General features: G+C 43.3%; 2 protein-coding genes across 2 annotated transcripts in view; both read left to right on the forward strand.

Annotated features, from left to right (window-relative positions):
• Positions 1-2,402, forward strand: part of SLC10A5 (solute carrier family 10 member 5) — a 2,949-nt gene extending 547 nt beyond the window's left edge. The window contains exon 1 of the mRNA XM_056111534.1: positions 1-2,402. This exon is cut by the window's left edge and continues 547 nt beyond it. Within this exon, the coding sequence (XP_055967509.1) occupies positions 1-835 (835 nt within the window). The 3' untranslated portion in view covers positions 836-2,402.
• A 10,327-nt stretch (positions 2,403-12,729) lies between these two features.
• IMPA1 (inositol monophosphatase 1) lies at positions 12,730-38,413 on the forward strand. The gene is made up of 9 exons (XM_056109873.1): positions 12,730-12,805; positions 15,943-16,025; positions 17,183-17,316; positions 20,353-20,457; positions 23,166-23,211; positions 26,735-26,843; positions 29,312-29,420; positions 32,432-32,583; positions 36,482-38,413. Exons 2-9 carry the CDS (start codon positions 15,963-15,965, stop codon positions 36,595-36,597), a joined length of 834 nt encoding a protein of 277 aa, XP_055965848.1. The 5' UTR covers positions 12,730-12,805; positions 15,943-15,962; the 3' UTR covers positions 36,598-38,413.
• Positions 38,414-72,089: the final 33,676 nt, after the last annotated feature.

Below are 72,089 nucleotides of genomic sequence, written 5' to 3' on the forward strand. Positions count from 1 at the left end.
CAAGATTGATTTGCAGATGTTTCACATGCTGTGGAAGAGACCCTTGCCAATTCTTCTGGGAGCAGTTACACAGTTTGTTCTCATGCCGTTTTGTGGATTTCTTCTGACTCAGATTTTGGCATTGCCCGAAGCACAGGCTTTTGGATTTGTTGTGACTTGCACAAGCCCAGGAGGAGGAGGAGGGTATCTGTTCGCTCTGCTTCTAGAAGGAGATGTCACTTTGGCCATTTTGATGACTTGCACCTCCACGCTCTTGGCCCTGATAACGATGCCTGTCAATTCTTTCCTATACAGTCGGTTGTTAGGCTTGTCCGGAACATTTTATATTCCGGTTTCTAAAATCATGTCAGCGCTCCTTTTCATCCTTATACCTGTGTTGATTGGAGTAGTTCTCAAGCGTAGAGCACCAGAAAAAGCCAAGTTCCTGGAGAAAATAATCCGACCTCTGAGCTTTGTTTTAATGTCTGTCGGGATTTATTTGTCTTTCAGAATGGGTTTAATGATTGCACAGACGGTTAACTTGGAGGCGCTTTTATTGGGAGCCTTGGTTCCTGGTTTGGGTTTATTATTTGGGTTCTCCCTAGCTAAAGCTTCTCTGCTGCCTCTCCCGCTTTGTAAAAGCGTTGCTATTGAGTGTGGACTACTAAATAGTTTCCTAGCCCTGGCCATCATTCAGCTCTCCTTCTCACAGTCTACGGCTAATTCAGCCTCTGCCGCTCCTTTTATCGTGGCCATGTGCTCCGGGTGTGAAATGTTACTGATCCTTCTGGTATATAAGGCTAAGGAAAAATTTGCTTTTCTCAAAGAATATAAAACAACCGTGTCTGCAATCTAACAACCGAAGTATTCCTGAATCCCTACTTTGGCAAGGGATTGTAAAAGATTCAAAGAATCTCAAAATTGCTGTCTGGTTTTGAGGCCCTGATAATCTTACTGAAAGTTTGATGTAAGGAAATATAAGTGTGCATGTATACAGTTCGATGTGTGTTATATACCTAATGAATAGGACAGATAAATATAGGAGTTCAAAGGAAGACTACCTTTTAATGTTGGCTTGGTTTCATAGAGTTGGATTTGAATATAGTACTCGTGGTCTCAGAAAAATGAAAAGACAGCTATAGTGATAGCACTGTAGCACTGTCCTCCCGTTGTTCATTGATTTGCTCCAGCGGGCACCATTGTGAGACTTGTTACTGTGTTTGGCATATCAAATACATCACGGGGAGCTTCCCAGGTTCTGCTGTGTGGGCGGGATGCTCTCGGTAGCTTGCTGGGCTCTCCGAGAGGGGCAGAGGAATCAAACCCGGGTCCGCCTCATGCAAGGTAAACGCCCTATCTGCTGTGCTATCACTCCAGCCCACAATAGTAATAATGATATATTAATAACCAAATTCATAGCTTGATTTATATAACTTATAGGTATGACAGGCATTTAATAAATGCTTGTGCATATAAATGAATACGTAAATTCCTATTTGGATCCCTCGCTATGTTATCAGAATCAAAAATAGCATAAATATGGCATCTTATGATCTTACCTGGGCTTGTCTTTCTCTTTTCCCATTGAAAACATGACTGCTGGCTCTAGAATCCAAAGTCACCACTCCCCTCTCTTCTTTCTTCCCTCCTCTTCCTTGTATATAAAACCCATTTTTTACAGAAACTGTCCTGCAAAGTCTTCTTATCAGTCTCCTCTCCATTCCAGGTATCACCACTTTTGTTCTCTCTATTGATTCTTCCCCATTCTTTTCTAGAAACTGGCTTTTGATCCCGCCATCACACGAACTTCAATCACAGTAAGGTTAATTTCCCTGAAATATAATTTTATTTTTTTGTTTTTTAGTTGGTTTTTGTTTGATTTTATTTTAGTTTTTTGCTTTTTGGGTCACACCTGGCGATGCTCAGGGGTTACTCCTAGTTTTTCACTCAGGAATAACTCCTGGTAGTGCTTGGGGGACCCTATGGGATGCTGGGAATCAAACCCCGGTCAGCCGCATGCAAGGCAAATGCCTTACCCACTGTGTTATCAGTCCAGCCCCTGAAACATAATTTTATCAGGTACTTTCCTTGCTATGTTTTCTCCCCCTTTTAAATAAAGCATCTTCCTATTGGTGATAGTACATGAAACTACCAATATAGCATTCCAGTTTTATCTCTTACTTCTTTGCATATAGCCTTAACTGCAGTCAAACAGGATCCCAGGATATCTCATGAAGATCCCTTTTTTTCCTGCAAACTAAGGGACTCTACATTTTGACAACTCTGGGACTGGAAATGTGGCACAATAGAGCATGTACCTTGCATGTGATCTTTTAGCTTTGATCTCTGACACTGCTTGACTGTCCCTCCCCCTCAGCACCAACAGGTGTCACCCTGTTGACCCCCAAGTACTGCAGGGTATCACCGCCCCCACCCCCACCCCGTGATAGTAAAAAAATAAATAAATAAATAAATAAACAAAGTAAAATTTAAGCACTCTGACACTCATTTTTTTTTTAAATCCGGGATTAGCGTGTGTGTGTGTGTGTGTGTGTGTGTGTGTGTGTGTCTGTGTGTATCTCACACATACAAGGCAAGTGCTATACTGCTGAACTAGATCCCCTGCTTGGCATTTTACAGTAATTTGTGTTCTTGTTTTATTTTGCTATTTTTCTGTAAACCCTTGGCTATAAAAATTATAAACATGTAAATAATGTTATTTAAATAAGATAATGTAGACAGTGTTTATTTAGCACTCCTCTAGAAATGTCTAGAACATTTCCTATGTCCTTTATCAAATGAATTGGTGAAGCACATACTAGACCAAAATGAAGTGTGTGTGTTTTTGCACCACTTTTGAATTTTTAATAGTGGTGTTAGAATCTAGTTCTTTTTTGCTCTCTTTTCTAAAGAGAGTGTAGGCTTAAAAATGAGAAATATTTTTAAAAAATGAGAAATATTATTCTAAATCATTCTGCTTCCTCTATTCCTAGCCCTATAGTAGGAGATAAATGACTTAATCTCCCTGTAGTGCAGTGAAACTTATGTAAAAAAAGAAAGATAATAGTGTAATCTCCATCAGATTGTATTAGGAATTAAATGAGATCATCCATACAGTATACTTAAAATAATGTTAAGTCTGATAACTGGACATAGATTAAAACTTTGAATATCTTCCTATGTTGTACTATTCACAATTATCCATAGTGTAAAGAAAACTTTGCTTACCAGATTATAAGACAACTTATTTTTCTTCTCATTTTACCAATAGCAGGAGGTATAAGAGTACTGGTTTGGGTGGTCAAGGAGATAGATTATGGATTAGAGTTCATGTTTGTTTCATTTATGGGTACCATATGCCCCCCTTCCCAGCATCAAAGGATAAAGCCACGCAAGCCATGGAGCACTGCTGGTGGGACCTGGTGGTCCCTTCAGTGTAGGTCTCAAGCAGCCCTGGGTCCTGGGTGCCTTACATTCAATTACTGGGAGCAGCCTGATTGATTGAAAACAATGGAATGAGATTATTAATCACTTTATAAATAATAATGGCCTACATAGAATATTTTGGTACTGAGTTCTTTAAAACAAACTTGAAGTCTGATTGACATGCATTTAACTTACATACATTTTTATGAATATCTTGTACTAATCTGGAGACCAGAAATTGCCTTTCTAGTTGTACTTTACTTTGTGACCTCAAACTAGATACTTATCTGTACTTGAATTTGAAATTGTAAAATAGAGACTCAAGCAGCCCTAGCCTGTAGAGATCTGAGTTTGATTCCCAGCACCGTGGCTTTTTCCCTCACCCCTCAGCAATCTGACTTTTAGGATCTTTATCAGCTCCCTAAATATGTGGTCCAGAAGCAAAGCTCTAGGACCTAGCACAGTGGGCAGAGTGATGGGGTGAAGTAACAGATTCTCAGGTTGTTGATATGAAGATTCTTGTTTCTGGTTTTTCAGTTAAGGCAACCAACAACCAAAATATGATCTTGTTTTTACGGGAAGCACCCCCAGTGATGCTGTAGGACCCCTACCAGCTCTGTCCCAGTAATGTTTGGGGGACCACATGGTTTCAGGAATTGAACCCAGGTCTCCAGCATGTGAAACCTGTCCTTTCATTTGAACTCTCTCCAGTTCAGTATGTGAACTGCTTTAAGGCAGGAGGAGTCTGTTTGACTATTCTTTGAAATCTATATTTATAGATTGAACATTATAGGTGCTTAGCAAATGTCTTTTGACTTTATCAAATCAGTGACATCTATTAATCATATGTTATGGAGCCTTACTACACCTCTACAATTCCAGCTTTGTTATTCACCAGCCAGAGGCTTTATTTACTTATTTTCTCTAGGGCTAAATTTATGTAGAAAGTAAGGGTAATGGTAGTACTCCTTTCAGGGTTGTATTATGATAATTAAATGAGTGATAGGATTAAGAATTGAAGAACAAGGGCTGAAGCAATAGCTTCATGCATATGGTGTTTGCCTTGCACACGGCCCACCCGGGTCCTATTCCCAGCATCCCATATGTCCCCTGAGCACTGCCAGGAGTAATTACTGAGTGCAGGGCCAGGAATAACCCCTGTGCATCGCCAGGTGTGACCCAAAAAGAAAAAAAAAATTGTAGAACAATTATGGCCAAGATATAGTACCTTGGGTATGGCAGTTGCCTTGCATGTGACTGAGGTGGGTGCCACTTTGGTAGCCTATATAATCCCCTGAGCCTGCCAGAAATGATCCCTAAGTAAGAAGAAAGACCTGAGCACCACCACATGTGGCCAAAAATCAAAAGAAACCAAAGCAAAATAAACAAACCAAAACAATGCCTAAAATATAATAAATTATTATTTGTGTGTATTAAATAGTCTTTTATCTTAAATGCAGTAGTTGAATGTGCTTGGGAGAAAACTGGAATTTCCCTAGAATAGCAGAATCTCATTGAACATCATAGGTAAGTTTTTGGAAAATGCACATTTTAGTGAAATAATGTAATCAAGTGCTGAATAGCTTTGTACTGTTCAACAACAACTGGTACTATTTTTTAAATCATCAATATTATAATGAAATCGCATTATTTGAGGACCTATTATTTCATGGAAGATTGATTTTTTTACATGGAAAAATTTACCTGACTTGAAGAGGAGAAAAGTTACTCAAATTTTTTTTTTCTTTTTGGGTCACACCTGGCAATGCACAGGGGTTCCTCCTGATTCATGCACTCAAGAATTACTCCTGGTGGTGCTCAGGGGACCATATGGGATGCTGAGAATTGAACTCGGGTCAGCCACGTGCAAGGCAAGCGTCCTTCCCGCTGTACTATCGCTCCAGCCCCAAGTCACTGAAATTATTCTTTTTCATGAGTGTCATAAGGTAAAGGTAAAGGCCCTCCCGTTGATCGTCGATTTGCTCCAGCGGGCCCAGTAACGTCTCCATTGGAGACTTTGTTGTTACTGTGTCTGGCATATCGAATACTCTCGGTAGCTTGCCGGGCTCTCCGAGAGGGGTGGAGGAATCGAACTCGGGTCGGTCATGTTGGCCGCTTGTAAGGCGAACGCCCTACCGCTGTGCTATTATGAGTGTCATAAAGGAGACTAATTGGTTAACTTTTTCTATGCATATCAACTATTTTGTTCTGTTGTGATTGGTTAGAAAAAAGGCTAGAGAGGTAGATATCTTTTTTTTTTCTTCCTTCTTTTGTTTGAGAGGGGTTGGGGTTGGTGTTAGTTTTTGTGCCACACCTAGATCTGCTCAAGGTTTTCTCCTGGCTCAGGGATTATTTCCGGTGGGCTGTGAGGATAGAATCCTGGCTGGCCGAATGCAAGGCAAATGCCATACCTGCTGTAGTATTGCTTCAAACCCTCTTTAAAAACATTTTTTTAAAGTTCCTTTCAAGTTTTAAGAGCAATGATATTATTAAAGGAATTTAGAACCACTACCCCATAATATGCCACATTGATAAGGTAAATTATTTTGAATTGAAGGTAATCCATACGCGGAAGAGTCAAGAGAAACTTCCCTTTCATTTAGTTAAAAATTTAGAAAGAAACTTAGAAAGCGAGCCAGATTTTGTAAAAGAGCTATTAAAATGTAACTTCTTTATCCAGATAAGCTGTCTGTATAGCAGAGCAAACATCTAAATTGCAACACACAGTTCTGACCTTCCTCTGAGTATAACTCCTCCCACATTGAAGACCCTGGTTTAGGATGGTATAAGTATCTCCTTTTTCCTACTTGCAACTCAAATCAAATTTGATTTTCTTCTGTTAACCTCTGATGTCAGTTTAAGTATTAGACCAGTCAGAGGATACAGGAGAATAGAGGAACTTTTTTTCTCTCCTCTACTATAAACAGTTGTTCAAAAATAAAAACTCTATCTGTAATTACAACTTATAATATCACACATGATCTTTTATCAACACACAAAATCTACCTATCCCTGATGGTCTATACTGTATGCAAATTTTTATTATTTATTAAAGGCAAAGGTAAAGGGCCTCTCGTTGATCATCGATTTGCTCGAGCGGGCCCAGTAACATCTCCATTGGAGACTTTGTTGTTACTGTGTCTGGCACATCGAATACGTCACGGGGAGCTTGCCAGGCTCTGCCGTGCGGGCGAGATACTCTCGGTAGCTTGCCGGGCTCTCTGAGAGGGGCGGAGGAATCGAACTCGGGTCAGCCATGTTTGGCTGCGTGCAAGGCAAACGCCCTACCGCTGTGCTATCACTCTAAAGTCCACTAAACAAATGAACCATCAACTAAGAAAATCTTACTAAGTGGAATATGTTTTTTCTTTTTTTCAGTGGTAAAGGAGTTAGTTGCCTTTTAAAATAAGTCACTCCAGAAACTAAAGTTTGCAAGATACTAGGTATTGTTGGGTAGAAATCACCCAGGTATTTCCTCTTTCTTATGAGACTATTGGTCGCCAGTTGCTCAAGAGGAACGATGACAAGACAGTTGGCGTCTGGACAAAGCCCAGAACTCCCTCTATTGTCAGGTGTCTGGAGAGGTATGTGGCATTGGTTCTCATCTCTTTCATTTCCAGGTTTGTTTAATTTGATCTACTGCCATAGATGGAAGTTGGTGAAAATGATATGGTTGTGGTGGGAGAAATACTCGTCCCCAAAGGAGGATTCCTTGGCTGCTTCTGCAAAGGGGGAGGAGAGAGATGGTCGCCTTCAGAAAGGAGACAGCTGCCTTCCTCTACCCCTACCTGAGTCACCCAGGGCAGAGCCAGGGGACTCTGAGCCCTGCTAGTTACAGACTTCAGCAGCCTCATGATTCAGTTGTCAAACTGCACCTGAGTCAGTCTTGTCCTCTTGGGTGTGGGAAATGATATCTGCCACCCCCATTTCTCAGAGGAGCCCTGGAGAAGGGAATTGTTCTTTGCAAGAAAGGATCAAGAGTCGTCCATCTTACCCAGGCCTTCCAGATCCTTCATCTTAACTGACAGGAAAGAGTTTCAGGACAGAAATGGCACAATAAAACAAGTTTATTTGGGAAATGAGGAGCGGGAAGAAGACATGGGTGGTCAACAGAGAATTGAACTTCTCAGACTAGAAAAGGCATGGACACATCCCATATAGCTTTGCAGTGAATTCCCAGGATAGAGAAGCCATACCAGAAAGCAAGAAAAAACACATCTCAGACAGAGCCACAGGCCATGAAAGGGGAGATGTGCCTTAAGGTGGAAAAAGTACACATCTCGGGGAGGGTGCGGACAAAGGCGCACCTTTGCTCAGTTTCCCCAAATAGCCCGGCAAACTATGTTCCTGGGGTGGTTGCCAAGTGGGGAGCTTGAATATACTGATGAGCTCATTGGACATTCCTTTTGTCTGTTTGCTTTTGTTTTGGGGCCACACCCAGGAATGCTCAAGGGGTTACTCCTGCCTCTGCACTCAAGGATCACTCCTGGTGATGCTCCAGGGACTACACGGAATACTGGGGGTTGAACCTGGGTTGGCTATGTACTGAGAGATAGAGAAGCAAAAGCAGGGCCATGAGAGGCTCATAAAGAAACCAGAGGAAGCTAGGCCTAGGTTTCGGTTCCAGAATTCCTGAAATTGAGCACAGATACCTGGAATTGAGTCATGATTTCCCCAAAGTGAGATAGCCATGGTGAGGTCAACTAAGGGTTACCAATCAGATGCAGGTAGGGAAGCACCCCTCCACCCCACCCTATGTAACTCTTATGTAACCCTTATGTAACTCCAACTTATAACCAGTCAGCTAAGTACAAGTAGTGGAAAGCCCCCCAGACTGCAGCCAAAAAGGTGGTCCCATTATATAACATTATATAATGTTATGGCATAAAAGCCCTTCTTTTTTTTTTTTCTTTTTGGGTCCACCTAGCAATGCACAGAGGTTATTCCTGGATATTCACTCAGGAATTACACCTGGTGGTGCTCAGGGGACCATATGGGATGCTGGGAGTCAAACCCGGGTTGGCTGCGTGCAAGGCAAACACTCTACCCACTGTGCTATTGCTCCAGCCCTAAAGTCCCTCACTCTTGAGACTCTGGGCCACTCATTCCAAGAAGGCTGCCACTGGATTGGTGAGCCGGACAAGGGCCCTAGCTCGAGCTGGCTGAGCTAGCCAATAAAGACCCTTTGCTTATTGTATCGCAACTTGTCTTCATGTGATTCTTCTGGGGAGATCTTGGCCTGGTTTAACAGTGCCAGGTGAGTGCTCTACATGTTGTACCATCTCTCCAACTCCAGGGCTGACATTTTTATTGTGGCCTTTATTTGAGCCATGAAACCTCTTCTCCAGGGATCCAGCCAAGCACTGGGCCTGGAATTCTGCATTTTAGTGATTTTTTTGGGAGGGGGGAGGTGTCTTCTCAGAAGAGTACTGTGTCTCCAAGGCCTTCATGTTGACTTTCTGCTGATTTAGATAGTGTTTTCTCCCCAATATTCATTGTCAGCTCCCTCCAAACCGGCACCTATCTCGCACCCATCAAAGATCACCAAGAGAGAATTCACCACCAGGTAAATGGAATGATAACCTGGACACCAAGTCAACCAATTTTGTCCTGGAATAATGTAGGATGAGCTGGTCTCTGTCTTATCTCTATCCCCCAGATACCTTGTCATGGCATATGAGCTTCAAGGTCAGAGAGCCAAGATGTAATTGTAATGTAAAAACCTACTCCATTGGAAAACAAGCCATAGCACACCAGACACTATGGTCCCTGTAGCGATCTTGATGTAGGCAGGTAGAGAGGGAAAGGCCCTCAGCAATAAAACTTAGGTCAACAGAACTTCTGGGAGGAAAATCCTAAGACTGATCCACCCTATGGATGCAGAAAACAGAGCTGATTAGATCCCTCAGCAGACCCTGAGAAGATTGGACCCCTCCCCAAGAAGTTCCTCAAACCCTTGGATCTCTCCCTTAATCTGATTAAAATGTGATCCAGACCCGAGAAGAGCCTATAAAAGACACCTTGGACAAAGGAAGGGTGCATATATGCTTCCCGAGCCCGTATGCCGTTTGCGCCCATGGGGCTGAGCACATGTGTCGCCTGCATTTCCCCTCTTGTGATGTGAACTTTTATGCTTTCCTATCTAACGATGGATGTGTGTACGGGTTCTCTCCACCCTTGGAGAAGCCTGTGTTCTCACGTTACTCTGTCTGTCTTACTCTCTCCAATCTCTCCCACTTTCTCTTCCTTCTTCCCTTCAAAAATCCTCCAAATAAAATCTGTTTTACTTCACTGCTTGTCTACTCCTGAAATTCTTTTCTTCAAATGAGACAAGAACCCAGTAACCCTTGGTCCCAGGTAGCAGAGGCAGACTGGGAGAAAGTGACAGTCTTCTCCTCCCGACTCATGTGAGCCACTTGTAGGGTCCATTGACATAAATCTCAACCAGTCACAGCACAGAAAATCTCTTGGGCCATTTTTCTGTGCACAAAGGATTCTTCATTTTACTTTCAGGCATTTGGAAGTAGAGGCACTTCACCTTCTTCTCCTCCTTCTTTTACTCCTCATCTTCCTCATTTTCCTGCTTCTCTTTCTTCTCCTCCTTCCTTCATCTTTTCCTCCCTCCTTTTCCTCCTCATGCAAGGCCAACACCTTAACCCATATACTATCTCTCTGGCCCCAAGAAGGGCTTCTCTGTGCTGAACACAAAGACAAAATTGTCAATTACTTAAGAACAATTATGAGTTAATATCTCAGTTTCTAGAAAAAAAAAGATTGGACATTTTACTCCTTGGTAGGAAGCTTAAGATGGTTTTTGTTGAAATATAGCTCTAAACATTTTAGACTTAACATTGGTTTGTCCTTTCTCCCTTTCCACAGGGATCTTAGGTTTATTGGGTTACACCCATCACAGTGCTCCCAAGTCACTCCCATTCCTCTGTGCTTTTCTGTAACTTCTCTGTTCTTTCTTCCCCAACCAATCTATCACCTTTTCCCCCTAATCGGACTCAGTTTAACTTGTAGATCAGATCTTTCTAAGGACACTTGACTTGTATTCATGTATTGCCTTTCTCTTCTCCTTATGTCTTTTGCATAGTTTACTTTAAAGCGATGTCCTTTCTGACACAGGAAGACAGTTAATATTATGCTTTTGTAACTTGGGAGTTAGTTAACCCTGAAGAATATTCATTCCTGGGTATCTGCTTTCTCGACGTAAGCTTCAGTTGCCCTTAGTTCCTAACACCCTAAAAGCAAGGTCCCGACGAGGAACTGGATGTACCCAGGGCAAGCTGTGAGTTACCCTGGCATCAAAATGGGCCAGGTCAAAGCCCCACAATACTCAACTATAAGTTAAGAACATGGTCATGGATAAATGCTGTCATGATCCAAAAAGTAATGACGAGATTAGGACCCTGCTAGGATTAGGAAAGACTAATCTGTCCTGAGCACGGCAGTCTGAGATTTATAGCGAGATGGCCCCAGGAAGAGCAATTTTATAAGCTTAATGTATCTCTTACTGTGTCCATACAAAATGATTAATATTATGAATGTATGTTTGTTGGACAAGGAGAGGAGAAACAGAATCATGGGATTCTGCTCTTGTGTGGTCATCCTGCTGAATGAAAATCTGTCCTAGAAGAAGTTTCCCCTGAGGGAAAGATTTACCTCTGTTGATTGTATAACCACACCTATGTGTAATTACTACCCCAACCCCTCATGCTTTGGGATTAAGTAGGCTGCCTCTTTTGCAAACCACAGCACCCAAAAGGAGAGAGAGAACAAGGGGGAATGCCCTGCCACAGAGGCAGGGTGGGATGGGGGGAAGGGGGGTGCGTGGGAGGGATCCTGGGATAGTGGTGGAGAATGGGCACTGGTGGAGGGATGAGTATTCGATCATTATATAACTGAAACCCAAGCACAAAAATTTATAAATCTACAACTGTACTTCATGGTGTTTTACTAATAAAAATCACTAATAAAAATAAAAGATTGGAATAAACTGCAGCTGACACCAACCAGCCTGGCCCTCATTCCTTCCTTTGCCTGCCCATCGCCATCCGTCTTCCCAGGGTGGAGGAAGCAGCTTGGCCTTTTGTATTTTATTTTTTGAATACACAGTTTTAATAGGAAAAAGCATGGTATTTGGTCCACTTGTTCACATTCATTTTGGGGAAGGAACTTGGACTATACTCTGTGGTGCTCAGGGTTTAAAGGGGGTCAGCCCATACAAGGTGGGGATTTTAACCCCTGTGCTCACTCCAGGAATTGGACTCTGTGCTCAAGAGTGACCTCTGGTGGTGCTCAGAGGACTATAGGCAGTACAGATACTGCAACTTTATTGCCTCTTGCTTTCATGAGTTTGGACTTTGAAGTCAGTGCATTTTATTCTCTACTCTTACTGCCTGGCCCAAAGACACACGATTACTCTGAACCTTAGTTTCCTCACCCTTATGATAATAGCTTCCTTAGGTAAGTATTGCAACATTGAAGTAATATAATTATAAAAGAATACAATTGCACGAGTTAGGGAAAGTTTTTAAAAACTGGTAATCAAGGAACCACTGGGGCTAGGAGGCAGGTGGTTCCGGCCATCTCTATAACTACTGACTATTCCCTACAAAAAATAGGTACAGCTAATAGCAAGTGAACGTTGATAGATTGGCAGTCCGACTCTGATTTGTGTTCTGCCAAATCGGAGAAAGAGAAAAGGAAATGGGAAAATGGAAAGAAACAGAAGGCAGAGGGCCGATGGGAAAAATTAATAGGAAAGGGAGTTGTAAAAATTTGCAGAAGAGGGACTGGAGAGATAGCCCAGTGGGTATGGCGTTTGCCTTGCACACAGCCGACCAGGGTTCGATTTCCAGCATCCCATATGGTCCCCTGAGCACCGCCAAGAGTAACTCCTGAGTGCAGAGCCAGGAGTAACCCCTGTGCATGGCCGGGTGTTACCCAAAAAGCAAAAAAAAAAAAAAAAAAAAAAAAAAAAAAAAAAATTTGCAGAAGAAACGGAAAGGAGAAAGCAGCTAGAAGAGTCAGAACTGAGAACGAAAAGTCTTAAGGTCACAGCTCTCAGAAGCAGCCCAGAATCCGGGTGCTGGGGTGTCTGTGTGTGTGTGTGTGTGTGTGTGTGTGTGTGTGTGCGTGTGTGTTGGGGGCGGGATGGGGGGAGTGGGGAGACGAGCGTGTGTGTGTTGGGGGGAAGAGGCGAGGTTCGGCTGTGGGAGGAGCCTCCCCGGGCCGAACTTGGGGGCGGAGCCTCGTGATGGGGCGGAGCCCCGAGCAGCAGCCACGCCCTCGTGGGCGGGACTTCCTGTCTCGGGTGCCGGGTCCTTCATCCCCGGAAGAAGCGAGCCCCAGAGGCGTCGGATCTCGTAAAGGGCGAGGCGTGCACCCAGCCCAGGTGAGCGAGAGCCGCTATCTGCCACCCCACCACGGCCCCCGTGCGGGCGCTGCGGGATGGCTCCTCCGTCGGAAAGGCGCGGGGGTGCGGGGGTCCGCGTGCGGTCGGGGTGGCGGGGGCGGCGCCCCGGGGCCCAGGCAGCGGTCAAGTAGCGGGTCCGCGGTCGCGATCGTCGGGAATGCAGGAGCCGTGTGGCCGCTGAGGGCCAGCAGGTCTGCCCTTGTTTTCATGAGACCGACTCGGGAGAAGTTCAGAGAGAGAGAGATTGCATTACTTGCATTGCTCCGCGAGGTCGCCTATCCCAGTTGGAGCGACTGGGCAGCACCCCCCGGGACCCCTGGGCAGCACCCCCCGGGACCCCTACCGGGCTCTGTCGAGCCTCCAGGGACAGGGGCACAGGGAGATGACAGACAGTGCGGCGGTGGCCGTGACCCGGGCAGAAACTGTTGGAAATGTTGCAGGTGGGGATGGCCTTTTGGAAAGGAACTGGGTTAGAACCGAGTCCCTTCGCTCGGGAGTTACTCTGCAGAAGGCATTCACAGCAGCGGTCCAGATGCGGGCAGGGGGTTGTGAAGTGCCCTGCGAGCCGTGCTCCAAGTTCTAGGGGCGCTTCCAGCTCCAGGGCGTTCCCCAAGCTTCCCGCTCTGCCTTCTTTTCTCCTTAGGATTTCCGCTGCACTTGCTGCCCGCTCTGATAACTCACATGTTGGTACCTGGGGCCGTTTGACACCCCTCCCCCACCCCCCTCACTGCAGGGTCCGTTTATTCAGCTGCTTGGTTGTTTTCACGACCCCTTCAACCTCTCCTGATGAAGCTCGTGGGGTTAGACTCGTGGTCGCCCCACCTCCTCCACCCCAAACCCAAAGTGACTCTCTTGCTCTGTGTCAGCACCATGGATGTCACCACCATCTGTTCACTTTGCTAAGATTGGAGAGAAATCTGGGCACCACTGAATCCTTCTTCTCCCCTTAGATCTCATCTCCAGCCTGTTAACAACCAAGTTTTCTCCCCTACTTTACTTCCCAAAGCAAGTAGCTCCTGTCTTGAATTTCAAGTTCTCCCCCTTTCCTGAAGCCAGCCCCGGGGTGTCCTAAGTACTACTGCCCTTGAAGTCTAAATATCCTGACTCACACGTCTGACTTCTTGACCCATATCTGTTCTCTCTTCCCTCCACCCTGCAATCTATGCTGTGCAGTGGGAAATGATTCTTTGTGGCTCTTAAATCAAGATCTCATCTCCAAGTCCCTGTGTACCTCCTCAAGATCCCTTCTATTTCCTCCTCCTCATCCTTCCCAGTTTCTCTTGGTCTTCTCTGAGCAATCTCACTTGCCCTTCAGATCTTGGCTGATCATGTTCTCGGGGAACCTCATTCCTTCCACCGAGTCAAAGCTCCCAGATCACACACTACTTGTATGCCTTCTACTTCTCTTGGTGATTTTTGCATGTAGCCTGTGATTTAACATATGCTTCCTGACTAGAGGATTTAAGTGTGAGCCAGTCCTGTCTTTTCCTCACTGTGGGGCATTGTGTGTCCTGTACGACCACATATCTGTTACCTGATTCAACAAATCAGGACCTCTGGGGATGGTTAATCCCTAAAAGAAGGGGTCTCTTTTGAAATGGCTCTTTCCATTGGTAGGAGTTATTTTAGTGCTCCTTAGAAGGTGGAGATATGACTTGCAGTTTCTGGCAAGAAAGCAAACACATTCCAAGAACATCTAGCTCTGTTCTCATCTTGGAGATAGGAGTAAGAATTAGGGGGAGGAGAATTTGGAAGTAACAGTTGCCATGCTCGAAGCTGTTGCTTCTTCAACTCAAGAAGAGGATTGATTTTTACCTGTTTGAAAGTCTTACACTAGGAAGGAAAAGCATCCCAAGGAAAGCTGAGTGTGTGGGTCCTGTGTGCTCCCGTCCCCGCCTTCTCCCGGTGGCTGTGGGGGAGCATCTCTGGAGATGTCCCTGCGTAGTCTTCCACTGAAGTTTTGTGTCAGTTGTTCTCAGTTACAGAGATGAAAGTAGGGTTGCTTGCTAGTGATTCAGAATGATGCCACGTTTTTTCCCCTTGAGTCTGACAGTTTAAAAAGCATCTCTGTGCTCGGTACAGACTTCAGAGAGTGGTCAGCTCTGCAGTGGTAAATTATTTTTATCTCTTTACCAGTCTGTGGAAAATTGGACAGTTCAGAACCCTAAAAATAAGTTTTCTGTCTGAAACTCGGTGAAGGAAATTTTTCTTTTGCTTTATTATTTGCTGTTGGTCCTGGAATTTTCCTTCCTTGGAACATTAAACTAGACTAGCAACACACACACACACACACACACAGACACACACACACACAGACACACACACACACACACACACACACACTTATGTATATTTAAATTTTTTTTTTTTGCAGCTCCAGGTTTTGAACTCCAGCCTGAACCACCTTCCTTATCCCAGAATGTTAAAATAAAACAGTGGACTTTAATGTCAGAATTGGGTTCAGTTTCTGTGTCATTTACTTGTAGCCTTAAAGCAAGTCATTGCTCACCTCATAGCTTAAAGTTCTTCATCTTTACTGCCTTACTGGGAAAAAAAATACAACATTTGTGGAGCACTGAATGACCTGACATTGAGTTGGCATAATAATTGAGTCTGTGGATTGTGCCGTCTCTTTCTTTCAAAGCTTGTTTTATTTCAGCCATTCGAATTTTCATTTTATTTTCCATCCAGGTATTTCTTGTGAAGCTGGAGATGTAGAACACAGTCTTTGCATGTATGCGGGAAGCTTTGGGTTTAATCCCTGTCAACCTCTTCCCTCCATAAAATGCTTCTTGTATCTTTTTGTCTCTTTCCCAGGTGAATGTTTTTTGATTGTTTGTTTTTGTCTTGTTTTTGGGCGGGTCATGCCCAGTGGTGATTAAGGGACCATATGCAGTGCCAAGGATCAAATCATTAACCCTTTTTGCATGGCAAACACATTAACCCTGTACTATCTTTCTGGTCCAGAGATGTTTTTTAAAGGGGTATATGAGTGAATCTAGAATAAGGAAGAAGTGACTCCCCAAAGGAGATAATTTACTAATTGATATGCATCTGTGAGCTCTTAATTCTGTAGTGAAGACATTTAGAGGTTCGTAACTATTTTGTCCTTATAGGTGTTAATTTTATTGAGAAGATGGCTGATCCTTGGCAGGAATGCATGGATTATGCAGTAACCCTAGCAAGACAAGCTGGAGAGGTATGAACAAAAATCTTGTGAGCCCTAATAGGTGATGGCTATGGACAACATGAGGTTTTCCAGCTTATTAAGTTCAGTTAATTTTTTTTTTTCTTTTTGGGTCACACCCAGCGATACACAGGGGTTACTCCTGGCTCCGCACTCAGGAATTACTCCTGGCAGTGCTCTGTGGACTATATGGGATGCTGGGAATCAAACCTGGGTCGGCCGCATGCAAGGCAAATGCCCTACCATTGTGCTATTGCTCCAGCCCTCAGTAAATATTCTTAATAACCTGTATTTTCTCAAGGGGTTGCCCTGCCACGGAGGCAGGGGGGGATGGGGGGGTGGGGGTGGGAGGGATATTATCCATGGTGGTGGAAAATGGGCACTGGTGGAGGGATAATTGAAACCCAAGCATAAAAAATTGTAAATCTACAACTGTACCTCATGGTGTTTCACTAATAATAATAAAAAAATAACCTGTGTTTTCTGCATTTTGCTAAATATTTTTATTGTGGTGAATATTCTATTTTTCTATTATTAAACTCAATTTTGTGGGCAGGGACATACCTGGCAGTGCTCAAGGGTTTTTCCCAGGTAGTGTCGACCTGGAAATTGAGCCTGGTGCTCCCGCATGCAAAGCACATATCCCAGTCCTGTGAGCCATTTCCTGGTCCTCATTAAATGTTTTCTTGAGGGGTGGTCAGTCGGAGTTGGCTTCCTCCCAGACTGGACAGTTCAGTGCTAGGGCTGGGAATGTGGTACTACTCAGCCCTTAGGGACTGCAGGCCCCTAGAACTACAACTCGTGGTGCTCAGAGGGTCAGGGGGTTACTGGGCATCAATCACAGGTCCCTGGACATCCAAGATGTACACCCCCGATCACTGAGCTAACTCCCTGATCCCTCACTAAACTTTTTGTATCTGCAGTTGTGACTCTAAAATAAGATTAGGTACAACATCATAATCCAGTATGATTTACTAGATTATGATATTGTTCCTAGGTGTCCATAACCACTATAGGTAAGATGTTACAGAAATGGTGTTGAGAGAAATTTTAGAATATCATTTGAGACAGATTGAATATTGGACTATTTCTGTATTTCATCGCATAGTTTGATTGAACATGACTAATGTGCTTAAAAATTTTCCTTTCTTACCAAAACAAAATTTTAGGTGGTTTGTGAAGCTCTGAAAAATGAAATGAATGTTATGATTAAAAGCTCCCCAGCTGATTTGGTCACTGCTACTGATCAAAAAGTTGAGAAAATGCTTATTTCTTCCATAAAGAAAAAGTATCCATCACACAGGTATGTCTTTTTTTTTTCCTCTCTCTCTTTTTGTAAACAAGGAATATTTCTTATTTTATTCTCCAAGGATAAGATAAACCCCGGTTGAAAGCAATTTTTGGCTGTAGGCACTGGAATTAACCTGAGTTAACTTCAGCTAAAAGGAATTCTTTTGGAGCTTTGCTTGAGAGCTGAATTTAGACAGGAAGCAGAGGAGAGCCCCCAGGAACCATTGCCAAGGGTACTCTTGGCTCTGTGCTCAGGGCTCACTCATGGCAATGCATGAGGGACCATAGGTGGTGCTGGGGATTGAACTGGGTCGGCAAGGCAGGCACCTTATTTGTACTCTATCTCTTGCCCTGTAGCTTCCCATTTGACTGTTGGCATTGGGTTATTTGCCTCATTAAATCAAGCTAACAAATCCCGGGCAAGAACATCTGCCTGTTGAGCTCAGGCTATTTGCTCAATCTGTCTGTAGGCAGCAGACTGGGGAGATTTGGATTCCTTCACAGGAAGCAGAGACTTGGAATGTTATCAAGCCAACATGACAAATGCCTATCGTAGTCATGAATTAGAAATTTTATTTTATTCTCCATCATGCTTGCTTTGTTACGTGGAGGGGTGGTAGCAGATTTCAGAAAAACTATTAATAAACGAATTCTGACAGGCGTACAAGTCTTAATAGAAACTGTGTCATTATTTTCCAACTTTCACGGTGATATTTTTACTTCCTGGTCATGCCATTGGTGAGTCTTGGTGTTTTAGCCATTGAGGTGGGAAAATGTTCAAAGGTCTGACTTAATATCACGATCACGATCATCCTGTTGTTCATTGATTACCTCAAGCAGGCACCAATAACGTCTCCTTCTTCCTAGCCCTGAGATTTTAAAAGAGCCATATTCAGTGCTCTTTCAGGGTTAGGAGAATGAGACCCATCATTGTTACTGGTATTTGGCATATTGAGTATGACACGGGAAGTTTGCCAGACTCTGCCGTGCGGGCAGAATATTTTTGGTAGCCTGCCAGGTTCTCCAAAGTAAGAATGAGAAAGCAAATGAGATGAGATAAGATGAGATGATGAGATGAGATGAGATGAGATGAGATGAGATGAGATGAGATGAGATAGCAAATGTGGTCATGCACTTCTGGGAGCTGGGTTTATAGTCTCTGGGTCTTGGCCGTTGATGGGATCAACCTGGTGCTGGCAGCAGCTGGTGGGTGTGATGCCTACCTACTAGAAGATGGAAGGTCTGGGTGGAGAAGGCCCAGTCCCCATCCGAGCAGGCTTGGAGATCTCAGCCCCGGGACACGCATGCCTGGGTTTCTCTGCCAGTTCCGTCATGCATGATGCTTGTCTGGACGTGTGGAGAGTGGTCTCAGCATGGCTGTGGCTGGTTCTGGAGGTCTTCGGCTCCTGGGCCTCTGCTTGGGGCTGGGAGGAGGGAAACTCCAAGAGGCCTTCAAGGGGCCCTGGTGAGGACAGCCAGGCGTGGGGGCAGGAGACTCTGTGCTGTTCTCTTCCAGGAGCTGGGTTTTATAGTCTCTGTGTCTTGGCCATTGATGGGACCAACCTGGCGCCAGCGGCAGCTGGTGGGTGTGACTCCTACCTACTGAAAGATAGAGGGTCTAGGTGGAGAAGGCCCAGTCCCGATCCAAACAGGCTTGGAGATCTCAGCTCCGGGACCCACATGCCTGTTCCTTCATGCATGTGGCTTGTCCGGACGTGTAGAGAGTGGTCTCAGCATGGCTGTGGCTGGTTCTGGAGGTCTTCGGCTGCTGGGGCTCTGCTGGGGTGGGGGGGAACTCAACCCGCCCCCCTCCAACGGATCCTGGTGAGGACAGCCAGGCGCGGGGGCAGGAGACTCTGACTTAATATACTTCTAGTTAATAAAGTTATATTGAACTAAGAGAAAAATAGATTGTTAAAAAAGATTATGATAGGGGCCAGAGCAATAAAACAGTGGGTAAGGTGATTGCCTTGCATGTGGCTGACCAGGTTTGATCCCTAGCATCCCATATGGTCACCTGAGCACCGCCAGGAGTAGTTCCTGAGTGCAGAGCCAGGAGTAACCCCTGAGCAACTCAGGGTGTGGCCCCCCCCATTAAAACAAAATAAACATTATTTAAATAAAACAGATAATGATAATGATTAGGGCAAGCTAGTAGCACTTGATGGTGGGGGGGGGGGGAAGGAAACTAGGGAAGGAAATAAGAAAATCAGTGAACCCAGTTACTATGTACAGAATTCAGAGATACACTGCAAAGTGTGCTTTAGGGAAACAGAGGAAAGAAATTTCGGTGGGTGATTAGTTTTGGGAATGACATTTAATCTTTTTTTTTTTTTTTTGCTTTTTGGGTCACACCTGGCGATGCACAGGGGTTACTCCTGGCTCTACACTCAGGAATTATCCCTGGCGGTGCTCACCCCTGATGGAATGCTGGGAATTGAACCCAGGTTGGCCACGTGCAAGGCAAACGCCTTACCCGCTGTGCTATCGCTCCAGTCCCAAGACATTTAATCTCACCTATTGCTGCAGAGTAAATAAGAATTCAGCAACTCCAAGCAGCACTTGTCTACTACCTCCCACATTTCTTGAGATCAGGAATAAGGGAAGCGCTTGCTCGGTACACAGTGCTCGCCCCCCAGTCTCATACAGTCGGAGCCAACCTGTTCAGGGCTGCATTTTCTTCTGGATCAACTGGGGCTGAAGTCTGGTCACGCACGTGATTGCGGCAGCCTTCATTTGCCCTGTGCTTATCTGCTGGCACTTTCCCTGAGTTCCTCATCTACAGACCTCTATGTACCTCTATGTATCTCTAGTACAGTACTCTGTGTACTATGTGCTGCTGGCTTCCTTCAAAGAAAGAGGGGAACGAAGAGTTTTCACATGACTATGCTGGGGAGGAAGTAAAGATTTTCTACCTTCTTCAGCCTGAAGGAGAAGGTCACTGTGGAAAATGGTGACTTTTGTCATGTTCCGCAGTCGACCGTGTAGCTCCAGCCGCATTAAGGGTCGAGTGATGCCAAGATTCAGAGTTTGTTTTTCTTGCTTTTAGTTTCATCGGTGAGGAATCTGTAGCAGCAGGGGAGAAAAGTCTCCTCACGGACAATCCCACGTGGATCATTGACCCTATTGATGGAACAACTAACTTTGTGCATAGGTATGTCTTAAGATTGTAGCATTGTAATTAGTATTTGTGTACTTACTGGGCGAGTCTTTCGAGCGTCTGCTCCTTAAACTGTGGTCAAGACCCCGTATGGAATGTTGGGGGGGGAGGGGTGACTTGAAAAATTTGACAGCAGTAAAATGTTTTTGACAAAGACCAAAAATTCATTCAATCAACCTCTATTGGGAATTCAGAGTGTTTCTGGCATCTCTCACTTGGGGTGAGTGATGAAATAGTCGTGATGGGATTTGTGCAGTAACATCCCTGTTCACCATCATTCTCACAATTAAAACCTTGCAAAAACAGAAGTGAGCAACATTACTGCTCTATCAGGTAAGGAGCAAGTAAGGTCAATATTGGATTATGGTAGGGGCCAGAGAGATGGTTCAGGAGTTAAGGTGTTTGCCTTGCATGAGGCTGACCCCGGTTTCATCCCTGGCACTGCACATGTTCCCCTGAGCACTGCCCCCTCTATAAGAAGAGAGAGAGAGTGAGAGAGAGAGAGAAAGATCCAGAGCCAAATGTTATATCATTGTAGAATTGATCAACAGATCTGTCTTTGAAACTTGGTGCTCTTTTTAGCTTTTATAGACAGACTTGATGACCGTGGGAAAGTTACTTAATCTCTCTAAGCTTTAGATTTGTTTTTTGTCTATGAAATGATCATTTAAAAAAAAAAGGTAACATTGGTTTACAGCACTATATTTGTTTTAGGAGTACAAGTTCACCCTTTCCGAATGTACCTTACCATGCCACAGCCACCAACAAAGACCCCATATCTCCTGAGTGTCCACCGTGTCTGGGCCTCTGTCCCTCAGTCCCTCTGGCCCGCTCCCCCCGTGCCTCTCTGGGACCCCCAGCTCTGCATTCTCACCCCTTCGTGGTTTTGTTTTCATTCTGCCTGTTCCCCTGCTTCTCTGTGCTATAGAAATCTCTTGGCAGAGACCTCTGTGTCTCTCTGTGGAGACCTAGAATGAGATCGTCTGGTATTTGACTTCTTACTTCTGACTTACTTCATCCATAGGCATGCATATATCTTTGGGGATTGTTTTCATATGTGTTGGCTAGATAGCAGGGAGTGGAGTCGGCTGTATCTTTTGGGAGATTTACTTTAAACATAAAATGGCCATATTAATGGCACCTGCTTCTTAGAATTGTTAGGATTCAGTGGATAGGATCGTTATAAAGAGCTTACGCTTGGCACTCAGTAAGTATATACCTCATCTTACTAGCACCAGAAGAGATTATTAGTGAGTATTTGCTTTTCAGATATGAAGCATCAAGTTTGGGCTAGAGTTGAGTCACAACTTTTTCTGTACAATTTTTTTTTTGGCCACACCCGATGATACTCAGAGGTTACTCCTGGCTCTGCTGTCAGAAATTATTCCTGGCGGTGCTTGGGAGATTATATGGGATGCTGGGATTGAACACAGGTCGGCCTCATACGAAGCAAATGCCCTACCCGCCATACTACCTCCCTGGCCCCTTTTTTCTGTACAATTTAAACCCCGTAGTCCAAGTAGACCCAAGCAGTCCAGGTTGTGGGAAAATGACTAAAGAAACAATCATTTGGAAAAAAAAAAATCTTGACCAGCTAAATTAAAAAAAAAATCATTTATATTTTTTGAAAAATAAAGACTAAAGCATTTTATGTTCAATAGCTATGAAATGGCAGATAGTATAAAGTATTGAGAGCCAGTTTCCAATGCAAGGGATGGGTTGTCTTCCCATGCCAGCAAACAATAGAGTATCTTCTGGACCTCAGCTGGATGACCTTCCACTTAATTCAGTCCTGTCAGTGACAGCAGGAGATGACAGAAGATTTCACAAAGTAAGAACTTGCTCCTTTGGTGCTTTCAGACCTGACTGTGGTGTGGCCAGAAGTGACCTGCAGTGCCAGAGCTTGATGACAGCAGGGTGGCCAAGCCCAAGCAGAGGTGCCAGGTTCACACTGGGCCCATATGGGTCACGGGATTTGAACTTGCGGCCCATATGGGTCACGGGATTTGAACTTGTGGCATGCGAGACAGACAAGCATTAAAGCCGCTGAGTTATTCCTCTAGGCCCCCAGAGATCATTTTGTTTGTTCTTGCGTCATACCAACAGTGCTCAGGTCTTCCTCCTGGCTCTGGGCTCAGGGGTCACTCCTGGCGGGGCTCCGTGGACCGTAAGGGATGCTGGGGATCCATCCTGCCGTGGTACCCGCTAGCCCAGAGATAATGGCTTACCAGTGGGTTTTACTTGTCTGGCAGGGAGGGTACTTAATGACCAGACTCCTTTGGTCTTCCCGGGCTGTTCTTCCTCCTCCCCTCCCTCCCCCCTTCCTCTGATGGCCCCAGGCTTCCCCTGCAATGTGCCCTTGAGTTTGTTGTCTTGACTCCATCTTAGACTTAATTCAGTGTTGTCTCCTGTTCATATCTTGTATGGAACCTGAAAGGGAAGAAGGGAAAGTGTTTCTCCTTCTGCACCACAGTGTCCTGTATAGATCAGCCCCGTATCCCACCCCTGCCCTCTCTCCCACCTGGATAAAAGGCTGTCTTGTTCTCAGGCAGAGGGCCCAAACTGTTCTGCAACATTTTGTAAGCAGTTATATTAGGGGAAAAAAAAAACAAAACAAAACATTTTTCTTGGCAATGAGTTCTGTTATGATAACATTGTATCTTCGCTTTTTTTTCCTCTCCCCTCCACCCCCCCTCCCCAAGGTTTCCTTTTGTAGCTGTTTCCATTGGCTTTGTTGTAAATAAAAAGGTATGTGGTTTAAATTCATGGTTGCCAAAAGTTGGTTGCTCTTCTTTTCCGAGAAAGAATCAGTGTGTTTTCGTAATAAATTCAGGTTTGTGTCTGTTGAATTTATAGAACTGCATTATTTTGAAATATGCTATAGAACTATTAAAACTGCCTTGATACTTCTTGCCAGTGCAGAAGATTTAATGTTTTTTTGAGAGGCAAGAATTATTAAAAACCAAAACCCAAACAAAAAAAAAACACAAAGTAGCTGAAATTCAATTTAATACTTAATCCCTATTCTGTATCTGATAGAGTCAAATGTGAGAGGAGTTGCGGTTTCACCTGCTGCAGTGGAGAGGTAGAGTTTGTGCTTTAATGCTGAAATAGTTGGCAGTGCAGGAAAACATTGGAAGATTAGGACAGAATCAGGCGCTGGAACAAGGCTGCAGGATGGCGAGTGTGTGCAATAATCTATACACTGGGGCTGAAGCCACAGCACAGTGGATAGGCCATTTGCCTTGCACGTGACCGACCTGGGTTCGATTCCCAGCACTCCATATGGTCCCCCCACCCCCCAGCACCACCAAGAGTAATTCCTGAGTGCAGAGCCAGGAGTAACCCTTGTGCATCACTGAGTATGACCCCAAAAGGAAAAAAAAAAGAATCTAGACACTTGCTATGTCTAACCTAGTAGAATAAGATTTGTAGCTGTTGCATTTCCTTGCTACTTGACTATTTGATCAGACAATAGAGGATCGTATCTTCCTTGCCTTTCTCCCGAGATCTTGTGATATGTATGGTCAGCTTGTAAGCAGGAGAGTTAAAGTGTCTCTGGAAGCAAGGACAGTTTAGTGCAAATGAAACCGTAGCCACAGGGCTGTGTTTATCTGTGAGAACATCCTAGAGAAGCTGTGGGAGCATTTAGTCTAATCAGCCCCAGGCTATGTACTGTCCCAGACGGTGAATTGGCAAGTCAGTGTCAGTTAAGATGCACAAACAGATAAAAGATGTTATGTGTTATGGAATTATGACAGTAAAATAACAAAATGGGTAATGATTTTTTTTTCCCTTTTGGGTCACACCCAGCGATGCTCGGGGATTACTCCTGGCTCTGCACTCAGGAATTACTCCTGGTGGTGCTCAGGGGACCATATGGGATACCAGGATCGAACCTGGGTCAGCCGCGTGCAAGGCAAATGCCCTATTCACTGCACTGTCACTCCGGCCCCCAAATGGGCAATGAATTTTGCAAAATGCTCTGGTTTGGGAAATTCTTAGCAAAAGAGTTCTTAGAATTTGGTCTTCTCAGCTGGGACTTAGAAAAGCCTTGTCCAGGTAACAAGGAAAAGCATTTCAGCAGGAAAGAGCTTGCTGGAGAGTGTGATATGTGTGGGGAAAGGGAATATTTGGGATGAATGAAGCCTGGGAAGTGGCGAGAGCAGACTGAGGGGGTAAGTTAGATGCGGTCATGCCGGAAAAGTTAAGCTTTGTTTCTCCTTTGGCCACTCCTAGTGGTGCGCAGGGCTGGCTCCTGGCTCTGCACGGAGGGACTCCCCTCCTAGCGGGTGTGGGGGCCCGTCTGGGATGCTCAGGGTCAAACCTGGATCAGCTGCATGCAAGGCAAACACTCTCCCCGCTGGACCATCTCTCCCACCCAGTTAGCCTTTATTTTTAAGCTGCATGAACCAGTGCAGGGTTTTATTTATTTATTTATTTATTTATTTTTGGGTCACACCTGGCAATGCACAGGGGATACTCATGGCTCTGCACTCAGGAATTACTCCTGGCGTTGCTCAGGGGATCATATGGGATGCTGGGAATTGAACCTGGTTTGGCCGTATACAAGGCAAACGCCCTACCCGCTGTGCTATTGCTCCAGCCCCGGTACAGGTTTTTAAATGCAGAATCATGGGAAATACTGGCTGTAGAGAGAGATTTTAGTGGCGATATTGGTGATTTGGAACCAAGATGGGGTGGTGACAGTAGGCAAGGAATGCTAAATTCAGAACATGTTTCCAGCAAAAAATTTGGAGGGGGGGTTTATGTAAGGAAAAGATGAGGTGTAATCTGATAATGTCTAGGTGTTTTTTTTTTTACTTCTTTGAGGTTGGGGTTTCTGCAGCTCTAGGTTATTTTGTAATGACTGGGGCTGATGGCAGCTTCAGTTTGAGGTGGTAGTTGAAATGGTGGAATGGCAAGAACCAGCTTCTAAGGATACAGGGGACTAACAGAGAAATGAGATGAAAGAATGAAAAATGTATAAAGCCACCAAAATCTGAGGTACACAACGGGTAGGAGTTAGGCAGAGAAGATTCCGACAAAGTGACGCTAATGGAGGGTGTCATACAGCTCCCCAGCACGTCTCCCCAAGAAACGTTTTATGGGGAGTGTGAAATAGTCAAAGCAAACCCTCCTTAAAAGGTAGAGGAGGCCAGTGAGGGGAATAGAACCTGTCTGGGAATAAGTATTTATTTAAGGATAGCAAATATCCTCCCACAAACACAGTGGGTAGTGTGGTTCTTTTTTTTTTTTTTTTTTTTTTTTTTGCTTTTTGGGTCACACCCGGGATCACTCCTTCACTCCTGGCTCTGCACTCAGGAATTATCCCTGGCGGTGCTCAGGGGACCATATGGGATGCTGGGAATCGAACCTGGGTCGGCCGCGTGCAAGGCAAACGCCCTACCAGCTGTGCTATTGCTCCAGCCCCCTAAGAGAAGCTGTCAGGTCCCTTTTGCCCCTGCCCTGTTTCTCTGACCCCTCTTCCCTTTATGATTTCAGGGTCAGATTTTGATGTGCTAAAAAGTATCCCCGTGATTGTTCAATGAGCTGGAGCTTGCTCCCACTTTCCTTGGACTCACCTAGTCATGCTCCCCCCTGATTATTGCAAAAGGAGAATTTTTTTTGGGGGGGAGGACATAATACTCCTGAAGATTTTCACCCCATTACTTCAGGATTGGGACCTTGCTTGATGCTCTGGTGCTAGGCAGTCGATAGACATTCTTGCTCCCTTTCTACCATAATCACACACACACACACACACACACACACACACACACACACACACACACACACCATTTGCTGTCTACATCCTGACAACTTCACTGCTCTGTGGTAGTAAAGGAAACAGAGAAGAAACTCGGAAGCTTTGGTGATAGCAGGAGACATTTTGGTAGAAGGAACCAGAATTGAAATCCAAGAGGCGGGAATCTCAGTTGATGGAACAGTTATTCGGAGAAGAATGAAAGGATAGGAAGGAATGATAGCAAAGAGGAAAGATTCATATTAGGAAACTTGAAAGGTGTATCCTTGTCTGAGGCAGAGGTCAGATGGGGCCCCTTGGGTTTAGAAGTGGATATGGCAAGAGGCTTGGGTTCGAGTTTGATTTCTTTCCTCTGATTCCACTGGCAATCAGCATTTTAAGGTGGCACAGTTTCGTGTTAAACAGCATTACTGAGTAGGCTCAGTTTTGTTGCTGCCTTAGAAAAATGGTTCGGTGCTGAAAACTACTCAGGTTTGGCAAAAGAAACTTGTTTCCCTTCTACAGATGGAATTTGGAGTTGTGTACAGTTGTGTGGAGGATAAGATGTACACCGGCAGGAAAGGAAAAGGCGCCTTTTGCAATGGCCAAAAACTCCAGGTCTCCAAACAAGAAGGTAGCGTTATCTAATGTTTCATTCGCTTCATAGTACAAATTGTATTTTATGGTTTTTGAATGTTACGCTTCGGTGTTCTCTGAGTGTCAACGAATATGTAAATTGTGTTTGTTTTCCCTCTGCTTTTTAACGTCAGCCTCACCACCTTCGAATGTGGTGAAGGAAGCTGGAAGGGCAAGTGTGATTGCACCAACAATTCAGGCCCTGCGTCTGGCTAGCACCTCAGGCACTGGAAGAGGACCATCACTCCTTGTCCTCATGCAGTTCATGGTTTATAGTTTTGGCCACTGCAACACAGATCCTTTGTCAAAATCCTCTGCTCTGGCTCCATTGGTGCCAGTCAGTAGGTTGTAAATTGTGGTAGAAAAGTTTGTTCAAGTCAGAGAAGACTAGAAGCGATACATACACTTTTTTTTTTTTAAAATAAACTTGATTGGCATTCTCATTATTTCTATGTGATGATTGTTTGAGATTTTTAGTTGCATTTTTACCATAGCACAGCGGTAGGGTTTGTCTTGTGTGCGGCCAGGCCGAGCCGGGTTCAATTCCTCCGTCCCTCTCGGAGAGCCCGGCAAGCTACTGAGAGTATCTTGCTCGCATGGCAAAGCCTGGCAAACTCCCAGTGACGTATTCGATATGCCAAACACAGTAACAACAAGTCTCACAATGGAGACGTTACTGGGCCCACTCAAGCAAATTGATGAACAACTGGAGGACTGTGCTACGGTGCTACCATCAAACCACATATTCCATAGCTTGTACTTCAGATTCATGTGGATTCACCAAAACTTAGATACAGGCAAAGCAGTCTTTTTTTTTTTTTTTTTTTCCCCTTTATTTTATTTTATTTTTTTTAAAGTTGTAGATTTACAATTTTTTGTGCTTTGGTTTCAATTATACAATGATCAGATACCCATCCCTCCACCAGTGCCCATTTTCCACCACCATGGATAATATCCCTCCCACCCCCATCCCCCCATCCCCCCGTCTCTGTGGCAGGGCAATCCCCTGTGTTCTCTCTCTCCTTTTGGGTGTTGTGGTCTGCAAAAGAGGCATTGAGTGGCAAACATGTTCAGTCCATAGTCTACTTTCGACATGCATCTCCCCTCCTGGGAGGATCCTCCAAACATCCTTTATTTGGTGCTCCCTTCTCTATCTGAACTGCCCTTTCCTCTAGGATACCCGGCTGGCCTCTAAGTTATGGAGTAATCCTCCTGGTGCTGATCTCAGCTATTCTTGGGTATTAATCTCATACTTTGTTACTTTATATCCCCCAGATGAATGCAATCTTTCTATGTCTATCCCTCTCTTTCTGACTCATTTCGCTTAGCATGATACTTTCCATATTGTACCACTTGTATGTAAATTTCATGACTTCATCTTTTCTAAGAGCTACATAGTACTCCATTGTGTAGATGTACCAAAGTTTCTTTAACCAGTCATCTGTTCTTGGGCATTCAGGTTTCTTCCAGTTTCTGGCTATTGTAAAGAGGGCTGCAATGAACAAACAAGTGCAGATGTCACTTCGACTATACATTTTAGGCAAAGCAGTCTTAAGTTCGGAATCCTCCTGCATCTCTGTATTCACAGTGATTCCATAAAAAAAGTTAAAAAGAAAAAAGAAAATTCGATATCCGAGACTTGATAAAATCATTTAATTTAGGAATGAAAAATATAAAGGAAAGAAAAAGTGCTTTCTGTCTCAATACAAATACTATATAGTTGTGTCCTGTAGAAATTTGCTTTATTTTTTAGATTTATGTGATAATAAAAACCAGTTTTCCATTGGTTGAGTTGAAACAGAAAAGCAGTATGTTTCAGAATCTGAGAAACAATAGCTTTTACAAAAACAACTCTTTGCATTTTGTAATTATTTGTTTACATAGTATTCAGTAGGTAATTACATGTAGACACAACAGTAGTAAGCATGCTTGGAATAAGCTGGCAGATACACATTTCCACTGGCGGGAGGGATGAAGAGAAGGATCTACAGCAGCGGGAGTCAGCCGGGTGTTCTGAATGTCAATCTCACTGTTTCAGAGAGAAGTGGAAGTATTAGATAATCTGTCAGTTTGGTAAGTGGGGATCAGAGTTGCTATGTAATTTTAACTTCGGTTTTATTACTTCAGATCTAAGTATATAGACAAGTATTTCTCAATTCCACCTTTTTGTGTTAGAAGTTTTTTCTTTTTCTGGCTATAAGTACAGACATGCATGCTGGCTGGTGAAATTCTTTCTACCCTTTTAGAGGGTGGACAAAGAAATAGAACCTTTTTGACATTTATAAAAAAAAACACTGGGGGTAGCAGATTTATCAGCATTTTACTATTTAGAGCTTGGAAAGAAAATCAATACAACTAAGAAGAGAATAAAATGTCCCATTTTATTCTAAATTATAAGTGTCTATGTTTTTTTTGTATCAGATTTCTTCCTCTTAACTCCAGTTTATTAAAAACATTTTCTTTTAGATATTACCAAATCACTCTTAGTAACAGAGTTGGGCTCCTCGAGAACACCAGAGACAATAAAAATTGTTCTTTCTAATATGGAAAAGCTCCTTTGCATTCCCATTCACGGGTAAGCACTTTTTATTTCTTCTTCTAAAATTCTAACAAACTTTGCATTTAAGGAATGAATTTTCTTTCAGAAATCAAGGGTTTGTTTTTACACAGATGGTATCAGTACCCTTTGCAACACAATAGCGATTCCACAATTTAATTTTAAAACATTTTTGGGGGGGGCAGGGCTTGGGGCCACACCAGGCGATGCTCAGGAGTTCCTGTACTCAGAAATTACTCCTGGTGGTGCATGAGGGACCATATGGGATGCCAGGGATTGGCAGGCACCTACCCACTGTTCCAGCTCCCCAGCCTCCTAAAACCGTTCTTTTGAAAAATAATTCATTCCTTTGGGTTTTGGGCCACACCTGGTGGTGCTTGGAGGCTGCTTGTGGCAGTGCTTAGGGTCACTGTGGCATTGCTCAAGTAATCTGTGTGGCACTAGGGGTCAAAGCAGGCTTGACTACAAGCAAGGCAAATACCCGATTGCTCACTCGAACCCTCATAAATCATTTTAAACTTAACAAAATTTGCAAAAATGAAACGCAAAAATCATTCTACCTGGATTCACCTGTTGTTAATATTTTGCCCCATTTACTTTATCATTTTTTTCTTTTTTTCTCTTTACATGCATACCTTTCCCCCGCTCAAATAGTTTAGGGATAAATTTATTTGTATCATGGTTCTATTATTTTTTTTTTTTCTCTTTTGGTCACACCATCTGGCGATGTTCTGCACTCAGGAATTATTCCTGCTGGTGCTTGGGGGACCATATGGGATGCCGGGGATTGAACCCGGGTTGGCCGCATGCAATGCAAGGCATGCAAGGCAAATATCCTACCTGCTGAACTATCGCTCGGATGCTGTATCGTGGTTCTTTACCCTTAAATAATTTAGTTTGTTCTTTCCTGAGACAAGGGATATTTTCTCCTATAACTACAGTAGAAGTATTGACTTCCTATCTGATTGCATTCATGGTCAGTTTTGTCAGCTGTTGTAACAATGTCCTTTGGGAGAAGTTTTCTTTTTGCAGAGCAAAATTCAGTCTAAAGTCAGATGTTACATTTAGTCAGGTCTCTTGAACCTCTGTTAATCTGGAGCATTTCAAAAGTCTAAGAAATTACCCATTTCCTTGAAATGTTCGAGTTATTTGCAGAGTTATACATATGCAAAGGCAGACTCACAATTCAGTGTATTTCTAATTTCTCTCCAGTAGTTAGCAGCAGTGATTTGTCTCACATTTTGTATATGCGTGTCTTCTTTTTTAAAGAAATCCTCAATTTTTAAAAAAAAATGAACTTATTTCAGTTTCTCACTTAGTAAAGTAAAATAAATAAATAAATAAATAAATAAAAATGCCTGCTTTTTTTTTTTTTTTCCTGCTATGGGGCAAATCTTTGCCCAGACTAAAAATGTTATTTATGGTCCTTCTGCATCACTTTGTTTGTCTCTTGAACAAACAGTGGAGTTTTGCTTTACAATCAATTCAAAAAATACTTATTAGAATGAAAGCATTAGATCTATTTGGCGGGGGCTGGGAGGTGGTTGAGGCTACACACTTACTTCTGGCTCTGTGCTCAGGGATCACTTCTCACCCGGCTTGGGGGACCAAATGTGGTGCAGGGAACAAACCCCTGGGTCAGCTGTGTGCAAGGGAAACATCTCACCTCTGTACTATCTCCACCTTTCTAGACCTATTCGTTTTAACATAACTTTTGTTTGATCTCAGTTCTGTCATTTTTTGATATGACTGTGTTATTGTCCTAATGCTATAGTATTATAGTTATTACATTTATTTGCTATTTCTTTATATATTTCTTTTATTTGTGAAATATTAAGCCTATTCTGTGGTGATTAAGCCTATTATGTGGCCTTACTAGTATGTATCTCTTTGTCCCATTATTGATGATGTTAACTTTGACTGCATGATAACGGTAGACCATTATAAAGATCCTCTCTTCCCATTGTAGTTGGATAACTGAGCAAGATAATCTAATACATATAATATCATCCTTTCATCATTTCTTTGCTATATATATATGTATTTTTTTTTTTTTTGCGGGTTCCATTTTCAGTTCTTTGAGTACTCTCCATATTGTTTTCCTAAGTGATGGAACCAGTCAACATTCCCACCAAGAATGATGAGTATTTCTCTTTCACTTCACTCATTTCTTTTAGCATTTAGTTACTGACTGTAATGGTCATCAGTCTGTCCATACCTGTCTTACCTTAGTCTATTTCTAAGGACATAGACCAAAGAGAAGGCAAATTTGTGATCTTGCCAGGCAGGTTTGGGTGTAAGTAGAGCCCAGGCCCTGTTTTAATCATGTCCTGATAGCACAAAGTTGAAAACAAGCAACAGAAACTTTACTCTCCTGGAAGCTATTTGTATTGTTGGCTTTAGTTCCTGGATTTAAACAAATATGAATATAAATGCATGGCATTATAGTTAGACTATTATGTTGTCTTAATTTTCCTCCTGAAGATTTTTTAAAAATATTCTGTTAAGTGATTGCTTTGTGAGGATTAATTTAATCATTTATGTAGTCATGATAATTAAATTTGAAGAATTGTTATTCTCAAATTAGAAATGGCAGGTTTGTACCTGTATCCTCTAGATGTGTTCAAATGATCAGTCGTCGCTTGAACTGAAGGTTACTGTCATTGTCCCATTGTTCATCAATTTGCTCCAGCGGGCCCAGTAACATTTCCATTGTGAGACTTGTTGTTACTGTTTTCGGGATATTGAACATTTCTGTTGTGAGACTTGTTGTTACTATTTTTGGCATATTGAATATGTCAGAGGTAGCTTGCCAGGCTTTGCCGTGCAGGTGAGATACTCTTAGTAACTTGCTGGGCTCTCTGAGAGGGGTGGAGGAATCGAACCTGGCTTGGCCAGGCTGGCTGCGCGCAAGGCAAACGCCCTACCACTGTGCTATCGCTCCAGCAACTGAAGGTAAGGAGGAATATCTTCTCTGGAATTTAGATTTTTTCCCCCCAGTCATCTTGTTTTTAATTGTTACCTGTTAGGATCCGAGGCGTGGGAACTGCAGCGGTAAACATGTGCCTGGTGGCAACTGGAGCCGCAGACGCCTACTATGAAATGGGCATTCACTGCTGGGACATGGCAGGGGCTGGCATTATTGTCACCGAAGCTGGCGGCGTGCTGATGGATGTGTCAGGTACAATACGGAACAAGACTTTTTTCTTGGTTGCTCTTTTTCAGAGAATTTTTTTTTCTTCCCCTTTTCTACATTTTATACTTCAGCTCTTAAAGAAAGACAAATATGCCACTTTTAATTTTCTGCAAAATCAAACGAATAAACATTGGGAGAGAGATAAGAGTGAAAAGCTAATAGTTATGCGATATGAATGGAGATAAATGACTCAGCTCTTCAAATGTGAGTACCAGGAACTCTTGCGAAGCTGCAGGAACAGTCTCGAAGGTCACTGAGTCTGTGGATTGTACCACGAACAGGTTGAGCGATGACCTTTGTGGACTCTCTCTGTTATCGTTTTGCCTTGGTCCTAGGGAGATTAAATACTTGCTTTGATTGTGTGTGTGTGTGTGTGTGTGTGTGTGTGTGTGTGTGTGTGTGTTTAAGGGGCAAGCCCAGTTGTGCTCCGGGCTTACTCCTGGCTTTGTCTGACTCTGTGCTCAAGGATCACTCCTGGTGGAGCTGGGGAACCATATGGGGCGTTGGGGATCGTTCCCAGGCCAGCTGTGTGTAGCCTAACCCGCTGTGCCATCTGTCCGACCTCTTTACGGTAATTCCTAAAAACCAATTTTCCTTAACATAAAACACACAGACCATACAAAACTGTTGGGGAACAGTTTTTTTTCCCCCCGAGGTGCCTGTACACATTGCACACTGAGTCAGGGCAGATGTGGGGCAAAGGGTGACGGGCGCATGGAGAAACCCTGTCCAGGAGCAGCCTTGATTGACTTGATTGCCAAGTACACACGTATTTCTCAGCTTATGGGAAGGTCCATTCACATAAAGATCAGTATCACCTTTCCTGCCCTGCTATGCCCCGGTCCAATCCCATTTAAGGCTAGAGGCTGCGGTTAGGATGACCTGCTAAGCGTGCATGACAGTTTTCTTTGTCTTGGGTGCATGCGACTTGGAGATCGAGTGAAGCTTAAGGCCGGACACCCGGTGCTGACAGCCTGTTCTTGCCAACTTTGCCCAGATACTCCCTTCCGTGGGGCCTCGCGTCAGGACCGCTCTGCAAGGTCTTATTGCTCCAGTGCCTGTCGCCATGCTCCACACGAAACAACAGATTTGGACCAGAAAGAAACTAGTGCCTTATTTTCTTTTCCCTTTTGGTTTTATATCACTGTCACTATTACTGTGGTCCCGTTGTTCATCAGTTTGCTTGAGTGGGCACCAGTAACATCTCCATTGTGAGACTTGTTACTGTTTTTGGCATATCGAAAACCCCATGGGGAGCTTGCCAGGCTCTGCGTATGGGCGGGATACTCTCAGTAGCTTGCAAGGCTCTCCGAGAGGGACAGAGGAATCGAACCCAGGTCAACTACGTGCAAGGCAAACGCCCTACACGCTGTGCTATTGCTCCAGACCCTTTTATATATGAGATATACTGACATACAACATACAACATTGTATAAGTTTCAAGTATACATTTTTGCTATATTTATGTTGCAGTATTGCTGTTGTAGCATCACTGTATCACTGTAACCCCATTGTCGTAGATTTGCTTAAGAGGGCACCAGTAACATCTCCATTCGCCCCTGTCCTGTACTAGTGTAGCCCAATGGCATCTACTTGCTCCAGGAACACAAGGAGCCTGAGATTTTAGCAGCTTCTTCTTAATTGTCCTTCCCAACCTTGCCGTATTGGGGGTTCTTTCAGCGTCAGGGGAATGAGGCCCGTTAATGTTACTTTTTTTGGCATATCGAATATATCACGAGCAGAGCCAACACTATTTTAGAACTGAGCACTGTATTAGGGAATGTTTCATGAGCCTTTATTTCACTGAGAATCCAATATATCCACCACCCTACAGATATATATGCCCTCCTTTTTTCTGGGAATTGTTCATTAATATTTTGATGCATATTTTATTTTATTTAGGTATTTAATCTTTATCTTGTGTATTTCACTAAGCATAATACCATTTATGCTCCATGTATTTTGTTGTAGCACGGTAGCACTGTCTTCCCGTTGTTCATCGATTTGCTCGAGTGGGCCCAGTAACGTCTCCATTGTGAGACTTCTTGTTACTGTGTTTGGCATATCGAATACATCACGGGGAGCTTGCCAGGCTTTGCTGTGTGGGCGAGATACTCTCAGTAGCTTGCCGGGCTCTCCGAGAGGGGCGGAGGAATAGAACCCAGGTCGGCCGCGTGCAAGGCAAACATTTTTTGGTTTGTTTTCATTTTGAGGGACCAACCGCAGCAGAACATATGGCTAACTTCTGGCAGTGCTTGGGGGACTGGTATGGGTGCCAGGGTCAAGCCTGGGTCGTGTGCAAGGCAAGTGCTGAGCCTGCAGTGTGATCTTTCTAGCTTCCAGAATTCTACCTTCAGAATTATGTTTTGTTAAGAGCTGAATTGTGCTTTGTATAGAAACAGATACGCCTGCATCTGTTTCTGTCCTATTTTCTTTATTCCTCAACCAGTTGGCATTTATATTGTTTCCAGTTCTTTTTTTCTCTCTCTTTTTTTTTCGTTTTGGGTCACACCCAGCGATGCTCAGGGGTTACTCCTGGCTCTCCACTCAGGAATTACTCTCAGGAATCACTTTTGTCGGTGCTTGGGGGACCACATGGAATGCTGGGAATCGAACCGGGTTGGCCGCATGCAAAGCAAAGGCCCTACCCGCTGTGCTATCGCTCCAGCTCGTTTCCAGTTCTTGACAGTTGTTATAGTGGTGTAACCTTGGTGGTGCATATACCTCTTGGTGTTTTTTAAAGAAGTATAGGCTGTGCCAGCAGTGCTCTGGACCACTCGTGGCTTGGTGCTTGGGGGATCTTGAGGACTGGGCTCAGACCCAGGGCTCCCACATGGGGAGAGCAGACGCTTTCATGCTCTGAGTGATCTCCTTGGCACCAGAATTAGTATTTTTGTGTTTTTCCCAGTAAATTCTCTGAAGTGGGATAATGGAGTCATTTGGAATTTCTCTTTTTAATGTTTTTTTCTTTTTTCTTTTGCTATTTGGACTATACCTGACTGTTGGCAGGACTGACTTATGGTTCTATGCTCAGGGATGTCGGGAAAGCCACGAGTGGTGCACAGAAGGGGCACCACGTGCAAAGGCCAGAGCCTTGACCGCTGTGCTGGGTCTCTCTCGCTCTCTGCCCAATTTTGGCCTGTTCCTTTTCCCAATTGTTGAGTTTTTTATTTTTAGGTTTTTTTTTTTTTTGGTATACTTTGGATATTAAGCCTTGTGAGACATATGCTGTGCAGATATATTCTCTTAGTAGGATGTCCTTTCATTCTAGTGCAAGTTATTTTGGTCTTCAGGTAGCCAATACTTAATGCATCGCAAATTTATTTTATTGTTTGTTTACTTTTGGTTTGGGGGCCACACCAGGTAAAGATGGGGGCTATTTCTCTTTGCTTTATTTCCTTATTTTGAGGGAGAGTGGGGACCACATTCAGCAGTGTACAGGACTTACCCCTGCACCTGTGCTCAGGTATCATTCCTGGTGGGGTTCAGGGACCAAATAGGGTGCTGGGGATTGAACTAGGGGTGGCTGCATGCAAGGCAAGTGCCCTGCCTGCTATACTATCTCTCTGGCCCACAGTCAGGTGTTTTGTTTTGTTTTTTTTTTCTTTTTGGGTCATACCCGGTGATGCTTGGGGGTTACTCCTGGCTTTGCACTCAGGAATCACTCTTGGCGGTGCTCAGGGGACCATATGGGATGCTGGGAATCAAATCCAGGTCGACTGTGTGCAAGGCAAACGCCCTACCTGCTGTGCTATTGCTCCAGCCCCCCACAGTCAGTTTTTTAAAGAGTATTAAAGTATTATGACGGTAGGACTTTTGTACTAGTTTTGTAGGCATTATTTTTGTTCAAGATATTAACTTACCCATTATACTTTGATTTCAGGTGGACCATTTGATTTGATGTCACGAAGAATCATTGCCGCAAATAGCAAAACAATAGCAGAAAGGATAGCTAAAGAAATTCAGATAATCCCTTTGCAAAGAGACGACGAAGATTAATTCGAGCAGCATCTCGTCCTCACAGTTGCTTCTTCCAGCTGTGCTCTGCACACTGCTGGTGTTCCACAAGCCAGACATCTGGCTCGGATGTATAGTCTGATTGATCTAAGTTAGTACAATCTTTCCAGTTTTAAAAGTTACAACTTCTATATTCTGTTGAGAGTAGGTATATAAGAATAAATGAAATATTTTGTTTTGTTGTTTTTAAAAATCTTATGTAAGAGTTGCATGTAAGAATGATCATTTTGGGAGAAATAACAGTTTATGAGATAAAAGGTATCTGTAAAATAGACCAAAGGTAGCAATTTTGGGTTTCTGAGAAGAATGAGCTTCTAATTTGTTGACTTACTGCTTCTGTATATAATCCTTTTTTTTATTAGAAAGTGAACCATATTTTTGCGTGTGATTTTTTGGCTACGATGGGTGGTTTTCAGTGGCTTCACGTGGTGTGAAGTATCAGACTGGGGCCTCGTACCCTTGCCTACTGCATACACGTATGTTAAGCACTTTGAAATATTTCATTGGCCCACTGCAAGTTTTAAAAATTTTAAATTTTAAGAAAAAAATTCTCTCTAGTTCCAAAAGCCATATTTAAATTTATAAAAAATTAGTGACTTCTTCCTCAAACACTATTTCTCTGTAGAAAAACTTACTTGTTAAAAAAAAATTCATCGAAAGAATGGAGGTAGCAATTACTGATAATAAGAAGTGCATGAAATAATTAACTCACCGTTCTGTATTTCACTTCAGGTTTTGAATTTCAGATCATCCACTTACCCATTTTATATTTCACATTCCTATTTCTTTTAACATTTCACTGTACCTTATTATTTCAGTTTTCAGACCACCAGATAGTATTCCCAGTTGTGACATTTCTGTTGATAATATATTTTCCAGAAGCAGCTACAGTGTTGTTTTTTTTTGGACTTCTTTAAATTCAAGTGTTTAAGAGAAGAAACTTTCACCCAGAACAAATGTTCTTCTCAGTTTTCTGCTATAATTAGATATCGCATGATGTTATGTTAACTTTAGGTCTTGTTTTGTGTTTGAGCCATACCCCACAGTACCCAGGGGCTCCTCCTGGTTCTGTGTCTGTGTGTGTGTGTGTGTGTGTGTGTGTGTGTGTGTGTGTGGGTGAGGGGGTCGTCACTCTTGGCAGTGCTTGGGGTTCATTTCCTGGGGATACAGTGCTGGGCCTCCAGCGTGCAAAGTGTGCTTTGCCTGTGCTGACCCTGTTGAATTCCCTCTCCCCAGCCCTTAGTTTTAATATTTAGGTTTTCAAGGTGGGCCTGCTGATCTGTTTGTACACAGGAAGCCTCGACCCTGGCAAATATACTGTTATTATTGAACTTAACTTTTTATTTATTTTGTTGTCACACAGTTCTATTTACTATTTAGTAGTTTTTAGCCTTGTCAGACTCAAAAAGAAAATTGTTTTGGTTTATAGATAAATTGAGAAAATGAATTTATTGCTAGCCTTTACCCTTGCCATGCAAACAGAGTGTTGATTTTTAATTTCAGTTCATGTTGGCATTGTTTTGCTAAAATGAAAAATGCTATGAAGTTTTAAAGATAAGGGGTTATGTAATTGTTGTGCATTAACTAACTCAGTAAATAGTTTGATCCTAAGATTTGAGCATTATAATTACTGTATTTGTACTGTTGTTCATGTGCAGTGAAAACATATACTGTATTCTAAGGTAGGGTTTTTTAAAATGAACTTATTTTAATTAATAAGAAATAAAATTTTAAATTAAAAATGTAATTGATATTTGCATGATTAAAGTTTTAATTTTAACTACTTAAAATAGTCTTAATATGGTTTTATTTATTTATTTATTTTTTGCTTTTTTGGGTCACCCTGGCAATGCACAGGGGTCAGTCCTGGCTCTGCACTCAGGAGTTACTCCTGGCGGTGCTCAGGGGACCATATGGGATGCTGGGACTCGAACCCGGGTCGGCCGCATGCAAAGCAAATGCTCTACCCGCTGTGCTGTCTCTCCAGCCCCCATGGTTTTATTTATTTTTTAAGTTAATTTTATTTGTATAAAGTTATTCACAGTATTTCATTACATTTAGTATTCTAACACCAATCCCACCATCATTACACCTTCCCATAACCTTATTTCAAACGTTTCCATCCCAGACCCCAAATCCTGCCTCCAAAGCAGAACCGAAATAATTAATTTTGCATTGCTTTTAACATGGTTTTAAAAGGATGTTTGTTAAGTTACAAAGCACATGAATAGTTTATGATTAAATGTATTTTGTTTTTCCCTAAATTAGTCTCATCTTTTCAGTCAGTTTATTTGTTTTAGGGCCACACATGGCAGTGCTCAGGCTTATCCCTGGCTCAGTGCTCAGGGGTCACTCCTGGTGGCACTTGAGTGACCCTACGTGCTGATGGGAATCTACCCTGGGCCAGCTGTGTGCAAAGCAAGTGCCCTAACCATTGTGCCCTCCCCCACTCCCCTTCTTTACATTTAAGTGAAACCAGATACTTGTGGCTGAAATTTCTGTAGACATTGGAAAGGAATGATTGGAAAATGAATTATTTTATAATTTTAAATTTTTTAAAGAACAACATAGATATGTTTGTTTAGAAAATAAAATGATAGAGATAACACATTGAAGCTGTGTAAATATTATTCAGAATATTAGATAATGGTGTATCAGATCATACAAGGATTGATTGGGAGAAATGAAACGAATTTATAGTCTCTATCAGTGCTTTTTATGGTGGTTGTTCAAGGGTTTTTTTTTTGTGTGTGTGTGGGGGGGTGTGTTTTATTTTGAGCCACACCTGACTGTGCTCAGGGCATGTTCTCTGATTTCAGAGATCTCTCCTGATACTTGGAGAGACCATATGTGGTCCCAGGATTGAACCTGGTTTGGTTGCATGCAAAGTAAGCACCTTAACTATCCCTCTGGCCCATCAATAAAAAATTTTGAATTATTTGACTCTATGGGCTGGAGTGATAGCACAACAGGTAGGGCTGTTTGCCTTGCATGCGGCTGACCTGGGTTCGATTCCTCCATCCCTCTCAGAAAGCCCGGCAAGCTACGGAGAGTATCCCACCCGCACGGCAGAGCCTGGCAAGCTCTCCGTGACATATTCTATATGCCAAAAAACAGTAACAACAAGTCTCACAATGGAGATGTTACTGGTGCCTGCTTGAGCAAATCAATTAACAATGGGAGGACAGTGCTCTACAGTGCTATTTGACTATATATAGGTTGTAAGCCAGTGTTAAAGCACCCAATATCATTTTCTTCACTTATTTTAATATATTTTTTCCATTGGATCACTGTACGATAGACCCTCGCAAAGTTGTTCATGATAAGAGCAGTTACAAAGCTTTCCTACATAAAAAAAAAAGTAATAGTAATTTCACTACAGTAGTAAAGATTTCAAAACATATAAATCTACCATGGTGGCAGCTCTAAGTAGTTGCTTAGAGAAGGAAGATACATGTGAAAATCACCATGAGAGCAGTTACAAAGCTTTCGGGTTTAAGTCTCGGTTCATACAAAGTTGTTCAGTTTATTCAAGAATTGCAATTTAATAATCTGTCACTAGTATGAATACATGAGAATAATTTTCAAAACAAGACGAACACAGGATGGAGAGATAGTATAGTGTTAAGGTACGTGCCTTACATGAGGCTGATCCTTGTTCTGTCTCTGGTACCACATACCCTTAGTACAGAGACATGCCCCAAAGCAAAAATTAAAAACAAGCTCAACTAGAGCAAAAGTTGTACCAAATACGCCGCCTCTGACATCAAGGATGTGAAGCTCCTGATGCATGTATCTCCCGGTGGTTCTGCCTGTTTTTCCATTCATTGATTGCAGAAGTCAAATCTTTTTCTTTTTTGTATGTTACCTCTCTGCAGTTCTTTCCCCTTGCTTATTCTGTTTTAAAAAGAGAATGTCCACTGGTTCAGCCCTTCTGGAAAACAGTATGGACGATTCTCAAAAAATTAGAAATTGAGCTCCCATTTGACCCAGCAATACCACTCCTGGGAATATATCCCAGAGAGGCAAAAATGTATAGTCGAAGTGACATCTGCACTTGTTTGTTCATTGCAGCACTCTTTACAATAGCCAGAAACTGGAAGAAACCTGAATGCCCAAGAACAGATGACTGGTTAAAGAAACTTTGGTACATCTACACAATGGAGTACTACGTAGCTGTTAGAAAAGATGAAGTCATGAAATTTACATACAAGTGGTACAATATGGAAAGTATCATGCTAAGCGAAATGAGTCAGAAAGAGAGGGATAGACATAGAAAGATTGCATTCATCTGGGGGATATAAAGTAACAAAGTATGAGATGAATACCCAAGAATAGCTGAGATCAGCACCAGGAGGATTACTCCATAACTTAGAGGCCAGCCGGGTATCCTAGAGGAAAGGGCAGTTCAGATAGAGAAGGGAGCACCAAATAAAGGATGTTTGGAGGATCCTCCCAGGAGGGGAGATGCATGTCGAAAGTAGACTATGGACTGAACATGTTTGCCACTCAATTCCTCTTTTGCAGACCACAACACCCAAAAGGAGAGAGAGATCACAGGGGATTGCCCTGCCACAGAGGCGGGGGGGGGGATGGGGGGATGGGGGTGGGGGGGATATTATCCATGGTGGTGGAAAATGGGCACTGGTGGAGGGATGGGTATCTGATCATTGTCTAATTGAAACCAAAGCACAAAAAATTGTAAATCTACAACTGTAAAAAAAAAATAATAAAATAAAGGGAAAAAAAAAGATAATCCTTTTATAATTTAGCTGCTTTTGCTTTTTCTTGCTGACTTTTCTTCCTCTGATGGATACCGCTGTAGGAACTGCTGGGTCAGTAATACTATTGGTCCAGATCTAGGGATCACGCCCCTTTTTTTCTGCATAGGAAAAAAATAGAAAAGTTTTCGTCTGCGCTTATTACACACTTCAGAATCAGAATGTAGGCAAAAGTTACAGTAGTATTCTTCGTGACTAAGATAGTTTCCTAAAATAAGACTGATAGCCTCTCAGTATCTATATTGCAAACCATAATGGCCCAAAGTAGAGAGAGTGTGGGGAATATTGTCTGCCATAGAGGCAGGGTGGGCGTGGGTTGGGATGTGGCAGGGGGGATACTGGGGACATTGGTGGTGGAAAATGTGCACTGGTGGAGAGAGGGGTGTTCGATCATTGTATGACTGAAACTCAAACAGGAAAGCTTTGTAACTGTATCTCACAGCGATTCAATAAAAAAAAAAAGTACACTGAGAGTCACTATACTGCAGAGAGCAGTGCTGTTTCTGCACAAATTTCTTGTTTCTAGGGGTCAGAGTAATGTTACATTGGGTGGGTCCTTGCCTTGTATGCAGCTGCCCGTGTCTTATCCATGGCACCTCAGCATCCGTATGGTACCCTAAGTCCCACCAGAAGTGATACCTAAGCACAGAATCAGAAGTAAACCCTGAACATTGCTACCCTAATTTTTTAGCTACTCTCCTGTATGTATCTCCTCCCTATCCTTAATAATTTAAGTAGCACTCGAACAGTATATTAAGTAGTCTTCTCAGAGAAGGAAGATACATGTGAAAATGACTACTTTTCATGTTTGGTGATAAAACTCACATGAAATATAGTCGTTTTAATGTGATTGATTTCTTAGGTGAACCTAACTATGACTTTAAAAGAGCTAACGCCATGGTAGATTTATAATGTTTTGAAATCTTTACTACTGTAGTGAAATTACTATTATTTCTTTCTTTCTTTCTTTTTTTTTTTTTGTAGGAGTACAGCTATTTATTCAGCCACTGATTAGGCTGATTGAATTGGGCATGAACTCCACCTTACTTTCTTTTCTTTTTTTTCATTTTTTATAATTTTGTTTATTGAATCACCATGAGAGCAGTTACAAAGCTTTCGGGTTTAAGTCTCGGTCATACGATGAAACGCCCATCCCTTCACCAGTGCCCATTCTCCACCACCAAAAACCCCAGTATAACCCCCATCCCACACCCTTCCCCCTACCTGTGGGGCAGATGATTTCCACATTACTCTCTACTTTGATTACATTCAATATTTTGACACCAGACCGACCATTATTATTTGGGATTTTACCCCAACACTCAAATCTGCTGAAAAGGAAACAGTAGACAATTTGTGTTCTATTGCTGGTTATGAATAACATATGATGTTGCGTGGCTGCAGTAGTGTCCGCACAATTTTGAAATTCCAAAATTTTAACACTTAAATCTGGAGGGATTTCCGCCAAAGCCTGCTGGGTTGTGAGATTTCTTCCTGAGTCTCTGGCATCATGGCCATTAAGCAGCTTGATCAGGAGCCAGAGAGGCCATTCGTGGGCGGTGACTCAGGGTCTTGTTGGAAAGGGGAAGAAAGGGGCAGCTCCACCCCCATCTCGTGAGACCCCACATGTCTCATCACTGAAGGCCCAAACCTGACTGTCCAATGGCCTCTGGAGGATGGCGGCCACCGAACCGCCAAGGGAGAGCAGGTGGAGGGACAGTACCCTTTCTCCCCTGGGGTGGCCTGGCGGCAGTAACCTACTGCGGGGTCCGGACGCATTTCTGCCAGAACCTGCTGGGTTCTGAGATTTGTTTCTGAGTCTCTGGGATCATGGTTGTTAAGCAGCTTGATCAGGAGCCAGAGAGGCCGTTTGTGGGCAGCAGCTCGGGGTCTTGTTGGGATGGGAAGGAAAGGGCTGGCTCCATCCCCATCCCATGAGACCCTGTGTGTCTCGTCATTGCAGGCCCAAACCTCACTGTCCAATGGCCTCTGGTAGATGACAGCCACTAAGCTGCCTAGGGGGAACAGGCGGAGGGAGAGCACCCTTTCCCCACCGGGGTAGCCTGGTGACAGTAACATACTGCAGGGACCGGATGCATTTCTGCCAAAAGCCGTTGGGTTTCGAGATTTGTTTCTGAGTCTCTGGGATCAAAACCGTTAAGCGGTTCGATCAGGAACAAGAGAGGCCTTGCCTTCAAGTATATTGCTGAGCCGGAGGTGGTTTGTGGGTGTGTCTCCCACATACCTAACTTTTGGCTGTTTACTTTTTTGGTAAACTTTGCCCCAGGTTTTTGGGGTCTGGCCAAAGGCACAGCAGCAATTTTGGGGTATCTGGAAGTCTGAAGGAGCCATCAGGCTGCTGATGCACTTGCCTCACAGCTACAGGTTGACCTGCTGGCGGAACCATACCCCTCTCCCCACTATTATTTCATATTATTGAAATAAATGTTCTATTCCACTAAAATGTTTTAAGCCTCTTTGTGGGGGCTGGGGGTATGGAGTAAGTGTCCTGGCCACACCCACCTGCTCAGGGGACCCCATGGATGCTGAGGATGGAACCCAGGGCGGCTGTGTGTGAGGCAAGTACCTTGCCTGCGGTCCTAGCTCTCCAGCCCAAGAGGGAGGCTTCTATTCCAGTTTGAGACCCGTTGCCCCATATCACAAGAAAGTACATGAGAGGTCATAGCTTGGAAGATTCTGAAATACATGTCTCAGGAGGGACATTTGTTAGTACTGTATCACTATATTACCATCATCTCATTATTCATTGATTTGCTTGAGTGGGCACCAGTAATGTCTGCATTCGTCCTAGTTCTGAGATTTTAGCAGCCTCTCCTACTGGTCCTTCCCAAAGGTGCCACATCGGAGGCTCTTTCGGGGTCAGGGGAATGAGACACTTCATTGTTACTGTTTTTGGCATATCGAATACGCCACGAGAGCTTGCCAGGCTCTGCCGTGTGGGCAGGATACTCTTGGTAGCTCATGGGGTTCTCCAAGAAGAACTGGACTATATGAGGTCGCTTCCAGGAGCTTTGTTTTAGTCTCTGGAACTTGGCTGTTGATGGGATTTCATGGCGCTGGGGACAGTTTGTGGCTGTGACTGTCAAACTACTGGAAAATGGGGGATCTGGGTGGAGGAGGTCCAGTCCCTATCCGAGCAGGCTTGGAGATCTCAGCTCTGGGGCCCGCATGCCTGGGTTCCTCTGCCGGTTCCATCATGCATGTGGAGAGTGGCCTTGAGCGTGGCTGTGGCTGGTTCCAGAGGTCTTCAGCTGCCGGGGCTCTGCACGGGGCAGGGAGGGAAACTCAACCCGCCCCCGCTCCGAGGGGCCCTGATGAGGACAGCCAGGCACACGGGCAGGGATGCTGCATCACTCTCTTCTGGGAGCTTTGTTTGTCCATAAGTTTTGTTGTCCTTTGTCATTTATTGAGTCAGGGCCCAAACCCCCTTTTTTGGGTATAGGTTGCAGCCATAGAACTTTGGGATCACTTTGTCCAGCTGGAGACCACGGGGTGAGAAACAAACGAAAAGCCTTTTTCACACCCCATTTCTCTTCCCCTAGGGGCAATCCAAACGGAGGCTTTTCCAATTTAATGTTTTTGCTCCCCTTAGCTTAAAAGGACAAGGTGCCAAACTGAGCCTGCATCACCACTTGCCCTGTCCTGAGGTAGATCCAGGAGCTAGGAATGTTCTCTAAAGCTCACTACACGTACACTGACATCACAGCAGAATCCTGGCTGCACCTATTCCAGTGTTCATACATCTGCCCTTCGTCATCTGAGCTCTGGGGCACAGTTCTTTCATGTCCCAGAGCAAGTACCTACCAGCCTTGGAAATTTTTCCATGACTGTTGTGTGCTCTGGTTAGTTCAGGAAAGGATAGCCGACCCAGGCAAGATAAGTGAAATTTGCAGGTGATTGTTTTGGATCCAGTGATAGAGATTGGAAATGATGGGATAGTTTAGCATACCACAAAGGAGCATGTTTGTCAGTGTGCAGATCATTACAACATTCCAGTCAACCAAAAGCTTGCATTTGGTAGACTGGGAGCACCTGTAAAGGTGATTAGAAGCCGCCCCAAAAGCCTCCATCCCTCTCGGAGAGCCCGGCAAGCTACTGAGAATATCCTGCTGACCACAGCACTGGCAAGCTACCTGTGGCATACTCGATATGCCAAAAACAGTAACAATGATGGTCCTCATTGCACTGACTCTGAAAAAGTCCCCAGTATGCCATAGGGCTACACTAGCATGCGATAGGGAAAAATGGAGATGTTACTGGAACCCACTCGAGCAAATTGATGATCAACAGGGTGACAGTGATACAGTGATACCACAAAGTACTTTGGGTCAGCACTGATCAGAAGGCACGGGGTTTAATATGAGAATGGCTGAGCCCAGGGCGAGCTGGGTATCATAGCCAATTGGTTCTTATTCATAAGGTTGCTTATTTAAATGATGTAGCGCTGTAGCACTGTCCTCCCATTGTTCATCGATTTGCTCGAGCGGGCACCAGTAACGTCTCCATTGTGAGACTGGTTACTGTTTTTGGCATATTGAGTACGCCACGGGGAGCTTGCCAGGCTCTGCCATGCAGGCGGAATACTCTCGGTAGTTTGCCGGGCTCTTCAAGAGGGGCGGAGGAATTGAACCCGGGTCGTCCACGTGCAAGGCAGATGCCCCACCCACTGTGTTAAATACTCATCATCTGCAACCATGTAAGCCATCTGTACCCTCCTCCCTGGGGCCTGGCGTGCCTGTGAGCAGTGTCTGCAGCCCATTACAAAGACTGCTCGAAGGGGCCTTGTAGACTTTCCTGTGTAGCAGAAAACCAGCTCTGCTCTCAAGCTGCATCCATCTTCAGTTCCAAAATGGTTTATGGAGCATGGTGACAGGCACTGGAGTAGATAAGACCCGACCTTGCAAAGCAGCCCAGAAGCGAAGCCTCACAAGAGGGAGTATACGGGCAAAGTTGGCAAGAACAGTCTGTCAGCCAGCACCAGGCGTTCAGCCTTGAGCCTCACTCTACCTCCTAGTCTCATGAGCTCTAGACACAAAAACTGTCACATATGCTTAGCAAGTCATCCTAACTGCAGCATCTAGCCTTGATTGGGATTGGACCTGGGCAAGGCAGAGTTGGAGAGTGATAGGCTAATAATGTTGAACTTCCTGTGATTGGACTTTAAGCTGAGACCCTCTATAAAATATGTGTGTATTTGGCAATAAGGTGAACAGCCATCAGCTGCTCCCAGAGAGGGTTTCTCCATGTGCCCGTCATCCTTAGCCCCACATCTGCCCGGACCCAGTGCACAATGTGTCCCAGCACATTGGGGAAAAACTGTTCCCCAACAAAGGTTCATGGGCTGTCTTTGGGAACCCCCCAGAGCATGGTCACCCAGGATGACCTTGACCAAGTAATTTTGTACATCTGCCCCTATCTAGAGTATGGAGCATATGATGGAGGCTCTGAACTGGGTCAGATTCAAGTTCTCTGACCACCAGATGATCCCCATCCCCAAGGTTGGAGGTGAGTTTGAAAAACACGGTGGCTGAGAAGTAGCTCATCCCCAAAGACTGTGGAGCCCAACAGGCTGTCACCCTGGACTTCCGGGCACACGGAGTCCTGAGAGCCTCCAGGTTTGCCCTTTGGGGTCTCCCTGCTCCTGACTCTTCCCCACACCGCCCCTCCGCAATATATTCTGCTTCCTATAAATAAGTAACACTTTCTTTGATTGCAAATATTGTCATGAATATTTAGCATTTGTTGAGCACAATATGTCAGGCATTCTGTTAAACACTTGACATTTGTCATCCTATTTAAGCCTCACAATAATCCCAAGAGAAGTTATTACCATCATTTGGCTGAGGCAAATTAGATATTATTGAATCAGTGTAGTTTCCCTACTCAGGTGCCACAATTATGCTGTGAAACTCAAGAGACACAGCTGCACTCCCCAGTCTTTTTATCCCCCTTTTCCATATTTTTAATGTGTTGTGTATAAGTCTGAAAGTTTATGTCTCTGAGTTTCTTTCTGAAAAAGTAGACATAAATAAATATTACCAGGTGTGAACGAGAAAACTATTTGAAATAAAATATTGAAGCAGTTCCTACTAGACCACGTGTGAAGGTAACTTCCTGGTCTAAACAACATGTGTTTGAAACAATAAATATGTGGAAGAAGAGAGAACAATCATAGCTGGCCAGGGAAATGTATATTCGAAATTCTGCGGTGAGTAGGCAAAGCATCCAAGAGAGTTTGTGTTTAGAAAATGGGAAAGCAGGCCAATTTCCCATGGTCTTACTTAATTTTAATTTTTAATTTACTCATTACAGGTTTGGTAGCATACTTACAACAGTGTTGACGCCTGGTCTTATTTTTATTTATTTATTTATTTATTTTTGCTTTTTGGGTCACACCCGGCAATGCACAGGGGTTACTCCTGGCTCATGCACTCAGGAATTACTCCTGGAAGTGCTCGGAAGACCATATGGGATGCTGGGAATCGAACTCGGGTTGGCTGCATGCAAGGCAAACCTCCTACCCACTGTGCTATCGCTCCAGTCCCATTGACGCCTGATTTTGGTGAACATAGTTATCTTACATCTGAACCACCGAAATGTCCAAGACCTTGACCACAGCCCTGACTGCTAGTTCTCCACCTTTGCGGTCCCGCCTCCTCCCTTGGCGTTCTCATCTCTATAATCCAGTTGCATCCATGCTCTAACCATTGACCTACCAGGGCTCTCACCCCTACAGTACACTTGGGGTTTTGGGGTACACTTGGTCTCACTTGGGGTTTTCAAACATGCTGTTGTTTCTTTCACTTACCCCGTCTGCGTCCTAGCCATCTGCAGTTTGGTAGTTTCCCACATGATTCCAGTGGGTAGTCAACGTTGGGAATCATTCTGCTACATTACACTGTTTCCCAGAAGTAGTGAATTTTTCAGAAGTAGAAAATTCCCTTGTCTGCAGCTGTTTGCCCCTGCTACCTTTTTGGGGGGGGGTGGGGTGAGGGGTGGGGAGGGGTTTAGCATATAATCTGATGTTTTAAAATGATAACGTGCTTTGAACCCTCCCTTTTGCTGAACCTGATTTGAAAATCCGTATAGAGCTTTCTTTATTTCCACAAATAAACACTAGATGGCAAGCTACACATAGGGAATCGGGTTAAACGTTTTCATTTGTGACCGGTTTTATTTTTTTTTTTCTCCTGGTAAGCTTCTGAACCGATATCTGAGCTTAATAAAAGAGTATTGTGGGGGATCACAAAGTTAATAGAGTGGCGAGAGCACTTGTCTTGAATACAGCTGACCCAGGTTTCATCCCTGGCACCAAATTTGGTCCTTTGAGCCCCTCTAGGAATGATCTTTGAGCAGAGAGCTAGGAGTAAGCTCTGAGCACTACCGAGTATTGGAGGCCAGATACTTTTTTTCATAAATGAAATTCGTTTGTGTTTGGGCCAATTCATTCCTTTTCATGGAGAGGAGGCCACACTAGTTGCTCATGGGCAGATGCTCTGGGAATTCAAACCAAGTGAGACCACAAGGCACACAAGGCAAGTGTTTAACCCTATATTATCTCTTTGTCATGTTACTTGGTTTCTTTAAGCTTCACACATGATCAGTTCATATTCCAAGCAGAAGCATAGGAACCCTGTATGTGCTATGGCCTGGATTTTAGTTAGGTTTTTTTTTTTTTTTTTTTTTTTTTGGTGGCGACAGGGTGGTGAGGGTGGAGAGGGGGTGCACCTGGCTCTGTACTCAGGGATCATTCCTGGTGGTGCTTAGGGGACCCTATGGGATGCTGGGGATCAAATCCAGGTTGGTCCTTTGCAAGACAAGCGCCTTACCAGCTGTGCTACGGCTCCTGGCCTAGATTTTAGTCAACTTCCTCCATTAGCTTCCAAAGGAGCCTTAGTGGTGTGTGTGTCGGGGGAGAGGGGACGGGGAAGTGAGGAAACATGTACAGCAGGTCGGACACTCGCCTTGCACACCACCAACCCAGGTTCGATCCCCAGCACTCCATGTAGCCCTCCCAGCACAGCTGGAGTGATCCCTGAGTGCAGAACCAGATGTAAGCCCTAGCACTGCTGTGGGTGGCCTCCAAAACAAAAAGGGAGGCTCCTTCTTTATAAATATATATATACAATAAAATATTTGTCTGGAGGACTTTGCATAAATATATATTTTTTATTTATTTAATTTTAATTAATGTAGGAGTACTGCTATTTATTCAGCCACTGATTAGGCTGATTGAATTGGGCATGAACTCCAATATATATGGAGCAATAGCACAGCGGGTAGGGCTTTCGCCTTACAAGCGGCCAACATGGCCGACCCGAGTTCGATTCCTCCGCCCCTCTCGGAGAGCTCAGCAAGCTACCGAGAGTATTCGATATGCCAGACACAGTAACAACAAAGTCTCCAATGGAGACGTTACTGGGCCCGCTCGAGCAAATCGACGATCAACGGGAGGGCCTTTACCTTTACCATATATATATATATATATATATATATATATATATTAATGTCACTGCCCCCAAACTGGTACTTTAATAAGATCATTTGCAAACCTCATGTTCACTATTTTAGGGAGTTTGTCACATCTCCAGCCCTGTAAGGCATTGGTGCTTAGATATTGTCATTGATTCTCCCTTTTCCTTAAAATGGTGTTTGCTTGGAAAATGGAGATTCAGAGTGGTTATGAGTGGGAAATAATATGAGGAATATACCAGTGTGGTCACTGATTTAGGGTCTCAGCCATATACTTCATTCCTGACCTCAAAATGTTAGCAGTTGTTTCAGTCACTTCTGAGTCGGCATACCCCAAGTAACCAAAGGAAGATATATCTGTGACAGGGCTGAGGATAAAGCTTAATGGTAGAGCACTTGCCTTGCATGTTGAGGCCTTGGGTTTGATGTTCCAACCCCCATTCCCCTCCCCCCCCACACACACACAATGAAAGATCTATGGCACTGCTAGGGCTTTTTCAAGAAGTAATAGGATGCGCTGTTCTTGTTTGTTAAGATAAAACTATACAGAACATGAAGGTAACATTGGCTATTTTTTTCGTTCTCAGCATCTGGCTCTGTCACTGTCACTGTCCTCCCGTTGTTCATCGATTTGCTTGAGCGGGCCCAATGGAATTGTGAGACTTGTTCCTGGCTCAGTGCTAGAAAATGCTAGTTCCTCTACAATAAACAAATGAGTGATTTGTTTGTATATCAGTAACAAATTGTACCCATCTTATGCCTTTACATTTTTTTAATTGTTAACGAAGCTATTGTAAAGCCTATTTATTGAAAAAGTATCACATAGCAAGGCTTACTGGCATTAAGTGGTCATACAGACATTTGAGAGACAACTTGAATTGCCCTAATTAGGTTGGCTAAGCAACTTCCATGGTAACAGTGGTCATCAACAAATGTGGAAGGAAGAAAGCAGAACGGCGGCTAAATGTTCTTATTTTGTTAAAAATTTGTAAGTTCCCTTCAGTCCAAAATGACATGTTTAGGACCCCAACTGAGTATCATTGGCCACAACTCATACATGATTTTTTCCCTCTTACTTTGATGTGCAATTCAACATGCTATATGTAGGGATGCTTCCAGATTCCTATAAAAATTGCTCAATTCTTCCAAAGCTCTTCTTTCAAACCTCTGCACTCTTGTAACACATGAACAAGCTAGTCAGTCTTTTTACATAGGCAACACTCGCCATTTTCAATGACAAGGGCTGTCTCCTTGCACCTCACATGTAGTGACCAACATACATTAACTTTTTCTTTGAAGGGCTAAAGGTTGTCTAATAGGAGCACCCCTGAGAATGACTGAGTCAGAGTCCTTCAGGCTAAGTGGAATCAGGGTACAGGATGCCTCCTTGTGCCCTGATAGTCTCCCACACAAGCCTTGAGTCTCTCCAGCTCTTCCTAAGCATCCGCAGGTCTGGTTCGTGAGGTTCAGTTCCAGGAGCTCCTATTCCGGTACTGTGTGCATGGCTACTTTCAGAAGGTTTTTTGCTCCTGCTCTCATCTTCATGACTTTTAGGATCTGTTGGTTCAAGGCAGCCTTCTGATTCTGCAATATTTTTTTCTGGAGGCTGGGAGTGGGAACAAACCTGGCGATGCTCAGGGGTTACTCCTGGCTCTGCACTCAGGAATTACTTTTGGCGATGCTCAGGGGTTACTCCTGGCTCTGCACTCAGGAGTTACTCCTGGCGATGCTCAGGGGGCCATATGGGATGCCGGGGATTGAACCCGGGCAGGTTGTGTGCAAGGCAAACACCCTACCCGATGTGCTATCACTCGGGCCCAGAGTCTACAACTTTCTCTAGGCAGTTTTGAATCGCAAAGCTTCTGAAAGCAGCCAGTGACTATCTCCAGTGGCCTGGGAAGATGGATAGACTGTATTATCACACAGCAGAAGCGGGTTCTGAATTTGGACTCTCTAATGCTGTTTTTTTTTTTCCTGCAGGCTGAAGAGCAGTAACTTCATGCTCACTTGCAAATAATAAATTGTCTAAACCCATTCACGATTATTTCTCTTGGAATAAAATGAAACAAAGAACATTTTATCCTGTTCTTGCTTTATTTAAAACACAAAACAATGGCATCCCTATGGAAGCTTGCAGATTTACTTCAGATTCAAGGTGAGAAGATGTGGAAGTAAAGTAAAAGTAAAGTAAAGGCCCTCCCGTTGATCATTGATTTGCTAGAGCGGGCCCAGTAACGTCTCCATTGGAGACTTTGTTGTTACTGTGTCTGGCACATCGAATACTCTCGGTAGCTTGCCGGGCTCTCTGAGAGGGGTGGAGGAATCGAACTCGGGTCGGCCATGTTGGCTGCATGCAAGGCAGACGCCCTACCCGCTGTGCTATCACTCCTAAGTTTCTCTTGCTACGGAATGGAAATAAGTTAAACTTTACATGATTAGTCAAAGTTTATGTATTTGGAGCCAGGGGGATAGTTCAACAGGCTAATGTGAAGCCTTGCAGGTAGAAGGCCCGGGTTTGATTCCAGAACTTGATGTTGGCTGGGCCCTTCAATGTGCTCCAAACACAGGCAGGACAGACCCCAAGAAAGAATTTACCAGGGACTACCCCTGGGCCCAAACAAACAAACAAAACCCCAAATTAGTTCATGTGTATTGAAAACTTTACTTCACTGAGAAATTTAGATGATTTGGGTCTATTAAATGAACAGGTTTAGGAGCCAAAGAAATAGAACAAGGATTAAAGTGCTTGTCCAGCTTGCAGCAGGCCCTGGTTTGATCCTCAGTATCACATGGTCTCCTAAGCACCACCTGGAGTGAACCCTGAGCACAGTGCTGGGAGCAGCTCCTGTGTACTGCCATAGGGGGCCCAGACTCCCCCTCCTTCAAAACAAACAAACACGCAATAACTAGAACTAGGTCAGTGTACTTCCTTTCATTCTCCCTCACGCAGCTTTTGTCTTCTATAATTGCAGCTCTGAGAGGAGGAGCAGAGACCCCACCCCCAACCCCAGCAGAAGTAGCCCCCCTGGGCGGTTTAGGAAAGATACTATAGTCCTTTCACCAGCTTATGTTGCTGCTCTTCCTCCTGGTTGACTTGAAAACTCATTTCTCTCAGTTATGTTGCAGGTCACCTGACTCCCGGCTACCACGCCAAGTGATTCAAATGACTTGGATGAAGCAGAGAGGAAGGAGGCAGTGAGACCCGCTCTGCCCACCTCAGTCATCAGGGAGAGGCATCCCCAAGCACCTCTTCTACCATCCCACCAGGTCCACTCTGCAGCTGTCAGGCTGAGTCTGATGTTCACTTCATCTACGCCCCACGAGAACTGTTCCCCACTGCCAGAGTTCTCTATGGACTCAGACAGGAATCTCAAATTTCTTTTTGCAGAAAATGGAAAATCAGCCCTAATCTCCGCCCAGGTTCTCTGAAGTCACTTGTTATTTATTTATTTATTTTTTTTGGTGGGCGAGGGGGTGTTAGGGTGGGAGTGGGGGGTTGAGAAGCCACACTCAGCTGTGTTCATGGCTTATTCCTGGCTCCACACTCAGGGATTACTTTATGGCAGTGCTCAGGGGACCATATGTGGTACCAGGGACAGAACCCAAGTTGGCTGTTTGTGAGGCAAATCACCTTACCTGCTCTACTATCTCTCTAGTCCTATGCTTTTAATTTTTTTTCTTGTCTGGTTGTGTTCTCATATTTCGCTTGTAATTTTTCATTCTTCTCTTGACCTATCACCAATTTAAATTCTGTAATATTATAAATATACACAGGTAGGTCATCCTAAATACTTTTTGGCACGTAACAGGGAGGTGGATAGAAAAATATATAAAATTTTTTCCATCTTAAAAAAAATTATTCTTTGCAATTCAGTGTAGGGGTAGCATCTGGGCTCACTGGGAGAAAGCCTTGTGTGTGTGTGTGTGTGTGTGTGTCTGTGCATGTGTGTGTGTGGACATGCATATACTTATGCATGGAGGAAGAAGAGATCATGCATGGAAATTAAAGAACTATTGTACTTCCATTTATCAATGAATTATTATTTAACTGTTTCTATCAAACAGCAAGTGTATTTTCTTGTTGCTTTTTATTGCATGCACCTTCCATGTATCCTCTAGAAAACTAACATCTGAAAGTGAGGTGGATGTTTTGATATGCTCTTTCTTGCTGGGTCCCCTAGGTTTTCAGTTATTTATTTTTAATTTTTTCTAATAAAAATAGACATTTGGACATTCACTTTATTCTATCATTTTTCAAATGTCTTGTCCACCCCCAATGTTTTTAATTAACAAGAAAAATGTTTACACTGAATAAAGCACTCCTCCTACAACCCACAGCCCCTCCCATTGTTATTTCCTATGTTTTCACTGAAATCCTTGTCTTGTCTTCCATGACTTGCTAGTCATTCTCACTGAAAGCATTAATTTATTGAAGATTTAGAGAGTGGTTATGAGAATGACTGGGAGTAAAGGAACTCCTTAGATTATTCCCAATAAGAAGAAATGGAGTTTACTCTCTGTCTGTGCTAGAGCCACTCTGCCCTTTAGAATCACTATAAATATGCTGTCTGTGATTTATACCACAAAGGTAACTGTCTGTTTTGTTTATCTGAAGGACCAGTCACGTGTCTGGGAAAAACTATTTTCTCCCCTTGTTTTATTTTTCTCACTCATTCCCAAAAGGAAGTGCAGTGAGAACAGATGGAGGAATTTTAGCTAAATGACATCAGGGGTCCACTGGGGCTATTCTGGGTGTCACTGGTCCTCTATCCTAGAAATAGAGGTTATTAGTCATCACTATTCTTTCTGGGTTTTAATTTTTGAATCACTACTTGCCTTATGGTTCTATCTGTCCTGAAACATAAGTGATAGTTGACCTTCTTCACATCAAAATTATAAGGAAAGAATTGGGTCATTCTGGTTTAACTGAAAACCATAGAGTCCAGTAAAGCTCATTTTTTAATGTTCTTCTGAGATGTGTAGGCCAACATGGTCTTTATCAAATTGTTATTAAATTTTGAGATAGATGTTAAGTGAAGGGATTTACCAAAAGGTAAGATCCTTTCTTACATTACTTGCCAAACATTCTGAGCATGGGTTTTGATGTGTAAAGTATGGGACAAGCATGGCTAAGATCTAAAGACAGAAAAAAATGATAATACTTGATAACAAAAACACTGAGTGAGCACTTCAGCTAGTATAATACAAGTGAGAATAGTCGAGCATTGTTCTTATTAACAATACTAAATCCAGAAAGTATAAGGAATTTGCAATAGGAAGGAAGGAAGGAAGGAAGGAAGGAAGGAAGGAAGGGAAGGAGGGAGGGAGGGAGGAAGGAAGGAAGGAAGGAAAGGAGGGAGGGAGGGAGGGAGGGAAGAAGGAAGGAAGGAAGGAAGGAAGGAAGAAAGGAAGGATGGAAGGAAGGAAGGAAGGAAGGAAGGAAGGAAGGAAGGAAGGAAGGAGAGGGAGGAAGGAGAAGGTCAAAGCCAACATCATGCTATGAAGATTTGGAAAAACAAAAACCTCTGAAGGTCTTGAAAAGTGGGTCTTTTCAATTGAGTTAAAAGACTTCGAGAAATGGATGTGGTTGGGAAAAAGGAGTTGAAACGGGCATTATCTAAGACAAACCAGTGTAAGAAAATACCTGAAGACAGAAAAGAACTGGTTTGTTTAGGGATTTGGTGAATGTTTCACATACATATAAGGCCCAGAGCTGATGAGTTTCTTACTAATTTTCTTAGTTCTTTTATTTTTTTTTGAGAAAACTGCCCTCCAGTAGATTTATAGGACAATAAAGAGGTCAATGGTAGGTGTGTTTAAGAAAATAAAGAGATTGCCCACAGGCATGGTATCTGGAAGGCAAGGATGCCAGTTAAGACTTCTAAAGACAGGCAAGAAGGAGAGAATAAATTCAGCCTGGCAGTAGGCAATAGAAACTCACAGGAAAGGGTCAGATCCAAAACCTAATGAAATATTATCATCAAGAGTTTAGCAATTAGGAAGATGGTGAGACAGGAACAGTTTTGGGAATACATTCAGTTTGGGACATGTTAAACTTTAAGCAAGAGTAAGGAATACAGGTAGAGACCCACAGTGGGTGGTGGAATCACTGCCTAAATAAATCTGCAAAGGACAGGTTAGTTAAGCAGGAGAGATTTCTGCACACAGGTGAGAATAGACATGGCAGGGAAAGGGTGATTGCAGAAGGCCAGAAAGAAGAAGAAATAACAGGTCTCCCTAATGGGTCTTTGTACAATGTGGCTCCCTCCACTTGAAGACAGGTTTAAGCAAGAAAGCAATTTAATGCCATCAGAAAATGCTGGCAGAGTCTCCTGCCCCTGTGCCTGGCTGTCCTTGCTAGGGCACCTTGGAGGGGGGTTGGTTGAGTTTCCCTCCCCACCCCGACCAGAGCTCCGGCAGCTGAAGACCTCCAGAACCAGCCATGCTGAGACCACTCTCCACACGCATGAAGGTACCGGCAGAGGAACAAAGGCATGCAGGTCCCGGGGCTGAGATCTCCAAGCCTGCTCGGATCGGGGCTGAGCATCCTCCACCCAGATCCTCCATCTTCCAGTAGGCAGGGGTCACACCCACCAACTGGCCCCCTGGTGCCGTGTAATCCCAACAACAGCCAAGATCCAGAGACTATAAAACCCAGCATCCTGAAGTGTGTGGCCACATTTGCGGCCACGCGACACCTTATTATCGCATTCTTACTTTGGACAAACTGGCAGGCTACTGAATGTAACCTGCCCACACGGCAGAGTCTGGCAAACTCCCCGTGGCGTACCCAATATGCCAAATACCAGTAACAATGATGGGACTCATTCTCCTAACCCTGAAGGAGCCTTGAATATGGCACTTTTTAAAAAAAATCAGGGCTAGGACAAAGGAGACATTACTGGGGCCTGCTCAAGGCAATCGACAAACAACAGGATGATTGTGATCGTGATCATGATCAGAAAATGCTATCTTGGCCTCTTCAAATAAGATGGCTACTATCAATGTGATCAGTCTGACTTTGTAGGAGAAGTTCTGGGTAAATGAAAGAAGAGCTGCACAGAATCAGTTGGTAAATTTAACCTTACTGAACTGCTCGTAGGTAACAGGCTTGGTGAGGAGGGAAGCATCACCTGTGTGCTTGTAAGAAAAGCCAGATGGCAGATTAAGCCTTCTGGTTTACGACGTTACGGATTTCTCACATTGGTTTTGATCTTTCTGCTGGTTTTGTAGTTTTTTAAATAACTGTCAACCTTCTCATATTTCTCTCTTAGCTTTGTTTCCCCCTGTTTGTGTAGGAGGAACAGGCACTGGAGGTTCCTCTTTAAAATATGCTCCTAAAGGGTAGGCTGAGACAGGCCCAATCCTATAGGCTGTTCCTGCACCTGATAATTTTTTCTGCTTGCCCAGCACTGGAAGGTGAACCTGTTTTATTACCTAGTAATTACCTGGATAGTGTTGCAACCTGAACAAACATTTTTTTTTTAAAGTCAAAAGCTCTTCAAATGGCAAGATTACTCTTTCAATATTTACCATTCAAGGATGAGGACCTTAGGTCAGAGCACTGCTAATGACTTTCAAATGCACAAAGAACGGTTAGTTGATTTGAATGATAGTTCTTATCACTTAATACATTTGCCAAGTGGCAAATAACAACAGAGGATATATGATAAATGCAGAAATAACTACGGTAAAACTGTAGCACTGTAGCACTGTCCTCCCATTGTTCATCGAATTGCTCAAGTGGGCACCAGTAACATCTCACAACAAATTGTGAGACTTCTTATTACTGTTTTTTGGCATATCGAATATGTCATGGGGAGCTTGCCAGGCTTTGCTGTGCGGGTGAGATATTCTCTCGGTAGCTTGCTGGGCTCTCTGAGAGGGGCAATTCCTCTGCCCCTCTCGGAGAGTCCGGCAAGCTACAGAGAGTATCTCTCCCCGCACGGTAAAACAAACAGCAAAATAACATGATGGAAAGCAACCCTTCCTCTCTTCACAGCAGACTGTAGCGCCCCTGGAAAGACAACTCGCTTCAACTCCACTTTCCCACATAAAGCATGAATGACTCATGGGAAAATTTGTTCCGTTCAGAGAGTTTACTGCTTTGACTTCTTCCTGGCTCTGCTAGTTGTAGAAGTTAGGAAAGTTTGGAAAGTGATAAACTCTTTAAAGAGTTTTAATTTTCTAAAAATTCAGTTTTTGTTCATTCGTTTATATTTGACTTGCTTTGGGGCCACACCTGGCGGTTCTCAGGCCTTACTCCTGGCTCTGTGCTCAGGGATCACTTCTGGCCCACTCAGGGACCGACCATATGGGATTGAACTTCAATAGCAGGTTGCAAGGCAAGTGCCTTACCCACTGTACTATCTCTCCAGCCCAGTTTTTGTTAACTTTCAATTCATTTTTCTTCAGACCACTCTTTTAGAAAGCACTGTAGCACTGTCCTCCCATTGTTCACCGATATTTGCTTGAGCAGGCACCAGTAACATCTCACAACAAATTGTGAGACTTATTGTTACTGTTTTTGGCATATCGAATATGTCACGGGTAGCTTGCCACGCTCTGCCATGTGGGCGAGATACTCACAGGTTCTCTGAGAGGGGCGGAGGAATCGAACCCGGGTCGACCGCATGCAAGGCAAACGCCCTACTGGCTGTGCTAGCATGGCAGCCCTCTTTTAGAAAATTAAAAGGAGATAGAATTCTGTGATAATTCACTGTCAGCCATGAAAATGAGCGCTATTTGACAATGCAAACACTTAGTGATAATGCCATGATTAAAGGATTCATCAATAAAATTATAATGAGACTGGTGGGAGAGAGCAATAGAAATAAAACACAAAAAGATTCAAACACTGATTGATAAATCTTTAATGCATTTAATGTTACAGTCAGCTTGGAGTGATAATCTAAACCAAAAGAGGAGAAATCCAAAACCCAGAGATTGAAATCAAAACTAGTCGTCAAATGAAGGAACCAAATACCTTCCTCTCATGCAACCACTAGAGGGAGTATATTAACACAAGTCAACCTTTCCCAGCCTGAATTCTTTCCTATAATGTTAGAGGAACAATTGGCAGGGCCAATGACACAGGCTGAATGAATTTAAACAAAGAATCCAAAAATGGTGTCGGTTCAAATCCAATGGTAACCAGAAGAAATGATTAAAAATGTAATTTGTATGGTCTTGTGAACTTTGTAACACAAGAATAAAAACTAAAGAGAATAAAAATAGTTTTGTTTCCTTATCATCAAAATGAAAAAAATTGTCAAAATTGTATGTATGTATGTATGTATGCACGTATGTGCTCATTTATCATATCTGGGCACTTAAATTATGATGTTATTGAGATTATTATCTTTAACACTAAAATTTGCCAATTCCTCAACCGCCCCTTTATTAAACACGGTGATTTATAAAGTTGTTCATGATACATTTGTTACAGGCATTCAATAGCCCAACACCAAACCCACTTCCAGTGTGACCTTCCCGCCACTATTAGCCCTATTTTCCAAACTATGCAGGCACAAAAATAATTTACTTTATATTACTTGTTACAACTAAATGGCTAATACTTATTTATTTATTTTGCTTTTTGGGTCACACCCGGCGATGCACAGGGGTTACTCCTGGCTCATGCACTCAGGAATTACTCCTGGCGGTACTTGGGGGACCATATGGGATTCTGGGAATCGAACCCAGGTCGGCTGCATGCAAGGCAAACACCCTTTCCGCTGTGCTATCGCTCCAATAAATGGCTAATACTTAAGTAAAAGAAAATCTGTGAAATTTGCTCTATCTCACCCTGAAGTCATTATGACCTTGCCCAAGGTTTAGGAAGAGGTTTGTTCCTTGCTCGTTGGCCTTCTGTGTTATTGCTTTTGTGTATTGGCTTCGGTGTTGCCTTGCCATCTCATGGGTGTGCTCCTACTGGAATATCAGTCTAGTAGAACTTGGAGGTGTTCCATGATGCAACGGTGAGTTCCAGAAACTCCAGGGTATGTAACTGGGCTGTGAGTTTACATGGCAGTTATGGGATGTGGGTGTGGCAGCAGAGGCTTCTGGAAGTGGGGGGGGGTTGGTAGGGGAAGGCTGCTTGCCCCCACTCCGAGAAGATCCCAGAGTTCTCAGCCTGTGTACTTGGAATTTTCAGCAGTTTGGCATCTCTACAGAGGTCAGTCATAAGCAGTGGATTTGGGGCATTGGCATGGCAGCAGCTGGGGCTTTGGCAGGGTAAAGACTCCACCAGCCCCTCCTCTTGAGGGCACTTTGGAGATCTCAGCTAGGGGATTGATGAAGCTGAAAATTTTTGCAACAAGTTGATCTCTTCCATGCTTGGATCACAAGTCTGTGAAGCTGTGAAGCTGACATGGTGGCGTTGTGGGATCTAAATTTTGCCTTTTTTTTTTTTCAAGAACAGACGACTAGATAAAGAGACTATGGTATATCTACACAATGGAATACTATGCAGCTGTTAAGAAAACTAAAGTCATGAAATTTGCTTATAAATGGATGGACATGAAGAGTATCATGCTGAGTGCAATAAGTCACAAGGAGAGGAAACAGACAGAATGATTGCACTCATCTGTGGAATATAAAAAAATATAGTATGAGACTATTACCCATGAAAAATAGAAATGAGGGCTAGAGGACTGGCCCATCATTGGAGCTTGTCACAAATAGGGGGAAGAAGGAGAGGGCAGTTAGGACAGAAAAGGGACTACTATGACAATGACAGTTGGAAATGATCACTCTGGACAAGAATTGAGTTCCGAGTAGGTGAAGGGATATACAGGATAATCTTACAGTACCTGTACAGCAAACCAGCAAACCATGATGACATAAAGAAGAGAGAGAGAGAAACAGAGACAGAGATAGAGACAGAGACAGAGACAGAGAGATACAGAGAAGAGACAGAGAGACAGAGTCAGAGATAGACAGAGACAGAGAGATAGAGAAAAAGAGAGAGAGACATAGAGATAGAAAAAAAGTGTCTATGGCAGTCTGTGGGTGGGAGGGTGGAAGGAGGAAAAATGGGGACATTGGAGGTAGAAAATGTACACTGGGTGTTGGGAAACTGTATGACTGAATTCCAATCATGAACAACTTTGTGACTGTTTATCTCATAATGATTTAATAATACATAAATAAATAAAGTTTACTGAAATTTTAGAGGTTTATTTTTCATTGAAGTATAACTGATGTGAAACATGATATTTATTTCAGGTACACAATATAGTCATTTGATATTTATGCATGTTGTGAAATGATCACCAATGAGTCCAGTTATCATCAATCACTATCCATAGTTACATTTCTGTGTATGATAAGAACCTTAATGTCTATCCTCTAAGGAAGTTTAAATATGGTTTTAAAAATTTGGTTTTATTAATTATTGTCACACCCCTATATTACATTCCTGTTACTTATAACTGGAAGTTTGTATTTCAATATTTTTTTGCACATTTTCTTGTTTTCTTGATACAGATGGCTCATCATAATACTTGCTCTGCCCTAAAACTTCTTTCTACTTTATATTCATGGGTGAAGTGTGTAGTGTGGAAATGACCAGTATTAAATCAGTTGCTGATATGATGAGACAAGATATATAAATAGATCAGTAATCCTCTGAGGTTAGGATAATTCCCTAACCTCAGGGGATTCATCTTCCAGTACTTTCTACATGGAGCCTTCCAGTACTTTTCCAGGAGCCTTCCTCCGGCAATAATTATGTGACTTTCTGGAACTCTCAGGTATGGCACCCTACTGCTTTAATGCAGATTATTCTCTTATAATATGAATAATTTTAGAAACATTTTTCTGTTTTATAGCACAGCGGGTAGGGCATTTGCCTTGCATGCAGCCAACATGGCCGACCCGAGTTCGATTCCTCCGCCCCTCTCGGAGAGCCCGGCAAGCTACCGAGAGTATTCGATATGCCAGACACAGTAACAACAAAGTCTCCAATGGAGACATTACTGGGCCCGCTTGAGCAAATCGATGATCAACGGGAGGGCCTTTACCTTATCTTTACCTTTCTTTTTTATATATAAATTATAAAAATACTGGAGTATGGCAGCTTTGTGGCCGCATGACGTATCACAAGACACTTCCTACCCATTTTCCATAATTACCACACCATATTTGATGGGGTCGTGGAGTTGGAGTGATAACACAATGGTAGGGCGTTTGCCTTGCATGCAGCTGACTAAGCTGACCCGGGCTCGATTCCTCAGTTCCTCTCAGAGAGCCCAGCAAGCTACAGAGAGTATCTCGCCCTCACTGCAAAGCCAGGCAAGCTACTTGTGATGTATTTGATATGCCAAACACAGTAACAACAAGTCTCACAATGGAGATGTTACTGGGCCCGCTCAAACAAATCAATGAACAATGGGAGGACAGTGCTACAGTGCTACAGTGCTTTATGGGTCACACCATGCAATGCACAGGGGCTACTCCTCGCTTTGCACTCAGGAATCACTCCTGGCGGTGCTCAGGGGGCCACGTGGGATGCTGGGATTCGAACTTGGGTTGGCCATGTGCAAGGCAAACACCCTACCCACTGTACTTTCACTCCAGCCACTATTTTTTAACAAATTTTACAATACAACTTGTATTGTATTGCTCAATTCATTGAGCAAATCGATGAGCAACAGGAGGACAGTGCTACAGTGCTACAATACAATAAAAGGAGCTGTCATTCTGTCATATTCAGTAAGTAAAGAATTGAGCTTGGTGTGCTAAGGCACACATCTGGCTTCTCACACAGTGAAACTCACTCACTCTGTCTTCTGTTCGGTCTACCAACTGCATTTTGTAAGTCAAGACTTGGAACTTGAGTTACAACAGGTAACTTTGTAAGACTTGGAACTTGTAAGACTTGGAACTTGTAGGATTTGGAACTTGAGTTACAACTTGTGAATCTTCCTCAGGATTGTAGCCCATCAGCAATATGATAACCATGCATTCTCAAATATGTGTCTATCAACCTAGATCAGATGACCTCCCAGGACTTTTGTCAGAGGTATTTAGGCTCATGCCATAATATGTTAGGCCAAGGATGTAACCTCTTTCCCGCTGGTACAGAAAGAGCTTTCCATACAGATCATTGAGAGTAGACTTAAAAAAAGACTCAGAGTTTGAGCTTGAGTCAGCTACCTCTCTCAGACCGTTACTACAGACAATCTTGTGTCCAGCATCTGTAAAAAATTTTAAGGGTTCTTGCTCCAAATAGTCAGTGCAAATCTAATTTATCCTATGAGGAGCTGGAGGAATGAAAAAAGCAAATGGTTCCTGAGCAAGTGTGGGTTTGAATATGAACAGACCCCTTTGGAAATTTATTTATGTGTGCAACAAAGTGGACATTTTCTTTCATACAAGTACATGTCAAGTTATATCCTGAGATATGTGCCTAAAAAAAGGCATAAGAGTCAAACCAGGCCTCACTAGGATCAATCACAATATGCTGAGAGCTTTCATAGAAGAATGATTGTATCATCTCTCTGTGGCAAGGTCACTTTCCTTGCTTTTTTAAACTCAACTCCTTCTTGGGTCACAGTATGATTAGCTGAAACTTAAGTCTTTTCTCAGATCTGTATTCCTACCATGTGGCTGTACACATCATTTTTCTCTCTAATAGTTTCAAGTCTATCTCTCATTTTTGTCACGCCACTCAGTGCAGATACTTCATCTATACTGGCATCTCCATGATGTTCAGTAGTACAGGGGTTAGAGTATGTGCTCTAAAATGCTTGTCATTAATTGAAGTACCTTTCTTCACTTTCTGATTTTTACTGAAAGCTTCACTGAAATATAGAGTATTTTTATGGCAAAAGCACCAGATTCCAAACATAAATTCTTGGTTTCTTAAATGCAGTTCTCCATAGGAGTAGATAACTTGCATCTACTGATGACTCCTATCTATTCCATGTATAGATATTAAGATTTTAATAATAGTAAAATCTTGTGTCTACTCAGGACTCCTAAAGTTCCTTGCACCTTTATAAATATTCTCTGGTGATAACTAAAACACATCAGGAAGAGAGTCAACTGGGTCGTGGTGGTTATTGACAGCTATTTTTCATTTCAACTCATTTGTATATGATAGAACATGAAGCTGTTGGATACAGGCCATAGAAAGATTAATTGAGAAGCTTTCAAAGAGGAAGATTTCAAAGGATTAATAGATGGGAGTGTAAAGAATAATGTAGGCAAAAACCGGTGACAAGCATACATAAGACCTTACTGTTAAAAAAAATATTCAGGATACTTAGTTTGATGAGAATCTGGTTTTAGTGAAATTAAGAAGAAAAATGGCTATCAAAGGATATCATAATCTAAGATTTTATGAAGTGATTCTTTTGGCGTCTGAGAGAAGAAAGCATGTGATGAGGTCTAGGAAAAACAACAGAAACAAATTATAGTTCTGAGAAGCTAGTGTGCTAGAGCTATAGCACAGTGGGTAGGGCATTTGCCTTGCATGGGGACGACCTGGCCGACCCTAGTTCGATTCCTCCACCCCTCTTGGAGAACCCCACAAGCTACCGAGAGTATCTTGCCCACTTGGCATGGCAAAGCCTGGAAAGCTATATGTGACGTATTCGAAGTGCCAAACACAGTAACAAGTCTCACAATGGAGATGTTACTGGTACCCGCTCGAGCAAATTGATGAACAACGGGAGGACAGTGCTACAGTGCAGTGCAGAGAAGCTAATATCAAAATGAGGCTGATAGTTAAGGAAATGGGGGTGCTGAAAGGAGCATTCACCAATTCAATAAAATTAGTGTCAGATCTTGTGCAAGGAGAGAAACAGCCTCCTGAATGCAAAACATAGTAAAAGCAGCTAATGCTATTGTAATTCATTTAAATATGCATTTACCTTTTAATTAATTAATTTTGGTCACACCTGGTGGTGTTCAGGGGACTCTATACATGCCAGGCAAGCGCCCTACTCACTGTACTATCCTGGGCCCTGCTGTTGAATCTTAGGGCTAAAGTATATTAAAAAACAAACAAACAAACAAACAAACAAAACCCAGAACAAACATGGAGTTATCTTGAGTCTGGGAAAAAACACTTTGGTTTACTGAGTAGGTTGGTGAGGTTGGCTACCACCTGTAGTTCAGGCGTTCTCAAAAGAGTCCACAAAGGAAAAAGAAATGAAAATACTTGGTGGAAAACAAAAACCATTATAATAGAAATTGTATTCAAATAGACATTGTATCCAAACCGTGAAGAACATGTTTTTTGGGTATTACTCTTAGGGAATGCTCTTAAATGCTTTTGTCAGTGCTCTAATAGTTCTATCTCCATGATATCTGTCCAGTTTTTTTCTGAATTCGGGTTTGTGTGTGTGTAGGTAAATATATTTATAGCACTGCACTGTAGCACTGTAAAGTCTTAGGTCTCTGTTTACCTTTTCACCAGCAAGCAGCCCTTTCCAAGCTTCAGTTGTGCATACCTCACCGGTGCCAAACACCCCTTATGTTGCAAACACCTTTCTCAGGGTGCCAGGTCTAGCACAGAGCTGGCAGAAAGATCCCTGGGCCCTGCTGAGTCTGGCTTCAAAAATAAATCTAATAAAATAAAAGAGACACTCGTTCACAAAGAGAGGGACAGACATAGAAAAACTACATTCATCTGGGGAACATAAAGTAACAAAATAGGACTAACTAACACCCAAGAATAGCCGAGGTAAGTACCAGGAGGTTCATTCCATGGCTTGGAGGCCAGCCACACGTGCTAGGGGTGGAAGACAGCTCAGACAGAGAAGGGAGCACCAAGTAAAGGTGTTGGGAGGACCCTCCCAGGATGGGAGATGGAAGCTGAAAGTAGACTATAGACCGAACATGATTGCCACGCAATGCAAACCACAGCACCCAAAAGGAGAGAGAACAAAAGGGAATGTCCTGCCACAGAGGCAGGATGGGATGGGGGGCAGTACAGGGGGTGGGAGGGATACTGGCATCCATGGTGGTGGGAAATGGGCACTGGTGGAGGGATGGATATTTGATCATTGTATAACTGAAACCCAAGCACAAAAATCTGTAAGTCTACAACTCTACCTCATGGTGTCTCACTAATAAAAAGTTAAAAAAAATCAGACTATTTGAATAAACTATCTTTTCCATAAGTTAGAGAGAGAGAGAGAGAGAGAGAGAGAGAGAGAGAGAGAGAGAGAGAGAGAGAGAGAGACTCCCTGTGGGATGCTCTGGTGCCAGACCGTCTACAGAGACAGAATTTCAAGAGCCTCTGCCTCCCTTGCTGAGCAAACGATCTGATTTCAGACAGCATGACGGCTGCTTATCAGGCCTGGATTCACTGACCTCGGTCTGGGCACTGCTCGTCCGCCAGCGCGCTGGAAAATTACTGAGCTGAATTAAGACCGCAAAATCAATAGCCAGGAGCTCTGCAGCTTCTACAGTGACTATTGTGACGAAAGATCCAGGCCCCGTTGGAGACAGTCAGGACGTGAGCTCAATCATTCACGCTAAGCCTGTGCTCAGGAAAGAGAGATGCACGCAGGCACGCAACACACGCACGCTGGGCTTTTGCAGGTCAGCCTCATCACGCCCAAACCCTGGGGCTCCAGAGCGTTGGCTTGTCCCACTAGGCACACACCTGTCTCAGACTTCTGTTAGTTACCCACTTACTCCTTCACTCCCTTTCTGATTTGCCCGCATTCTAGACAAGTAGCACTGTAGCACTGTCCTCCCATTTTTCATCCATTTGCTAGAGCGGGCACCAGTAACGTCTCCATTGGGAGACTTGTTACTGTGTTTGGCATATAGAATATGCCTCGGGGAGCTTGCCATGCTCTGCCGTGCAGGTGGGATACTTTTCGTAGCTTGCCGGGTTCTCTGAGAGGGACAGAGGAATTGAACCTGGGTCGGCTGCATGCAAAGCAAACGCCCTACCTCTGTGCTATCGCTCCAACCTACATAGCTAGTAGTATTACTTTTTTTTTTTGATGAGTTTTTGGTGGGTTTTTGGTTGGGCCCCACCCAGGGTATTCATGTGTACTCCTAGCTCATTGTTGCTCAGGGGTAACTCCTGGAGGTATTAGGAGCACCATGCAATGTTGACCAAAGTCCTTTGAGCTAACTCCGCAGGCCAGTAGTACTACCTTTCTTTTGGGAGGAAGAGGCATAGCTGATCATGCTTAGGGCTTACTGCTGGTTCTGCGCTCAGAGATCTTCCTGACAGTGTTTGGGGTATCCAAAGTGGTATCAGGATTCTAGTCCAGGTCATTTGCATGCAAGATAAGCATCTTAACCTGTGTATGCCTCTCTTGCCCCAAGAGTATGCTTTAAAAATATTTGTGACACGATTCTTGGTATATTGGGCAAGTTTGTATTTGTTTCTATTGAACTGTAGCTCCCTCGAAATAGATAGGCGTCTTCTATTATCTATATATCTCCCTAATGTGTACAGTATTGTGCATGGTGCATACCAATTAAGTATGAATGTATTTGAATTATTTTAGGAAGTTGGAAACCCTATATCCTAATCCTATGATCTTTCAAATTAATGAGCAGATAAACGTATTATAAAGACCTGTTTCAGAGGAGGCAAATACTATCTTAAAGACTATAGTTGAGGGACTAGAGGGATAGCACAGTGGGTAGGCCAACCCGGGTTCGATTCCCAGCATCCCATATGGTCCCCCGAGCACTGCCAAGAGGAATTCCTGGGTGAAGAGCCAGGAGTAACCCCTGTGCATCGCTGGGTGTGTGACCCAAAAAGCAAAACAAACAAACAAAAAAAGACTATAGTTGAACTATTCCTTCTTCCTACTAGTTGCAGATTCAGCCTGCAGCCAGATTTCACTTACCTGTTTGTTTGTCTCCAGACATCCTGTATTAGCTCATCAGCCTTGCCCAGTACTGCTACTGATAGCACCAGAATTGATTTTCCCCTTGAAGCTTGCACAGGATCATGGCTTCTTATGAAATGTATGGAATATTCCAAGTCAGTTCTCCACTTTGGCTCTCCTAGGAAATAATGATAATCTTCCAGCTCTCAGAAGCCCTGGTCTCTTTCTGATGTGCAGTGGGACTTGCAGTCTAATGACTACTTACTACAGGAACGATGATTTTATGATGCTGTTAGATGCTCTTAGGCTTAGAGGCCTCCTAGCTACCTGTTGAAGCCTTTGCTAAGAAACTTAAAACAATTATTCTTGCGTCAAAGAGACAGCACAATGCTTTGTATGCAGAAGGCTGTTGGAGTTTGATCCCGGGCATAGCAAGGTCCCCCAAGGACTGCAAGAGGAACCCCCCACCACTAAGCCAGAAGTAGCCCCTGAGCACTACTGGTTGTGATGCCAGAACACAATAAAACAAAACAAAGTTTTATGGCAACAACTGGCTGAGTCTGGAGCAGTGGGGAACGAGGGAGGCCTTTGCAGTAACAATAGTTTTTTTTTCATATATCTATTTTTATTTAAAATTTTTTTTAATAAAAAAATTTTTAATAGTGAGATACAGTTGCAGCCTTACACATTTTTGTGCTTGGGTTTCAATTATACAGTGATTAAATACCCTCCCTCCACCAGTGCCCATTTGAGTCTAGGCAACGCTCTTGTAATGACAAACAAAAAATTGCAAACAGGAAACTGTAGGTAATGAGAATTATAAAACTGTAATGAGAACTAAGAAAATGTCATGGGGACTGGGAAACTGAAAGTGACCCCAAGGTTAAGCAGAGAAAGCTTTTCCTTTGTATGACCCTAATCAGCTGGGATAAGGGCCTCCCCCCCCCCCCCCCCAGATGAAAGGGAGAGTGTGGAAGGTGACCCGTAAAGGACACACCAAATGGGCAAGAGATAATGTAACGACACAGACGTTTTGGAAAGATACATTTTTAAAAAATATTGTTTTGGGTCACACCCAGCAATGCACAGGGGTTACTCCTGGCTTTGCACTTAGGAATTATTCCTGGAGGTGCTCGGGGGACCGTATGCAATGCTGGGAATCGAACCCGGGTGCAAAGCAAATACCCTATCCGATGTACCTATTGCTCCAGCCTCAGGTGCTTCGATTTTCTTCTTTTGTAGAGTATAGCTCAGTCTTAGAGAATGAAAGAAAGACCCTCTCAGCAAACAGGGCTCCAAGTCACTTTCTTTTGACTGACTTGGGGTCCTCAGCGCTGAGATTCTTATAAAACTCACTATCCTCTCTCTCTCTCTCTCTCTTTCTCTTTCCTTCTCCCTCTCTCCCTCTCTCTGTTCACTCGTGGTTCTCCTCCACACAACACTCTAAGTAATTGATAGGTTCAAAATGATACTAAATCTGGCTGCAAATTTTCTCTGCTTGGAGGAACTCCTTTCCTTCCCAGAGGTTCTGGCAGAGGGGCCGTTAGCACAGCTGGGCTTTAGCACTCTAGGAAAACACCCCGCCCTCCCCTCCAGGATTTAGAGGTTTGCTCCAAGGCAGCTTCCAAGGACAAAGTCCTATTCTTTCTCTCCTGAGAACAACAGAAGCTCCTGGCTGAAATGCTGGGATAAAATGCAAGGAGAGAGAGAGAGAGAGAGAGAGAGAGAGAGAGAGAGAGAGAGAGAGAGAGAGAGAGAGAGAGAGAGAAATCTCTCATTCTGTCCTTGAATGAGAATAATTCAGTATTATTATAAAAGTAGGAATAATGAGATAGAATTTAATATCTCTGTAAATTAACTTGCTATGGATTTGCAGCTTCTCTTTCCTTTTTTTTTTGTAGAGGGGGCTTCCCAGACCACCCTCCCCCACCCCCAAGCCTGAGGGGAGGGGAGCAAGGGGTTGACTGGACTTGCACCTAATTATCTTCCAGATTATTCTCCAGCTGAGCCTGCACTGACCTGGCTTTGTCAGGGACACCAGGGGGTGATAGTGGGTCTCCTGTGGGAGTTGTGAGGAGCCATGAGGTGTCCGGGGATTGAGCTCTGGCTCGGCCCAGCTAGATAGTAACTGCACTATCTCTTGGCCCTCCTGGCTTCTCTTTGGGCATCGCTGTAACAGAGAGGCTATTGTGAACAGACAAGCGAGCAAGGAGAACATTAGCTGGTCCTCAGCGGGGCAACTGAGAAGAGCAGATAGCAACTTGCTTCTTGGAAACAATGGAAAATTCACAGAGACTAGATTGGGACCCATCTCTGGATTCTCTCATGGGGGAAGTATGTGCGTTATCCATGGGGTGTGTCCTAAAAGCAGCAAGAAAAGTAGATTCTGGTCCTTCTTATCTTTGTGATGATAAGTCTATTTTTTTTAGTCAATGTGGAAATGATTCTCTATTCTGTATTGAGAATGACAGAGCATTTCCTGAGTAGGTCACAGCCCCTTGACTAGAAGGAGCATTTTATTTTGTGGATTTACTTTACTGATGCGGGTGAGATACTCCAAACACAGTAGCAAGTGTCACAATGAAGACGTTACTGGGCCCGCTTGAGCAAATCTATGAACAACGAACGGGAGGACAGTGACAGTGACATTGACTTTATTGATAACATATTCAGAACAAGGACTTTTAAGTCTCTGTTAAATTTTAGTGACCACACAATTTTAAATTCAGCAATTATTATGGTTTAAAAAAATGGATGGTCTAGAGATTGTATGAGTTTCAATTTCAAACATGTATATGTTGAACTAGTTAAGTAGAAGAAACCAGCTTCAGATTTAATTTTTTTTCTTGAAATATTTGAGCATGTATAAAATTAAAACCTAAAAGCTTGAAAATGTATCAGTTCTGAGAATGAGGACCTAATTTGGGCAGCACTGGGATTTGGTTCTACCAAGTTATGCTCAGTTATGTTTGTTTGTTTATTTATAATAATTTGACCATACCCTGTAGTAGTCAAAAGTTTTCCCTGGAAGTTCTCAGGGAAGCATATGTGGGGCTGGAGGTTTGAACCAGGGTTAGCCGCATGCAAAACAAATATCTAAACTCTTGTTCTCTCTCTCTGGCCCTCAGGTATGTTTATTTTAAAACATCTGTTTCCCCAGGGCATGGAAAAAGCCTTTGAATTTTATTATTTAATTTTGATTTTCAATTACGTATAATATTTAGTTTTATGTGCGCAGCATAAGTTAAAGTTTTTTAAAATTGAGATATAATCGCTCCATATATTGTATAAGTTAGCCTTAGCTAGCATTTTCATCACATTATATAGTTATAATTTTTTTTAATGATGAGAACATTTAAGATCTAGTCTCTTGACCACTTAAATTAATAGAATATAGCTGTGCCGATTAATCACCAAGTTGTGCATTGCGTCTTCAGGACTTACCTTTTAATAGCAAGTATGTGTCCTTTGACAATTTTCCCAATTCCTCCATTCCTGTTTCAGCTTTCTAAAAATTCCACTTATAAGTAAGCTCACAGTATTTGTCTCTCTGATTTATCTCACTTGAATAACTTCAAGGCCAATTCCTATTGTTGCAAGTGACAGTTTTCCTTCTCTCTCCAGGCTGCATGGTCAGCTCCTCAGCAAAGAATGACCCCATCCATTATACAAGTCACTGTTTCTACTGCCGAGAATCCCTGCTAATCACCAAAGCTAAGGGTTAACCCAAACAAAAGTTATGTCCTTGATTTTCTGACCCCCCTCTCCCTTCCTCCCAACCAGCGTCTTTATTGGTCTTTACTAAGACTTGGAACATCCAAGATCATCTTACATAGATGAATAAACAAAATTATGTACATCTTGCCAGTGGAACATTGCCAAGATCCATTGAGTTATTGAACCACAAAAAGACAGAAAGGAAACGTAAATGCATATTGCTGTGCTGTCTAAGAAGCCAAACCCAAATATTTACATGCTTCATACTTCCACTTATATGACAATTGGAAAAGCGAAAAACCAAACCGGTGGTGTCAGTAAAATCAATTAGTTGTCAGAGGTTAAGGGGAAAAAGTTGAAATGAGGGAGCACAGGGAATTTTTAGAGCAGCGAAACTCCTTTATATGCTACTCAATGTTTGATATATGCAATTAGATATTGTAAAAACCTACAGAATGTACAACACAAAGAGTGAATCTCAATGTAAACTACTGAATTTTGGGAGTGTGACACATCTTAGATCCAATAAGTGTATCGCTGTGGTGCGAAAGGCAGACATAGGAGGCTTTAGCTGTTTTTCTCACCATCTGGATTTAAATGAAGTTGTTGGCACTAGTTTGGCAAAGTGTCTTGATGCATTTTAGCAGCTGGAAGCAAATTGTTT

The sequence above is a fragment of the Sorex fumeus genome, unplaced genomic scaffold (genome assembly GCF_029834395.1).
Source record: "Sorex fumeus unplaced genomic scaffold, SorFum_2.1 ptg000002l, whole genome shotgun sequence".
NCBI classification, from domain to species: domain Eukaryota; kingdom Metazoa; phylum Chordata; class Mammalia; order Eulipotyphla; family Soricidae; genus Sorex; species Sorex fumeus.

Excerpts from the sequence above, each read along its gene's own strand:
- IMPA1 (XM_056109873.1), top strand. The coding sequence starts at position 15,963 with ATGGCTGATCCTTGGCAGGAATGCATGGATTATGCAGTAACCCTAGCA. Across the intron at positions 26,844-29,311 it reads CCAGGTCTCCAAACAAGAAG|ATATTACCAAATCACTCTTA; the intron begins GTAGCGTTATCT and ends ATTTTCTTTTAG. Across the intron at positions 32,584-36,481 it reads CGTGCTGATGGATGTGTCAG|GTGGACCATTTGATTTGATG; the intron begins GTACAATACGGA and ends CTTTGATTTCAG.